General features: G+C 36.2%; 2 protein-coding genes across 2 annotated transcripts; one reads left to right on the top strand and one right to left on the bottom strand.

Moving 5' to 3' along the window:
* Positions 1 to 40,683: 40,683 nt before the first annotated feature.
* On the bottom strand, positions 40,684 to 43,014 carry LOC106443731 (aldehyde oxidase GLOX-like). The gene has a single exon (XM_013885284.3). The coding sequence runs from the start codon at positions 42,783 to 42,785 to the stop codon at positions 41,127 to 41,129; it is 1,659 nt and encodes a 552-aa protein (XP_013740738.2). The 5' UTR covers positions 42,786 to 43,014; the 3' UTR covers positions 40,684 to 41,126.
* A 7,190-nt stretch (positions 43,015 to 50,204) lies between these two features.
* LOC106441595 lies at positions 50,205 to 52,109 on the top strand. Its single transcript, XM_048743829.1, has 5 exons — positions 50,205 to 50,666; positions 50,908 to 50,970; positions 51,052 to 51,387; positions 51,690 to 51,920; positions 51,987 to 52,109. Exons 1-5 carry the CDS (start codon positions 50,205 to 50,207, stop codon positions 52,107 to 52,109), a joined length of 1,215 nt encoding a protein of 404 aa, XP_048599786.1.
* Positions 52,110 to 72,089: the final 19,980 nt, after the last annotated feature.

The following is a 72,089-nucleotide window of genomic DNA, read 5'->3' as shown; positions in this document are numbered from 1 at the left end:
GTATTCATGGGTTATATGGTTTTGGTTAAGTTAACGTGATTTTAGAAACACACTTTTGGTGACTGTTGCTCTCTAGTATTGTAATGTTGAAATTTTGTTAAGTCTTGCAATCTGATCCTGGAACTTGTTTGCAGACATGAAGAACAAGTGGAAGAAGAGCTCTTGTATTTTCGGTTTTTGATTAATAGTGTTTTGCAATTATCTACTCTGTTGAATGGATTTTAGTTTCAGTTTTGAAACCTTTACAACTTTCATCTTTCGTTTAGTGTTAAGAAACCTTTACGACTTGAATGTCTCGACGACAACAATTATCTCCTATGATCTAAAAATTTATTGAAATGATGATTTAGGACTTTAAGCCCTATGTTGTTCTTGTGATTCTTATCAACCGAGTGCCAGAGAAAAGGACTTCACTCAAGTAAATGACATGGCCGGTGAATTGAGCTTTATTTGCCAGTGTTTTTCACCCTTTAGTGATAAGTTGTGACCAACAAGTTAACAAAATGTCTAAGAGCTTTAGAGATTTATCGAAAATACCTTAAATATTTCAAAGGATAAGTGTCAGGTAAACATTATTTTGGCAATGAAATTTATCAGACTATAATATTTAAAAATCTTTCTTTTTCAAGTGTGATTTGACGTCCTAAACACAATACCTTTTTTGAACATAATTTTCACACTGAAACAATATTCTAAATCCGACTTGAATAAACGCGTACGTCTCCAAATTGAGACTTTAAATACAACATCTTCGAATGAAAATAAAATGATTTTTAATTTAACTAAATTATAAACAAAGGAAAAAAACTGCTAGATTAGGCCTTCGAACCCGGATAGAGGCGTTATCTGAACATAAACCAACCACTAGGCTACTGAATCTTTCATGTTATCTTTGGTAAAAATACCCAAATCAGTAGAACCAATCGATTTTTTGCATATATGGAAACTAAATATTTCCAAATATTTTCTTTCCATATTTTTTGAAACTGATTATCATTATCCGTATAATACAATAAACATGTTTGAACTCGGTTTCTACATGTTTTTAGATTTATAGTAATGTGTAGATTCCGATTTCTACAAATTTTAGATTTATGGTAATGTGTAGATTCCGAATTCTACAGATTTTAGAACGATAGGTTAAACGCGGAATTTGTATTCTAAATATTTTTATATTACTATTATTTAATTAGATCACATATTCTGAACATAGTAGATACAATGAAAAGATGGATTTTATTTTCTACTTAGTTGAATGTCAATTCTACTTTATGTAGAACAAAATCTAAACTATTAAAACAGGAGTACAAATTTAAAATAACCCTGATTTTTTCTAAAGAATTACAAGTGAATGCCATTTCTTTTTTTTTACTCTTAACCATAAATAATTTTAATAAATGAAATCACAAAATACATAATAAATATTGTTTCCATAAAAAATCGTATGTGCTACACCAGATTACCTAATATTTAGTTAATATAAAAGATTTGAATCTTGCATTTCCTAAACAAATATAAAACTTAATAGCAAAAATCTGTTACAAAGTTATGTTGTAGGATATGTTTTCCAAGATATTGTTTTTTTTTGGTCAATAGTACTTACTTTAATATTTTGGGGTGATTTTTTACCTGATTTTTATACCATGAGTTGTTTGAAATGTATATTTTACTTTAATAAAAATGTTAAACATTTATCACAAGTTTTAAAAGTGTGCCTTTATTCCTTTCATTCAACCAAAGTAATAAACAGACGTGTCAACAACTTTCAAAATTTTAATTTTTAATCCTTTTATTTTCAAATCATATGGAATTTAGAAATGAAAGAAAATGGAGACATGACAAATACGAACAAATATTTAGAAAAAAAATTATGATACATCTTTCTTCTATTGTTTGATATTTATGATATTTTATTTTCAAAAAAAATTAACTGAGTAATTTAAATATGTAAACATGGCGGGAGAAATTTGGAAGTAAATTTAGAGATTTTAGTCTTAGTAAAAGACAAAGGCATAGATATCCTAAAAGGGAAAAACTCTAACACGTCATTGATAAATAAACATCAAAGTTTTGTTTTTGAAGTTAACAAGAGGAGGACAAATCAGAAAAAATGAGATTGTACAACTAATATTCGACATCTATATGCAAAAATGAAAATAACATCCGCACAAGTGTGCGGGTCAATCTCTAGTATGAAATTATGTTTTAAACATTTTTTGAACTTATAAAAACTACCACTAAGTTGATATAGATATTTCATCAGTAGTTACTATTTTTTAAATTTTATTTTTTTGTTTTTAAAACTATTTATTTTAATTACTTTTGAAAATAATTAAAGGTATTAGAGGTAAAAATTGTACAAAATATAAATTAACCTAATGGGACAATGTTATCATTTTTTGGCCTAAAAAAACATTTTTCCCTGGTTTTTATAGCTTTCGATGTTTTCTATTTTTATTCTGTTTAATATTCTGATAAAAACTAATAAAATCTAGCAGGAAAAAAACAACTTGGTATCACAACTAGAGTTGTGCAATTCTCGTTTGTTCTTTCGTAAAAGAAACTACTACTCTCAGAATCTCTAAAGCTAACCTATTTTTTTACGGATTGCCACTTAAATAATATTATTTTCTTAGACAAATCCTTTAAAAGATCTACTTTTTTTCTTTAAAAGCTGAAATTATATTATAATCAAGGAGGAATACATAGTGGAATGCATTTGAAGGATACAAAGCCAGCAAAAACTAAAGTCGATCAAGACACAAAACTATATAACGGTTTCTTTGTTTTATTTCTTTCTTTGCTTTCTTCTTAATAATGTTATGAGATCATCTTACATTGGATCTCTTTATATAGGACCCTCTTAGCTTATCCTATTACAAGTATATCTAGGAATCTTATCATTATCCTAAACATATAAGTTATTCTACTTATCTTTAATGAATAACTTATTTCCTAAGTAATCTTTCTTTGAAGCTTATCCAACATTCTCCATTCTAAGCTTCACATCATTTTCACTTAGATCTTGTACTTTGATCAGTTCCCTCATCTCCTTGAACTTGATCCTTGCTAGTGCCTTTGTTAGTATGTCTGCACGTTTCTCTGCTCCCGGTACATGTTTCACATCAATGAGTTCTCTTTCAACATATTCTCTGATGAAGTGAAACCGCTTATGAATGTGTTTACTGCATCGATGGAAGACTGGGTTCTTGGCCAGTGCTATAGCCTATTTGTTGTCCACACGAATCAGTGTTCTTTGAGCTCTTCTTCCTGTGATCTCACTTAGTAACTCTTGAAGCCAAATGGCCTGCTTAGCGGCTTCTGTCGCTGCCATGTATTCGGCTTCGCAAGAGGATAGTGCCACCACGTCTTGTTTCTGCGAGCACCAAGATATTGGTGTGTCACCGAGACAGAACAGATGTCCAGTAGTGCTTCTTCCATCATTTGGATCAGTGTTGTGGCTGCTATCGCTGTATCCTACAACTTCTTGGGATCCTCCATTCTTAAACTTCAAACCGAAGATAGTAGGTCAATAGACCCAAATCAGACATCTCAAACTTCTGAGACAATTGCAGTCTTGAATTCACTTATCTTTTGAGTTGTGTTGCCTATAACAAACAGATCATCAACATATATAGCCACTATAAGTAACTTGTCTCCTTCTCCCTTGCGATACACGGAGCTATCTTTAGTACACTTAACGAACTTTAAACCCTTTAGGATTTGATCCAGCTTTGTGTTCCATGCCCTGGGAGCTTGGCGCAGACCATATCGAGCTTTCTTAAGTTTGAACACTTTGTTTTCTTCTCCTTTCTTCTCAAATCCCTCTGGCTGAGTCACGTACACTTCTTCAACTAGCTCTCCGTGTAGGAAGGCTGTCTTAACATCTAGATGATGGATCTCCCATATACACGCAGCAGCCAAGCCAATCTACAATCGAATTCTCTCTATCCGAGCCACTGGTGCAAAGACTTCATCGAAGTCAATTCCTTGTTCTTGAACGTAGCACTTTGCCACAGGTCTTGATTTGAACTTGTTGATGCTTCCGTCTGCGTTACGTTTGATCTTAAAGATCCACTTGAGTCCAATCACCTTTACTCCGTTTGGCTTCTCAACTAAGATCCAAGTCTCATTCTTAACTATAGACTCGATCTCATCCAGTAAACACCACTTTCCACTTCTTGTTCTTAAGTGCCTCTTGTATACTCCCCGGTTCATCGTTTAAGGCAAGCAGTAGAACCTCACACTCAGCCTCAGCCTCAGCCAATAAGATATAATTGTTGAGATAGCCTGGTTTCTTAACTTGTCTCGATGAACATCTTACTTCTTGTACAGGTTCTTGTTCATCTGCTCCCGGTTCGATGACTACATCCTCTGTTTCCTCTGTTTAGTTAGGTTGAGCTATTGGTTCTGTTACTTCTTCTTCATTACTGGCTCCGACAACAAAAGGACCGCTTCCATTGTCTTCTGTGTTTCCCCATGTCATATGGAACATACCAGGCTCAGTTTGGACTTGCTTACTTCCTCCATTCCAATTCCAACGAGCCTTTTCATTAAAGACCACATCTCTACTTACAATAATTCTCTTCGATGTAGGATTGTACAGTCTATAATCCTTGGATCCTGGTTCATATCCTAAGTGAACCGCAGCCTCTGATCTGTCATCGAGCTTTCTCAGCTTTCCTGAGTCTATCTTTGCATATGCCATACACCCGAAGACTCTAATGTGAGATAGGCTTGATTCTTCCCTCTTATACATTCATAGGGAGTTTGATTCTTTAGAGCTCTTGTGGAAACTCTATTAGTCAAATACGTAGCGTGACGAACAGCCTCTCCCCAAAAATAGTTAGGCACACTCATTGCTTTTAGTATGCTTCGAGTCCTCTCCATTAATGTGCGGTTTCTACTCTCAACCACACATTCTGTTGCGGTGTATAAGGCGCTGTCAAGTGTCTTCTTATTCCATTGTTGTTGCAGTAGCTCTGAAACTCTTGTGAAGTAAACTCACCACCTCTGTCTGTACGCAATGTCACTATCTCCTTGTTGAAGTCCTTCTCAACAAGTTTCTTGAACGTTTTAAACTTATCAAAAGCATCACTCTTATCTTTCAATAGTATAGACGACATGTATCTTGTGCAGTCGTCAATGATGACAAACATGTACCTGTTGAGAGATAGAGTTGCTGGAGAGATAGGACTGCAGAGGTCTGCGTGTAAGAGCTCTAATTCCTGCTTTGCTCTAAACACCGTTGCTTTTGGGAAGGATTGTCGAGTTTGCTTGCCAACCAAGCAAGGATCACAGAGTCTAAGTTCTTCATTTATCTCCGGCAAGACATAAACCATTCCTTGAGTTGCCATAGCTCTTATTGTCTTGAAGCTAACGTGGCCAAGTATGGCATGCCATCTCCATGGTTCCTCATCTATCTTAGCGTGTAGGCATGTTGCTCTTCCTACTTGTAGCTTCAACCTGTAGAGACGATTTGCAGATCTAAGTACCTTAACAAGTAATCTTCCTTCAGGATCTCTTAGAATTAAGTAGTTGTCTCTCATACGTACATCACAGCCTTGCTCGGTTGCTTGTCCTTAGCTTAGAATATTGCTCCTTAGCTCAGGAATAAAATAGATATCCGTTAAGAGTTTATGTTCTCCTGTCTTAGCTTCAAAGAGAATTGAAGCTTTCCCACTTATGTCAACGAATGATCCATCTCCAAACTTTACTTTCCCTTTGATGTTCTCGTTTATCTCAGAGAAGTAAGACCGTTCTCCAGTCATGTGGTTTGAGGCGCCATTATCCAGATACCACACACCGTCTTCTTTCTTGTCAGTTTCAAGCTTCTTAGGCATAACCTTTTCTTCGTTGAGAAACACTAACTCATGCATATATAATGATGCCTCCGCAACTTCAGTTTCTGCTTTGTTAAGCTCTTCATCATCTTTCTTTTCGGTACACACTGATGCAAAGTGTCCCTTCTTCTTGCAGTTGTAGCAAACAATCTGAGAGTAGTCCCTTTTCTCTTTGCTTCTCTCGCCATTGTTGCTCCTGCCGTGGCCTCTTCATTCATCAACGTCTGGAGACGAGCTGATTTAACACGCTCTGCACCTAGGTTTCTTGATCGTATGGCTTCCCAAATCTCTTTAGAGGAACCTAAGTCTCCAACTTGCAAGATCAAGGTTTCAGGTATCGACTGAAACAGAAGAGATGTAGCTAGATCATTCTTTTCTTCTTCATCAGTTCCAGGCTCTATTGTTTCCCACACCTTGTGCACACGCAAAAGCACTTTCATCCTCATCGCCCACACAGTGTAATTCGATGTTGTCAACATCGGACACACCACAGCACCAGATACGCCATCCTTTATCTTCACCAAAGCTTTTGATTCCGCCATTGTTCTGTATCTAAGAACCAGCGATCACTTTGATAACCACAAGCTCTGATACCAAATAAAGTCGATGAAGACACAAAACTATAAAACAGTTTCTTTGTTTTATTTCTTTCTTTGCTTTCTTATTAATAATGTTATGAGATCATCTTACATAGGATCTCTTTATACAGGACCGTCTTATCTTATCCTATTACAAGTATATCTAGGAATCTTATCATTATCCTAAACCTATAAGTTATTCTACTTATCTTTAGTGAATAACTTGTTTCCTAAGTAATCTTTCTTTGAAGCTTATCCAACAAGAACAAGTTTTTCTGGAATAAAGTTCTAAGAAAGGGAAGCCAAGAACAAACAACAACAAAGGGAAAATGAAACAAAACCTAACCAACATAAATCAGATCAGATAAACAAATAAACACCTTTAGATCAGTGTTTTTAAAAATGGAAGCCCCCGATGGTTGAACTGGTTACATAGCCGGGTTGGATCTAATAATTGGTTCGACAATGAAATGGTCACGTAGCCAGATTGGATCTTAGAGTTATTAAACTGATAAAAAATATTAAAACTATCAAAAATCTATAATTATACATATAAACATAAAACTAGTTTATATTTATAATGTTTTATGTTTTAAATTCATTTATATTACTAACATTACTTTTAAATATATACACTAAAAATATATCAAACTAGATTATTGAACCAAGTTTGATCTGGTCGGACCATATTGAACCGTGACCTAAAAATTATCCGGTTCAGCTTCTTGTCTGATTTTAAAAACACTGCTTAAGATCAGTGAAGACAATCGACAAGAAGGATTTGATTGAGTGTAGTCCATAAGTCGAGCTTTATTGAGGTAGCACACACAAGCACTCATTATATTGCTCCAAACATCAAAGGAGCCACGAGCAGGACATGCATAAAACTATCCATGGAAGAAGTGGTGAGAACCTGATTTGACCAAACGACTTCCAACGACAATAGGATAGAAGAGTCGAAGCTCCAAATCCATTGAATTGAGCCGGAAAAACCATGCGGCAAGACGAAAGAACAGTCACGACTACAATCGACCCATTGCTACCAAATTCAAGGATACGCACTCCATCTGTAATCGGAAGCTTCACTATCCAAGGCGAGACTAGCCAAACCGCATACAAAACATAGAAGAGGAAACCAAAGCTTGAGCTGCAAAGGAGAACATGAAACCGGCGAGAGAGAGTTCAATCACCAAAGACGGTGGATAATCTGACCACAACCAGGGAGCAAAAGGATCACCGTATGGAAGCATCCAAAGAGCCAAAACCAACTCAAACTCTCAGATTTATCATTTAATCAAGATCTGAAACTGAAAAATTAGGTTTTGATAATAAAAATAGAACACATGAGAATTTTAAACAGAGACAAACCACCAACTGACACCAGACGGAAAACAGAGGCTGTAAGAAGAAACACGTATCCTCTAGATAGAAGTGAGAGACCTTAAAATGAGGTTTTTGTTTACCAAAAATATACAAAAAATGATCAAAAAGTTTCACTGAAAAAAATAAACGGAGAATTGAAAAAATGGGACACTTTGAACTTTTGTTTGTCACAATAAGACTTCTCATACTTTTGGCAATTCTGGACATGTTTTACCATTCTTTAATGGGAAAAATAGTAAATTAAATTTTAAAAATGTAAAAAAATATGAAAAGTGTTGGAAACATAAATATGACAATATATATGTTTAAACTTTAAAAAAAAAAATTGGAATCATATTTTATTTTATCTTCTACCTACAGTTAGAATACTCATTCTGGTAATCTACCTAGTTTATATGCCTGATTCTAAGTTTTAAACATAGATATATCAAGTGTATATACCGTAAACTACACTTTTTTGTATATTCTAGCAAAGATAGAATCGGTTACGTTATAATCAAGAAAGATATCTTCGGTATACCTACAGCTTGATAACGATATATAGCCACAACTCAATGATATAGGTCAGTTATATTATGTGGCATAACTTGTTTTGCCTTTTACATTATATGACGCCTACAGGAAGAATACATTTCTCACCAATTATACGGTGTTCTGCTTAGGTAGTGTACATATTCTAAGCAAATCGTGAAAATATGGAAACTTCTTTAAAACTTCCTTATTTGGTTAAAGAAGTTTCCTAAATCTAAACTAAATCTACCCTAAATCTCTCAAAATATATTTGAGAATATTTTCTCAACGTTCTTCTCCTCCTCCTCCTTCCACGATCTTTTTCTCTTCGTTTGTGTTTCTCTCTTCTTCATCCACAAAGTCATCTCTTCTCTCTATCAATACAACATGGTTCTAATCTATGTTAAATCTGGTGAATGGGTGTCTAGTTGCAGTGAAGAATGGAGTTTCGTGGTAGACACAGCAAGGCGTGGTCCAATGGTGACATTAGAAACTACTACTCCATTGGAGAAGCTCAAAAGGATCGTGTGTGAGGACCATATCTTCTCTCTATCAATACAACATGGTCTTAATCTATGTTAAATATGGTGTATGGATGTCAAGTCGCAGTGAACAATGGAGTTCAGGGCAAAGAAAACCATGGTCCAATGGTAACATTTATTGAAGTTTTAATCGTTGTAACCAGAGAAACATGAAAACATTAACAGGTGAAACTTTGATAGAAAAAAATTTGTATTGCTGAGGTTTTACCTCTATTTGTATTTTACAGTAACAAGATCAAGGACAAAAAATCTAGATAAAATCTTAGAGGGAAGTTCAAAGTGTAACATTTATTGAAGTTTTAATCGTTGTAACTAAAGAAACATGAAAACATTAATAGGTGAAACTTTGATAGAAAAAAATTTGTATTGCTGAGGTTTTACCTCTATTTGTATTTTCCAGTAACAAGATCAAGGACTCTTCATAAACAGCCTCAAGCCATTAAAATCATTCGATAAAGAAACAATTACAGAGCATAATGAAACTGTTACAAGCTCTAAAACTTTTGATTTGAAACCAGAACGTTTATAAAAATGATCCAGAATTTCATCAAGAGCCATGAACCGTGAGAATCTGAATGAAGGAAAATGAAAGAGAAACTAATAGATTCACAACTCCAATTATTGTTGCTTGAACCTCATTTGGTTCCCTTGACCCTCTCAGTCCAGAGTAGTACTCGCTTGCTGCAATTTTGTGTCTTGCACTGAGGGCTATAATATCACCCACCTGATACAGCACACGAAAGTCAATTTATCTTCCAAGACTAGTGAACAAATCTTTTATGTTGAAACTCTTATATTCGAGGTTGTAGACGCTGAAAAATGAAACGGTGTACAGTTCTGTGCATAATCAACGATCAGAAAATGGTTTTCTTACATGCACTAATCCCACTACATAAGCAAATCACTTAAGTCTACAAAGTTATCACCTTTACGCTTACCAAGAGGGGTGATATTTGACTTTGCCATTTAGAAATCTTCTCTCTACATGATCTCAGCTTCTCTTTCTCACAACCATATAAATAAACAAACCAATCAAAACTTATCAAAACACAAACTTAACAAGAAGTCAAAATCGAAAAGAACAATACTTCTTGAAACTGATATACAAGGAGGAAGACGAAAGAGAGAAAAGCGACGAAAAGAGAAACAAATGAAATCATAAAAATTAAGTTTTTAAAAATTAGGTTTTAAAATCAAATTATCACATACCCTATGTGAGGAATCGTAGGATTATGGTGAAACTGTAACGAAGTGTAGAATTGAACCGACGAGAGAAGACAGTGAAGAGCGAAAACAAGGCTGAAAAAACAGAGAATATAGAAGAAGAAACAGAGAAGAAAACACAGAGATTTTAGAACAAAGAACATAGATGAACACTTAACCATGTGAGGAAGAAGAAGAAGAACGCGAAGAGGAGAAGAGGATCCGTAGAGAAGAAATAGAAAGTAACAAAAAGAATTTAGGTTTAGCATACGTATTCACCTTTTTAGGTTTTAGTTTTTTTTTTTAACTTAACGAAATTGTTTGAAAAACAAATAGGAATATGTTATATTTTAAATTAATTTAATTTTGGAAAATCTAAGGGCATAATGGTATTAACAGTAATTAAAATTCTAATAGGACAAACAATCTAGATAAAATCTTAGAGGGACGAACCCAACTTCTAAGTGTCCATTTTTTCCAATTTTCCCAAAAATAAAAGACCTTGATACCTTACTTTATAGATATATGTAAATAAAAAAATATTTAAATAAATAGTAAAAAATCTTATAAAAAGATTAACTCAATTTTTTTGGATTTTTGGATTTTTTCTTTTTTCAAAAAACAAATTTCCCAAATTTTATTTCGAAAGCCCAAAATTCTGATTGAAACCATTGTAAATTTTTATAATTTTAAATAATAATATTTTCTAAATCCTTAATCTCACTCCCAAAACCAAATCTCAAATGTAAACCTTAAATTTAGATTAATCAACGGAAATTGATGCTAGTGATATTTAATGACTGTTGTGACTTGTTCTTAGTGAATATGATATATTTTTATGTTAGATTAGACTTGATCTCTCTCAATCTAGTTCTTAGTATTCTTAGAGAACAATTAGAACTTTGGGTTATTTTCAGTTACATCGGCGATTTGAGTCCAACAAATGAGGAGAAAGATCTTTGCAAAAATAGTGAACTTTAAATAATGTTGAGGACAATGTACTGTTTACTAATTAAAACTTCGAAAATAGAGGTCTTGGACACCGGTTTATTCTGAGAAGTTTTATGGGCACCACTAAAACTTGACGCCATTGTATTGCTATGTTGTTTAAATAAAATGTGTTAGTTTGATTGTACTGATTTTGGGTTGAGTTTATTACATCTAAGGACACTTTTTGTCTTTCTTTTACAATGAGAATCACTTCCCACATGTGAGGCATTTTCTGGTGGGGCCTAGGCGTGTTTTTGACAAATTTACCTTTATGGGCATTGACGAGTCGTGGACGATGAATTGTGGATGACAAGTTATGGACGAAGAATTGTGGATCGACTTGTGAGCGACGAGTAATTTGTGGACATATGAATAAAAAAAATGCAAATAATATGTATGATGGTTTACTTCCACTATTACAAATTTGAAACTGTAAAGAAATTTGACATGATAACCATTATATACATTATACCCTTAACAACCATGTGGATGGTAATTTGTACGAGAGTGATTTGTTTGAACATGTATATATGTGGAAGATAATTTATGGACGGTAATTTGTGGAGAGTACAGTCTCACGAGATTACTGCTGTGGTGTTCGAATCACCACAATATGTTGATGCATCCCAGAACCAACCTGTTGGATGCTAGAATCAGGTGAAAATGCGTAATAACACAAACATCACCTAAGATTAAATTGGTGGAGATTCACAACACATTAAGTGGCACTTCATGCTCAGAAAACCATGACATGGTAGGTCCATGTGTGTAAAAGAAATATAATTTGATATTAAATTAGCACAACCGTTAGACACAATATTCTTCACACATGATTACAGAGAAAACTTCATGATTCTGCAGTTTTCAAGCATAAAGTTTGAAACTTTCTGTGTGAACAAACCTAACAATCGTATATGTGCGATGCCCATTTGTCAAATTGCATATACCACCACTAGAAAACTTCACCTGCGGATTGCAAAACAATAATGCACATGAACATAATATCTCTTCTTGGGTTTCATTAATAGAAAGAAAAAGGTAAACCTTAGAAAGAAGCCTCCCTTTCTCGATAACCACGACTCAGTTTTTACTCGACAGGAGTGGCTTGACAAGCTTCAGATTGAAAGGTGACTGAGACGACAGCTTGATTCTGCCTCATCCAGGTCTCACTCCGCCGTAATCCTCCACCATGAGCTTCAGATCAAAATGTGACGGAGACAACTGCTTGATTCTGACGGAGATGACAGGTTGAGGAGAACCTTTGCGTTAAGAAAAGATCGAGTTGCATCCATCATCTCATCCTCCACACTGTCAAATCCTCACCATCCTCTCTTCCCACTGTTTCCCCGTACTGTCCCCGACCACCACCTCCGTCATCTCAAACAATCACCTCACAACCCACCAGCCACACAAATCCACTTCGGTTGCATCCACCCTTTCCTCCGTTTCCTCTTCTACTCTAAGCTCTCACCCATAGCATGTCAGCTCCACCATCAACCACCTCACAACTCCCAGCAACACGAATTCACTTAGGTTGCATCCACCATCTCCTTCTCCCCACAGATCCACTTCGGTTTGATTTTTTATTTCAAATCTGGATTACACCAGTAGCTTAGTTGGGAGAGAGGTAACAAGAATGGATTATCTATCCCCTATATATTAATTGAAAAACATTTGAAAAGATGTAACCTCAATTTTGTAATAATTAAAAAGACCTCTTGCGTATGTGTCAATCAATTAAGTAGTTAATTAGTCCTACGTGTCAGCCTCACATTAAAATTGAAAAACATGTTGGTCCAATTCGATTTTTATATCTCACTAGAAACATTTAATACCGACTATATGATATCATATCATATTAACTAAAGTAAGGTGGTTATATGTATCTTTAGATTATCGTTAATACAAATATGTGGCCATATGTATCTTTTTTTTTTTAACATACAATCATTTTTAATTATTTACTCCCACCCAAAAGGAATCATCACTACGATTGAAGAACAAAATTTTTCTAATTCGTTAAGAGACCTTTTCTTTCTGCAAACACACATGACTCGGAAGAAATTTTGAAACATAGAAAAGAGCACGTGAACCCTTAACAAATTAGTATCTATATGGCAACATAACCAGTTTTGTGATGGGATTAATATGTTCACCGTTAAAATATGATTGCTTTTCATAAAAGACCATTGTGGCAAAATGTATCTTTAGTTCGTATGTTAATAATTCAGTCTCAACATTTGTTGCTACGTAACCATCTCCGGGCATCGAAGAACATGTGACCCAAGTTTGGTATCGATATATAGAAGCATAGAGAAGAAGGTGGCCGGTTTGTTTATTGTGTTCGTTTGGTTTGATGATAAGTTCGTAGGTTTAAATTGAACCGAACGAATTGACAGTAGAATTTGTTTGGTTTAAGAAATATCTAATGTCGATGAGTAACTATTTCATAAATGAGAGAGTTAACCTAATGTACAATAGATAAAGCAATATCACAGAAGAAGATTTACATACAGGAATTGTTATGTTATGTTTTCCTTTTATTAGTAGAAAAGATATTTTTACTTGATAGAGAGTTCAAAATAATTTTATCACGGCAAGTCCATATGTAAAATGGAAAAACGTAGTCACCAAGGTTAAAATGTATAATATTTTGAAGGGAACTAAGGTAATGTTTAATAAGTGCAAATATTAGATCTCTTATATATTAATTGAGAAACATTACAACATTGTTTTGTAGCCACGTGTCATCATGAGAATGAAATTCAGAATTCTTAAAAAAATAGGTTGGTCCATCTTAACTTATATTATACTTTTTATTAAATTAACTATTAAATTGATAAATAGTGTACAAACGAATATTTTTGCACTTTTGTTAAATAAAAGCTACGTAATTTTCTAATATGATTAACGTATATATGACAATCAATGATTATGCATAATAAATATTTGATAATAATTTTTGTATCTTAGCTCTTTTTTGTTTAGTTTTATATTATTAAAAGATATTAAACAACCACATTAATCATATAATAAAAACTTAATTTTTTTTCTTGTATGTTATATTTTTAATTTTTAAAACGACTATAAATTACTAAAAACGTTAAATGTCTCACACTAAAATTTTGTGATCAATGATTTAACTTTTTTTGGTAATAACAAGATACAAATGATCATTAATCGTATGAATATGAAGTCTCATTTACTAGACATTCATATTATATATTAATATAGTTTAAAATTAAACTATATAACATATAAAAATACTTAAATATGATAATTTCTAATTTTGTATTGAAAAAGTATTGAAACTTATTTTAATTTTGAAATTTGCATTAAAAAAATCGCACATTAGAAATTTTATGTTTATCATATGAGTATGAATTCTCAATAATAAATATTTATATTAAAATATACTATATATATATATATATATATATATATGTGTGTGTGTGTGTCCATGTTATTGAAATTTAGTTATATACCATATAAAATAAATAAAATGATTGTTTTGATTTATTTACCAAAAAAGTATCGTAAATAAACAAGATGTATTGTTTTAATTATGTCTTTACTCTAATTTAATTATATACATAATACGTAAATGAATACAAATAAATAATAATAGATAAAAATTAGTTTTATATATGACATTCATCATGTGCAATTGTGCGGGCCTTAAGCTAGTTTAGAAGGTATTTTAGTCTTTGGACAATGAGAAAGTGCATGTCACGTGAGAAGTGTCTTATTCTATATTACAACCTTAAGAACTAAGAGAGTTCTCTCAAATACCATTTTTAAAGTTTTTGTCACAAAAATAGCCCATAAAAAAAATGACCAAAATAATCCCTTTTTATTTTGCAATTTTTAATATTTATTTTTATTTGTTTTTAGTTTGAAACTCTATCACCAAAACCTCACCCCTTAACTAATAATAGTAAAAATGTATTTTTACCCTTTAATAAAACTTATTTTGGTCATTTTCTTTATTGCGGGCTATTTTTGTGACAAAAACTTAAAAATGGCTATCCTAGGGAATTTCTCTAAAAAGTATCTTTGAGTGTAATTGTTTATGTGGACCGGAATACGAGATAATGAGCGTATTTCACTGAATAATTGTTTGTACATTAATTTTTCATTTGGTGATGCTGATAATGATTGATTATGTGGACCGGAACACAAGATTCGAAAGACCATCATGAATTGAGTTATGAATTAAGGCGTATTATTTAGAAATTTTCAAAATGTATTATTGTAAAATGTTGCAGACTGGAAATCAAGGTTGGCAAGATGGACGATGGAAGCTTGATGGATCGATCAAAAAGATGATAGGGTGGGCGATATGATTAGAATCAAGTTGGAAACCTGAAACAAATGCAAAACAAATGAAATGATGATGATAATAATAATGAAATGAAAGAAAAAGGATATATAAGGTGGAATCAAGCTGCTGGATGTCTATCCACTACAAGAAAACAGCGATATTCTGACGGACATTCCGACGGAAAATGAAATCCTCGGAATATATCGAGGAATTTCCGAGGAAATTCCGAGGAAACACAAAATTGGGTTTCCTCAGAATTTCCTCGGAATATACCGACGGGATTCCGAGGAAACTACAGTCCGTCGGAATATTCCGAGGAAATTCCGAGGAAAACTCTGTTCCTCGGAAAAAACCGATGAATTCCGAGGAAATATTATAGCCGTTGGAGAGCCGTTGGGGGATTTTACAAAATTCCGAGGAAATTCCGACGAACTAGTTTTGTCCGTCGGAATTCCGTCGGAATTTCCTCGGTATGTCGGCAGGATTTAAACTATAAATACAAGCACTCCTCTTCCTCTTCATTCACTTCATATCTTCATCCTCCCTCTTACTCTATTTACACACGAATTTGATTCATAAAAAATATGTCTTCTTCAAATTATTTTCGTTCTTGGATCGATCGACCTCATTTGGATCCGAACACGAGATTGCTTACGGAAGAATACCAACGAGGTATAACTGAATTCATGGGGTTAGTTCACCGACAACCGGAAGCAAAAACAGGTATGTTAAGATGTCCTTGCTCTAATTGTAAAAATAGAAAGGTTATTAAAGAGTGGGATGTTTGGACTCATCTATATTTGAGTGGGTTTACACGAAGTTACAAAATTTGGTATCATCATGGGGAAACTGATTATGAACATGGTAGTACTAGTGAACCTCAGCCAGCGGTTAGATTAGAAGAACCAATTAGAACGGATGTAGATTATGGTGTAGGTACTGAGCAGATGGTAAATGATCATTTTAGAGGGGAAGATTTACCCAATGCAGAAGCTAGGAGATTTTATGATATGTTGGATGCTGGAAAGCAACCATTGTACGAAGGTTGCAGAGATGGTCATTCAGCTTTATCATCTGCTACAAGATTGATGGGCATTAAAACAGATTATAATTTGGCTGAAGACTGTGTGGATGCGATTGCTGATTTTGTAAAAGGTATTCTACCCGAGGATAATGTAGCTCCTGGTTCATACTACGAGGTTCAGAAACTCGTAGCTGGTCTTGGTTTATCGTATCAGGTAATAGATGTATGCAGCGACAACTGCATGATTTATTGGAGGGTGGATGAACAGCGGGTTACATGCAAATTTTGTGGAAAGCCTCGTTATAAAGATACAATTGGAAGAGTTCCAGTGCCATATAAAAGGATGTGGTATTTACCTTTGACGGAAAGGTTGCAGAGGTTGTATCTGTCTGAACGCACAGCGCAACCAATGAGATGGCATGCGGAGCACTCAACAGATGGTGAGATCAGACATCCTTCAGATGCAAAAGCGTGGAAGCATTTCCAATCAAAGTATCCCGACTTTGCGTATGAGAGAAGAAATGTCTACCTTGGATTATGTACTGATGGTTTCAGTCCGTTTGGCAAGAGTGGAAGACAGTATTCTCTATGGCCCGTCATTCTTACACCATACAACCTACCCCCAAACTTGTGCTTGCGACGAGAGTTTTTGTTTCTCTCGATTCTCGTTCCCGGACCAGAGCATCCTAAGAGATCACTTGATGTGTTTCTTCAGCCACTAATATATGAGTTGCAACAACTATGGGCTCAAGGTGCTGAAACATACGATGTTTCGTGTAAAGAAAACTTTCAAATGCGGGCAGTACTAATGTGGACAATAAGTGATTTTCCAGCATATGGTATGTTGTCTGGATGGACAACGCATGGAAGGCTATCATGTCCATATTGTCAAGATAACACTGATGCTTTCCAACTAAAGCACGGAAGGAAAACGTGTTGGTTTGACTGTCACAGGAGATTCCTACCACCTGATCATCCATATCGTAGGAGTAGGAATTTGTTTACGAAGAACAAGAGGGTGTTTGACAGTCCACCTCCGGAAATTTGTGGGAAAGATTTGAAGATACAACTAAGAGATTTTGGTGCAGAAAGGACGCCAGAAGTCGGTGGACATGAGCGTTTTCCGGTAGATGCTGTTGGAGAACTACATAACTGGCACAAAAAAAGTATTTTCTGGGATCTGCCATACTGGGAGGATCATCTGCTAAGGCATAATTTAGATGTCATGCATATTGAGAAGAACTTTTTTGACAATCTCATGAACACGATCCTTAATGTTCAAGGTAAAACAAAGGATAATTTGAAGTCAAGACTGGATTTAGTCGATATATGTGCTCGTTCAGAACTTCATGTTGATGAGAATGGTAGGGCTCCTTTTCCCATATACCGACTTGATGCAGCGGGAAAAGATGCGTTCTTTGATTGGATTTCAAACGATGTGGAATTTCCAGACGGTTACGCATCAAATTTGCGTAACTGTATCGACAGAAAGGAAGGAAAGTTTACTGGCTTGAAAAGCCACGATTGCCATGTAATGATGCAGCGCCTCCTTCCGTTCGCCTTCAAGGAAATATTACCACGAAATGTTCATGAAGCAATTGCAGGGATAAGTGGTTTCTTCCGCGATTTATGCACGAGATCAGTGACTCTTGAAGGTATTGAAAATTTGAAGACTAACATAGCCGTGATTCAGTGCAACCTTGAGAAGATATTTCCTCCCTCATTTTTTGATGTTATGGAGCATCTTGTTATTCACCTGGCAAGAGAATTGGAACTTGGTGGTCCTGTGCAGTATAGATGGATGTATCTGTATGAGCGGTATATGTTCCATTTGAAGAAGATGGTGAAAAATTTAAGTAGGGTGGAAGGTTCTATAGTCGCACAGATGATCAATGAAGAAACTTCAAACTTTGCCGAGTACTACTTTCCAGCAGAAGTTCAGACCAAAAACAGAAGACCTGCTCGGCATGATGATAGAGGCGAACGGGCAACATATCATGTTACGGTTCCAGACATTTTCACAGACGTTGGACGACTTAGCGGAAAACCAAAGGACCGTCGACTTACTGAGCAGGAGCGCAGTCATTTGCAAACATATTTGCTCACCAACTGCGAAGACGTTCTTCAATATGAGAGGTAAATAAATGAGCTTACAAATTTTTATTTTAACAAGTTGAAATTTAAATCTTAATTAATTACATTATTGTCATCATATACAGGATTTTCATGGCAGAAAAGCGGTTCGAGTATAGATACGCCACAGAGGACGAACTAGAAGAAATGAAGCAGAGAGAATTTACTGGATGGATGTTTACTTATGTGAGTGCTTTAAACAAATTAAAATATATTTTATCACATATTTATACTAATTCACATTTATTGATATAATATATATATATGTGCTATTAATAGGTGTCTGCTGGTTTGGCCAGAGGTGAAACATTTGACGATTGGATACGTGAGATGGTCGTTGGACCAAACTTTGTTGTGAAGTCATATCCGAGATTTTGTACTCGAGGATATGCATTCACAACTCAGAAGAGGAGACGTTCGAGTACGACTTATGATGCTGGCGTTTGTTCTGCATCAGGAGATGATGTATACTACGGACACATACATGAGATTTTGGAAATCAAGTATTTGGGCATGGTTGGATTGCGCTGTACTGTTTTCTATTGTGATTGGCACGACAACACCCCAGATCGAGGTGTGAGAACAGATGCATTTGGTGTTACATCAGTAAATTCGAGGCGAAAGCTGCAATATTATGATCCTTTCATTCTTGCTTCCCAGGCCGATCAGGTAATTAAATGTTAATTATTCAGAATGATTCATCATCATGTGTATTAATTTATAATTTTTCTAAATGTTACAGGTTTGTTATATCAAGTACCCCCGGGTAAGGAACAGAGATGATCCATGGGTTACTGTTACAAGACTCAACCCGAGAGGCCGAGTTCAGGGAAGTTCTGAGCTGGAAGACCCACTACAACCAAGCACATCCGGCAACTGTAGTGCAGCAGAAGATTTAGCTGGAGTTGGCCTTGTAGTCGATTTAACCGACTTTGGAGAGGAAGCCGTCGTTCACGTAGAGGATGAACCAGTAATTGGAGAGTTTCACCAAGATCCAGATTCAGATTCATCTGGTGATGATGACTCGGAAACAGACTACCATTGAACTTTTTTTTTTTTTTTTTTAAGAAATACCGAGGAAATTCCGAGGAACACTTGATATAACCTCTTTCCTCGGATAATAGTTATTTGGTTTATCTAGCAAGGCAAAGCTGAATACGAATTAAAAGCTACACAAAACACAACCAAATAAAACAAAGAAACCATGTAAAAGAAATACGAACTCATAATTAAGAAACCTAAAAAAAAACTCAGTTCAAAATTAACAGAAAATAAGACCATAAAACGTTAGAATAGAAAAGAAAATAAAATAGCCGGTGATAGCTCCTACTCCTCGTCTCCTGCTCCAGATGTTCCTGCATCGTTGGGTCTCTTGGACCTCTTTCTTACCCTGTGTGTACCACTCGAACCCGAACCAGAGCTGGATGGAGAGTTGTCCCGATGAACTACATCATCCTTTTGGCAACGACACGGCCTGATACGTGAAATGGCAGCCCAGATCTTGTGTAGCATGTCGTTGTTTGTCTTTATGCTCTGATCTCTCCAATGTTGTTGCTGGCGCGAAGTGGCGTTCGGTGGAAGCTCTTGCAGCTTGTACTGGCTGGAGTCTGATGGGAGTAGCTGATGGGGTTGTGAATCATCTGGAATGGCTTGTGCAGCCTCATCTTGTCCTTCTTCATCAACCACGCCCTTGCCTTTGGTCTGATATTTTGGCGTGAAGAAGGATGGCTTGTCTACTAGTGCGGTAGCAGGGGGTAGAAACTCAACTGCAGCCTCTGAAAGTAGAGCAGTCAGGCCGATCTGAGGCAGGTGGCAGTAGAGTGTTTTCTTCGCTCGGTCCTGGAATACGTAGACGTAAGGACCATCCCGATCGATCCTCGAGTGGGGACCAGCTATGAACTCCTTACTTACTAGAGAAATGACATCCAGGTAGTTCCAAGCAATGTTGTTCGATCTGTCCAGTGCTACCTGGTGGTTCTCACAGTCTACACCCACATGTCTAAGGATCCGAGTAATCACTGCACCAAATCCACATGCATTGCTCTTGGATTTGGTTACTTTCCCCTTGTATCCTGCTAAGTTTGCGGCCAGCACCGCTCCCATGTTGAAGGCAGTAGCAGGTGGGAATGTAGAGTTTCCAAATGCCGGTAGCAAATGCCTCACACCTTGGTACAGGAGGCACAACTCCCATTGCGTGACTGATGCGGCTGTGGTTGTCCCGTATAGCAATGAGCCAATGAGGCGTGTCGCATATCTCAGTACTGGGCTCCGGATAAGTGACTCCTTTGCCTGAGAAGATCTATAAACCCCTGTGCCAATCGTTTCCCAGAAGTTCAACAGCTCTGAAGTCCAATAAAGACCATATGTCCTCTCCCCCGCACTCAATCCAAATAGTCCGCAGAGGTCTGTGAAAGATACCTCATAGTATACTTTCTGCACTACGAATGCCAGAAAACCTTCCTGATGGCTATCATCGGGACGGGTGACGTATGCGGATGCTATGAACTGGCGTACCAACTCCGGATAAGTGGGTTCCTTGAGGTTGCATAGTTGGCCTAGACCCATGTTCTGGAACAGTCCTTCAATGTCTGCTTTGATTCCCAATATTGTCATCGTCTCAGGACATGCTAGTTGTGTAGCCGGAACGGCTACCTTCTTCATGTTGTTGTAGTGGGTGGTATCAGACTTATCCCACTTCTTTGGCCTTTGCTTCTCTCGCTGAGACGAACCCTCTTCTTGTGTGTTTTTCTTTGCTGATGTTTTCGTGCGCTTCATTCTCTACAAAATAGAATCATTGCTCTCAACATGGTTATAATCAATTAAGAACTCAAAGCAACATGAAAATGAAAAGCGAAATCGAGTTGTGATAAAAAAAAACGAAATTGAAAAAAATTCTCAATCCCTAAATCATCTCAATCATGTTCCAAACTCGTTGATCACAGACAATTGTGTTCTATTCCATGTTTAAACATCTGTTTCATGCATATTTGATCAAGGAATCAACACGGAAATAAGAAATTCACAAAACCCAAAAATTGCTCAAGAACACGATTTCAGAATGTGGAGATTCGCGGAGTATACCTGTCTTAGGGTGAAGACGAGTGTAGGAATCAGGTAGAGCTCGAAAAATCAAGTGGAATAGAGCCCAAAATTGTTCAAATCGGATGATTATAGAGAGAGAAAGGGGGGGGGCGAATTATAGGGGAAATCGGAGGGGATGAGAGTTCTAAGGTTTAGATCCAAAAAAGGTCGGGTTTTGCCTTATAATTCTGTTTTCCGAACACGCATCGATCGATGCGTTTTGTTTCTATAACGCATCGATCGATCACATTCTTACGGCCCGGGCCATCTTGGTAATCGATCGATGCGTTTTTGTTCTATAACGCATCGATCGATGCGTTTTAAAAAAACATACAAGATTTTCCGAGGAAATTCCGAGGAACAATTCAGATTGTCGATCGATCGATGGGATACTCTCATCGATCGATCACAATCTTACGGCCCGGTCCATCCTAGTAATCGATCGATGCGTTTGTGTTCTATAACGCATCGATCGATGCATTTTTAAAAAAACATACAAGATTTTCCGACGAAATTCCGAGGAACAATTCAGATTGTCGATAGATCGATGGGTTACTCTCATCGATCGATCACAATCTTACGGCCCCGTAAATCCTAGTAATCGATCGATGCGTTTTTGTTCTATAACGCATCGATCGATGCATTTTTAAAAAAACATACAAGATTTTCCGATGAAATTCCGAGGAACAATTCAGATTGTCGATAGATCGATGGGTTAATCTCATCGATCGATCACAATCTTACGGCCCGGTCCATCCTAGTAATCGATCGATGCGTTTTTGTTCTATAACGCATCGATCGATGCATTTTTAAAAAACATACAAGATTTTCCGAGGAAATTCCGAGGAACAATTCAGATTGTCGATAGATCGATGGGATACTCTCATCGATCGATCACAATCTTACGGCCCGGGCCATCTTAGTAATCGATCGATTTGTTTTTGTTCAAAAACGCATCGATCGATGCGTTTTTTTTAAAAAAATTACGTTTTGAAACCCCAAACACTAGTTCGTCGGAATTTCCTCGGAATATTCCGAGGAAATTTCGAGGAAGAAGAGGGTTTCCTCGGAGTTCCCTCGGAATAATCCGAGGAAATTCCGAGGAAATAGGGTTTTTAAACCGAAAACAACGTTTTGCCGTTTGAATAACACCTATATAACCCTTATTAAGTGTCTTACGTTCATTATGAAGTCAAAAATTTGTTCCTTACCGTATAATTAACACTTTTCCGATTGTATGAACGAAATCTCGCAACATAAGAGAAACACTTATACCTTTTAACGAACGGTAAAGGGAATACTTTCAATTAGTTTTGAAATTTGTTATTTCATGGTTTATGCTCATGTATACAAAGAATCCTCAATGGTATGCATTACAATTGTATAAGAAATGAAATACGGCAAAAAAAATTGATGTTTTGAAACCCCAAACACTAGTTCCTCGGTATTTCCTCGGAATATTCCGAGGAAATTCCGACGGATATTTTACTATCTGTCGGAATTTCCTCGGAATATTTTCATTTTACCGGGCAAATATTTCGCGAAAATTGAAATTAGAATTCCGACGGAATTCCGACGGATAATGTCCGTCGGACCCTAGGTTTTATAACCACGAGCCCCTTCTTCTTCCCCATTTCTCTCTTCTTCCTCTGCGCCTCCTCTCCTTCTCTCCGGCGATTTCCCCCTGAAATCCGACGATATCTCCGGCGATCTCCCTCTTCTCTTACACAAATCATGTAAGGACCCTATCCCACTCTCTTAGGTTCTATTTGTTAGGTTTTTGTGTAGTTTTGATAGATTTTTGTTAGGGTGATTGGTTAGGATTGTGATTTGGTTGTATAATAGGTTTAGAATTGTGATTTGGTTGAATAATTTGTTTTGTTGAATTGATTTAGAATTTTTTTATAATTTTTTTATTTTTTGTATTTATAAAATCGATTTTTGTATATAAAATCGATTTTTGTATTTTACAAAACGATTTTTCTATATAAATTCGATTTTTTGGATTTTACAAAAAAAAAATTCTATATAAATTCGATTTTTTGGATTTTACAAAACATTTTAAATATCTATAAAACTTTTTTGTGATTAAATACTATTATTTGGGATTTAAAAATATTTTTCATATATATATATTATTAAAACTATTTTTTGTAATTATTAAACAATTTTTATTTATTAAAACTATTTTTGTTTATTAGAACTATTTTTATATATTTATTAAAAAAATTTAATATATATAAATCTTTTTCTGTGATTAAATTATTTGGGATTTTTTTTTAATAAAAAAATTAATTTATATATTTCTGTATTTATTAAATATATTTTTTTTAATTTACAGGTCTCATGATGATCAGACCCGGCCTCGACAGCGTCGTGGTCGTGGTGGTACGGGGAGCCAGTCTCGGGATTCCAGCCATTTTCAGGATTCCCCTTCGCCCCACAGCTCCAACCATACATCTCCCTCTGCTGCACCCGCTCATGCTCCTCTCGCTCCCGCTGCTGCATCCGCTCCTGTTCCTCCGGGTCCTCCGGGAGTGATGAGGGTTGCGGAGTTGGTTCAACAGCCCGGTCGTGACCATCTTCCGTATCTCACTCCGTATCCACATGGACGGGGTCAAACATGGTAATTAAACATTTTTTTTCTTTAAATTTGGATTCATTATTAACCGTTTGTTCTTTTAATAAGGTTCAACCGATCCGGGAACGGGATCAGCGCATGGATCAACCGTATGATGTACTCGGCCCTCGACAGTGGACATCCGACTTTCACTCACTTCCCAACCGACAAGCAGGTTCTGTGGTTTCGTCAGTTTGCGGTAAGTATTCTAATTTTTTACTTATATTTTTAATCTTTAATATAAATTTTCTACTAATTGTGTTTTTTTTCAGCAAGAGTTCAACTGGAATTCCGATGAGACGCTCTTTATCTATCACCACTTCGTCCATAAAGTAATGGACAACTATGGGAAGCAGATCCACGAGTGGAAGAAGAAGTGGGAAATCAATAAGGTTCGATTTAATTTATTAAACAATTTTTTAATTTATTAAACTATTTTTTAATTTATTAAACTTTTTCTTTTTTTTTAATTAAAAGGTCCCAAAGTCGATGAACGATACGGTCTGGAAGGAGTTGTGTGCGCATTGGGATAAGGAGGAGACGAAAGAAACTTCTTCCACCAACTCCACCAACCGCAGGAGCGACCGTAAAGGGAAGGGCATCTACAAGCATAACTTGGGTGCTCAATCTATTGCCACTCTCGGAGATCGCATGGTAAGTTCAACCGCTTTTTCTTCAATTATTTGAGTTTCAGAATTTAAATTTATTGTGCATTTCTTCTAATTTCTAATGTTTCTTTAATTTTATGTTTTTTTTCAAGGCGGAAGAAAATGATGGCGAGCCGGTCGATGATCTCGCCCTAATGAGGAGGGCGTATACCAACAAGAAGACCGGCCAGATTGATGACGGTCTTGTGAGGGACGTGGTCGACCTGGTCCAAACTCAGGTGGTAGACGAAGTGTCTCAGCTTCAAACCGAGGATGACGCTTCGACGGCTTCGACCAACTTGTCCCGGTTTCGAATCAACGAAATCGTTGAATCCGTAAGTTCTTTTTTTTTTAAGTTCAATTCATTTATTTCTTGGTTTAAATTTCTAAATTTGGCTTTTTTCTATTCAGTCGGTTCCAAAGAAGAAGGGACGTTTGTTCGGTTTGGGTCGTCGCACCCGGTCGGTTCCTCCTTCTTCTGCACCACCGCCCTTTGTTGATCCAGAAGTACTTACGGCTCAGTTGAAGGACAAAGATGATCGAATATCTTTGTTGGAGACCCAGATGGCGGCTCAACAGGCGGGCTATGAGGCACAGAGGAGGCTGAACCAGCAAATGATGGAGATGATGCAGAGGATGTACCCGAACGAGGTGTTCCCGGACGTGCCAGACCCGTAGTTTTTTTTTCCCCAATCTCGGAATGTTTTATTTTTATTTGTGAAACTTTGAATATTAATTAGTATGATTTCAATTTTACTTTTAATTTCATATTTTCGAATTTAAATTTCAGAAATTTTATTTTTTCAAAAAAATTAATATTTTTTACATTTCGAGGAAATTAATTATATTTTTCACTACATCGATCGATGCGTTTTTGAACAAAAACGCATCGATCGATCCGTTTTTTTAAAAAATATAGCGAGGGACATTTCCCTCGGAATTTTCCGAGGGACAACTCCCTCGGAAAATTCCGAGGAACGGATCCCTCGGAATATACCGAGGGAACAGTTCCTCGGAATAAACCGAGGAAAAAGTCCGTCGGTATACTCCTATCGATCGATGTATATATGTCCAAACACGCATCGATCGATGAACTTCCGAGGAATTATCCCGACGAAGTTCTACCTCGGTATATTCCGAGGACTTTTCCGACAAACAAGGGATCCTCGGAAATTTATTTCCTCGGAATTCCGTCGGAAAATTCCGAGGGATTTCAGAGGAAAAAAGAAATTCCGAGGAATTATTTCCGACGACGTATTTCGTCGGAATTGCGTCGGAATAACGATATTCCGACGAAATTCCGACGATTTTTTCCCTCAGAATCCTTGATGTTTTCTTGTAGTGATCACTCTCAGCTTGATCAAGGAATGGACTTGAAGTGGATTTGCGGATGAAAGTTTGATTGAATCTCTCAATCTGATGGAATGATGAAACAAAGTGATTGGCCGAATCTGGTCTTGATGGATCAAGCTTATATGGCCTTGTTGTGGCACCACTCTCTTTGCCTCTTTGGACACATGACTTGAAAACCTCCTTGAGTACCTTTCTCTTATCTCTGGTGATGGAAGTGAGGATACATCCTTCCTGATCATGGCCTCTTTAAGGTCTTCCCACGTTTTGATAGCCTCTTTTTGACTCTTCCATTGTGCACCATCTACACCTTTCTACCATTTGTATGCACTTCCGGTGAGTTGTTTGATGGCATGGCTCAGCTTTTCTTTCTTTGGCACGCCATGATATGAAAACCAATCATCCATGGTTCTTTCCCATGAGTGATAGTCATCTGGCCAACTGCTTCCTGAAAAAGAATAAATCTTAACATCATTACGGATTTAAAATCAAGATAAGGATGAATTAAGTATTCCTGAGTGCAAGAAGTTTGGTGTGGGGTGATCCATGAAGGATCCGGTGGCTTGGGCTCAACATAGAAAGCCTCTGGTGCATCTCCAAATCTTCTTTCTCCATGTGGTGATGGTCGGCCTTGTGGCTTATTTTTTTCCCAACTGCGCAATCTTAGCATTGAGCTTTTATATAGCTACTAAGTGGTGGCTCAGTTTGGCCTCTAGAGTTAGGCCGTGTGCTTCTCCTACCATTGCTTCCTGAAAACACTTTCAAAGATCAAGTGAAATATGGGGAAGTTCTGGTCTAGCAAAATAACAATGAAGCAATGCAAACTATTTTAAACTAAACCGAGAATTATGCTATGATGAACCGAAATGAAATAAACTATGCAAAAATAATTTTTTTTCTTTTGGTTTTCTTAATGCAACTCTAAATGAGACAATATATAATGCTAATAAACATAATGAATTAGCATATGGAATAAAACTAACAATTATATTTATTTTTTTGAATTTTCTTAGGATGCAACAATTAAACCAACAAAATGCAAAATGATATAAACTATGGTTTTAAATATTTTATTTTTCTTTTCTGATGCAAGCAAAAAATGAAGAAACAAATATGGTCTAACAAAATAACAAGGATTTTTTTTTTTTTTGACTTGATATGTAATGCACAAAGAAAATGAAAACAACTTAAACGCAGATTTGTTTTTGACAGTTTTTGATTATGGAAACAAAACAAAAAGGAAACAAACACTTTCTCACGGGATTTTTGAATTTTATTGAATCAAGCAAATAAATTTCTTTTCTTTTTCGTGGTTTATAAGAATGATGAACAGCAAGAACACAAAAATGCAGAAACAAAACTTGAAACAAAAGAAACAGTTTATATGGATTTTTTCGGTTTATGAATGGAAAAACAAATGCAAGCAAACATGAATGATGCAAGGAAAGAATGACCTGATTCAGAAGCTTGAGCTCCGATACCAAATGTTGCAGGCTGGAAATCATGGTTGGCAAGATGGATGATGGAAGCTTGATGGATCGACCAAAAAGATGATCTGGTGGGCGATATGATTAGAATCAAGCTGTAAACCTGAAACAAATGCAAAACGAATGAGATGCTAATGATAATAAGAATAATGAAATGAAAGAAAAAGGATAAATAATGTGGAATCAAGCTGCTGGATGTGTATCACTCTCAGCTTGATCAAAGAATGGACTTGAAGTGGATTTGCGGATGAAGGTTTGATTGATTCTCTCAATCTGATGGAATGATAGAACGAACTGATTGACTCTCTCAATATGTGTACTAAACTTAATTGATTTTCAAAAACAAAATAGACTTACGAAATCAATAGAACAACAAATAATATCTCTTTGAATCCTAAAGACCAATGTTTTATACAAATAACAATCTTTGATAAAAACTGAATAAATTTTTCATTAACTTAGTGATTGAGGGTAATCCTTACAATGTACGTCTATAAGCTTATATAATGCTCAGATACAAAAGTCCTAACGTTCTAAAACGATAAGAAAGGAAACAAATCAAAGACAAAGCAAGAAATCGAAAAACGTGCCGTTGGAGAGCTTGTCCTTTCTTGAACCTGGACAGTTTTAGGGGATAAGAGAGCTTCTTTGGGAACTTTTTGGATGCTTGATAGGGGCTGATCTCGTCCATAGATTGATAGAAAAAGAGATGTTGGACATTAATGTCGGTTTTCTCCAAATAAGGCAGGTTTGTGTAAATGAGGATCCTCCTGATCCAATGTTGGCTGGTGCATGGTATGAACTTGTAGAACTCCTCTTGGACGCCTATGATGTCTTATCAAATCCTCGGTTTAGTCTATGTCTTCTGGTCGGAGTTGATTAGGTTGGAAAGGATTAAACCGAAAGATTGTCCAATCTTTCCATAGATAGTTCCGGATGAGTTTAATGACTTCTTCAAGGATCCGCCTGATCCAATGGGTTATGGTGAATCTGAGGACCTATGGAATACCTCCTGATTGGTTGAAATGATCTCCTGGTCGCCAATGTCTGGTTTGACGCTGATTGAACCGGTTAGGTTCCAATTGAGACAAGTGTAGAACTAGTTTGGCCGGTTTTAAAGATTGGATCATAACTTCATAATTCCTGGACCATTTCTCGTGATCTAGGGCTTTATGGAAAGCTGATAAACTTCTCTTGACTTCTATGATCGGCTTTGGTTCAGGCCGCCTCTTCATTGGGCTTGAATCCTCTTTTAAAGTCGCGTACTCGCAGATGGACGGGTCTGGTAACCTCCGGTTTGTAAAATTCATATCTATGTGTTCCGGATAGCTTTGATGAAAGTTTCAACTGTCCTGGATTCCTTCTTGAGTTTAGAATCCATGAAAATTGGTTTCATTCTGAAAATATTCCTGGTTTATCAGATATGGCATTTTTAGTGCACATATGTCATGGTTGGCGTCTTGGCTGGCTGAGTAGGGAATTGGGTCGACCTCCATTTCAGCTACTGGTTTGATGGCCGCATCACACTTTTCCCTTGACAAAGTTTCGACCTCGAAACTGTAGAACCTCCACCAAGATAGAGCAAGTCAGGTTTCATTTTCTTTTGAGAGTTTAGAACCTTACCTTGGTATAATTTCGGTTTGGTGATGCATGGTGCATCTGGTGGCTCTTCTTTGAGAAGATGTGAAAGGATCACGCCTCTGATCTTGAAATGGTCACTGCATCTATTCTGAGGTGGATGGTCCTTAAAAATTTTGGTGGCCACGTTTCTTGTCTCCCTTGGAGTTGATTCTCCTAACAACAAAAGATTATCCGGTGGGATTTCTTTGAAGCTTTCTTCTGTGTAACTTGAAATAATTTCAACATTCTGGACAAGAAGCAAGTGAATTATATCTGTCATGGAGCTTACCATAGGTCTTGGAATTTGAACAATCCATTGTTCAGATTTTGGTTTCCACTTGTGAGGTGATTTATGACTGAGCTTATGATATGGTTCCTTCCTTGGTACTTCAGTAAGCATATAGCTTTCATTTTTACTCCATACATCAAGAACACACACGTCAGTACTAGTATCTCTAGGTGGTGTTAGACACTTATCTTGGTGAGATACTTTTATGACCGGTTTTGCTTCTTTGAGCAACATGGACAGCTTTGTGTCTTGAACCATCTTCTTGTCTATCACAAAGGTGACGCCTAGTGGTTCCTCTCTTTTGAATTCTTGCTTCTTAAGTCCTGCTACAATACCTTTTGACAAAGACAAGTGCATTACACAATAATTTAAAACCAATAAATCAGATTGAATAAAACTATCACTTTTCATAGACAAATATGTTTTTTTTTCTAGTAATGTTTCTTTCAATGCTTGCTTAGTAGGACAAACTACATCATAATTTCCTTTCTTATGACATCTATAACATGTTTGATATTTCAAATCCTCAAAGTTATAATACTTACCTTATAGGGATTGTTAATGTCCATGTCCAACTCTATATTATCCGATCAGTACGATATTGTCCACTTTGGGCCTAATTGGCAAGTCCGCATGGATTTACTCTTGGTTTCCTTCCCAAAAGGCCTCGTACTAATTAGAGTTGGACATCTCTTTATATATTAGACATTCCTTGTCTAATTCTCCAATGTGGGACTTAGTTTGTCATCTCACATTCTCCCCCTCAAACTAAGGATCACATTCATCTCGTGTCCCACAACTGACTTCCAGGATCTTTTTGACTTGATTTCTTCCACACACACACCTCCCAATCCTAATTCGATGGGTCCCGTTCCTACTCGAAGGGTATTTTGGTCTTCTTGCAGATTTCTTGTCAACCGCTCTGATACCAATTGTTCGGATTGTTAAAGCCCATGTCCAACTCTCTATTATCCGATCAGTACGATATTGTCCACTTTGGGTCTAATTGGCAAGCCCGCATGGATTTACTTTTGGTTTCCTTCCCAAAAGGCCTCGTACTAATTAAAGTTGGACATCTCTTTATATATTAGACACTCCTTATCTAATTCTCCAATATGGGACTTAGTTTGTCATCTCACATACCTTGGCTTGATGGCTCTTCTTTATTTGGGTTTATAATCTCCTTGTCTCTTGGACTTAAATCATGGATAACTTTTGATCTCAACAAGGATGTAGAGATCGTGTCTTTCTGGACCTCAGGACCTGTATTAACATTCTTGGACAAAGACAAGTGACTCATGTCAGTGGGAGATGATTTATAAACAAATTTATCAAGTATAGGACTTACCTTGGCCTTTTCTTGAAAAATCAATTTGTCTGGTTTTTCTTTGTGTCTGGACAACGTGTCTTGGCTCACAAAGTTCTCCTTCTCCATGGTCTTTGGGACCTCATAAGGTTGATATTGATCATATAAAGCTGTGGACCTCTGGTTTGGCCCAATCTGGTCTTGATGAATCAAGCTTTTATGGCCTTGTTGTGGCACCACTCTCTTTGCCTCTTTGGACACATGGCTTGAAAACCTCCATGGGTACTTTTCTCTGATGGAAGTGAGGATACATACTTCCTGATCATGGCCTCTTTAATGTCTTCCCATGTTTTGATAGCCTCTTTTTGACTCTTCCATCGTGCACCATCTACACCTTTCCACCATTTGTATGCACTTCCGGTGAGTTGTTAGATGGCATAGCTCAGATTTTCTTTCTTTGGCACACCATGATATGAAAACAAATCATCAACTAGACTTTGACCCGCGCGCCTGCGCGGGTGTATATTTTGAAAACTATGTTGATGTTTGTTTTTCATGTAATTATTAGGGTTTGGTAAAATGAATCCGAGGAACATAACTGATACTGATCCGAAAATATAGTACCAAACCCGAACATAAATTTATTAAATATTCGAATTATTCAAAATTTTGTTATTTAGAGAATCGAATCTGATCTGAACTGAAGTATTCGGGTACCCGAATTTATCTAAAAATAGATTTATATACTTATACATATTAATTATTTTAAAATTTAACGTATATAAAACATCAAGAATGATACTTTTAAATTGGTTTAAATACTTGAAAATATATATAGATAGTCAAAAGTAAATATCTGAAATAGTTAAAGTATACTCAAATCACCAAAAATACTTAAAATAATTATTGATTCCGTATCCAAAATTGTAAATCAAGCCAATTGTTATGTTAAGCTTAGGTATTCTAACATATGTTATTCAAATTTATAGGTAATATATTATTTTATTTGTAGATTTTGAGAAATTTAAAATATATAATGATTTAAAACTTTAAAAATCATTTAAATGGGTTATCCAAACCCGAACCAAACCCGCAAAGATCCGAATCGAACTCAAACTAAAATTTAGAAACATCCTAATAGGGTTGAAATCTTTGACCCCGAAAACCCAAAACGCGAACCGATCAGAACCAAACCCGTATGGGTACCCGAAAGCCCATCCCTAGTCATTATTATATATCGTATATTGTCATCATATAATTAATCATATTTTATATGTACCATCATATAAGTAATCATATAATTAATAGTATTTTATACGTTCCATCATATAAATAATTACATATATTATATTTTTCAAACTTAATATGAAATATAAAAACCATAATTTGAGTTGGTATTTCAAATTGGGCTTTGTATTGTAATTTTCTTATATATATTGACAACATTTTTTATAATGGTTATTGAAAAGTAGTTTAGTAAAAATCCGTTTTTGAATATATGTATATTTTTGAATCAATTTTTGTGATATAAATCAACTTTGAATTATTATTTTGATCTGAAATATGTATAAGGTTTAAATTTTGTTTTATGGTTAGTTTAGAAGAAAAAAAAGTTTTAGGCAATTAGATTGACACATTTTCGTATATTTTAAAACTGGCCGAGATAGATAATTTTTTATAATATGATGGACTTTCAATTTTTCTTAATAACATAAGCCCATTACTTTATTTCTTAATACTAGTATCCTTGTTTTCAAACAAAATTAATTTTTTTTTAAAAGACTACAATCCATGTTTCCAAACACTCCAAATTTTTTTAATAGTCCTATTCAAGTCTCCAAACACTCCAATTTTGTACTTGAGTTTTAATAATATAGATAGATGGTTATTTCCCATGAGAGATAGTCATCTGGCCAACTGCTTCGTGAAAAAGAATAAATCTTAACATCATCGGCGGATTTTAAATCAAGATAAGGATGGGTTAAGTATTCATGAGTGCAATAAGTTTGGTGTGGGGTGATCCATGAAGGATCCGGTGGTTTGGGCTCAACATAGACAGTCTCTGGTGCATCTCCAGATCTTCTTTTTCCATGTGGTGGTGGTCGGCCTTGTGGCTTATTTCTTTTTCCCAACTGAGCAATCTTATCATTGAGCTTTTGTATAGCTAATAAGTGTTGGCTCAGTCTGGCCTCTAGAGTTAGGCCGTGTGCTTCTCCTACCATTGTTTCCTGAAAACACTTTCAAAGATCAAGTGAAATATGGGGAAGTTCAGATCTAGCAAAATAACATTGAAGCAATGCAAACTATTTTAAACTAAACCGAGAATTATCCTATGATGATTCGAAATGAATAAAAACTATGCAAAAAATGATTTTTTTTTCTTTTGATTTTCTCAATGCAACTCTAAATGAGAAAATATAGAATGCTAATAAACACAATAAACGAGCACATGAAAATAAAACTAACAATGATATTTGTTTTTGAATTTTCTTAGGATGTAACAATTAAACCAACAATATGCAAAATGATATTAACTATCTGATTCAAGCACAAAATGAAGAAATAAAAAAAATTTCAAACAAAATAACTAGGATGATTTTTTTTTTACTTGATATGCAATGCACAAATAAAATGGAAACATCTTAAATGTAGATTTTGTTGTGACAAATTTTGACATTAACAAACACTTTCTTTTGGGATTTTCGAATTTTATTGAGTCAAGCAAAACTTTTTCTTTTCTTTTTCGTGGTTTATAAGAATTATGAACACAAAAATGCAGAAATAAAACTTGAAACAAAAGAAACAGTTTATATGGATTTTTTCGGTTTATAAATGGAAAAACAAATGCAAGCAAACATGAATGATGCAAGGATAGAATGACCTGATTCAGGACCTTGAGGTCTGATACCAAATGTTGCAGGATGGAAATCAGGGTTGGCAAGATGGACGATGGAAGCTTGATGGATCGACCAAAAAGATGATCGGGTGGGCCATATGATTAGAATCAAGTTGTAAACCTGAAATAAATGCAAAACAAATGAGATGCTGATGATAATAATAATAATGAAATGAAAGAAAAAGGGTAGATAAGGAGGAATCAAGCTGCTGGATGTGTATCACTCTCAGCTTGATCAAGGAATGGACTTGAAGTGGATTTGCGGATGAAGGTTTAATTGAATCTCTCAATCTGATGGAATGATGGAACAAAGTGATTGACCCTCTCAATCAGTGTACTAATCTTATTTTATTTGTACAAACAAACTAGACTCACAAAATCAATAGAACAACAAAGAATCTCTCTTTGAATCCTGAAGACCGATAATTAATACAATGAACAATCTTGGATAAAAATTGAATAAACTTTATATTAACTTGGTGATTGAGGGTACTCTTTACAATGGACGTCTATGAGCTTATATAATGCTCAGATACAAATGTTCTAACGTTCTAAAAATATAAGAAAGGAAACAAATCAGAGACAAAGCAAGAAATCGAAAAACTAGTCGTTAGAGCCTTTTGTGGGATTTTTGCTCCAAGTAAGAAACTTGTCATTTCTTGAACCTGGACGGTTTTAGGGAATAATAGAGCTTCCTTGGGACCTTCTTGTATGCTTGATAGGTTATGATCTCGTCCATAGCTTGATAAAAATAGTTGTTGGACATTAATGTCGGTTTGCTCCAAATAAGGCAGGTTTGTGTAAATGAGGATCCTCCTGATCCAATGTTGGCTGGTGCATGGTATGAACTTGTATAAATCCTCTTGGATGTCTATGATGTATTCTGAAAGCTTAGTTTAGTCTGGATCTGGTCGGAGTTGATTAGGTTGGAAAGGATTAAACCAAAAGATTGTCCAATCTTTCCATAAATAGCTCATGGTGAGTTTAATGACTTCTTCAAGGATCCGCCTGATCCTATGGGTTATGGTCCACCTAAGGACTTTTGGAATACCTCCTGATTGGTTGAAATTATCTCCTGGTCGCCAATGTTTTGTTTAAAGTTGATTGAACCGGTTCGGTTCCAATTGAGGCAAGTGTAGAACTGGTTTAGCCGGTTTTGGAGACTGGATCATAACTTCATAATTCCTGGACCATTTCTCGTGATCTTGGGCTTTCTGGAAATATGATAGAATCCTCTTGACTCCTATGATTGGCTTTTGTTTAGGAAGCTTTTTCATTGGGCTTGAATCCTCTTCTAAAGTCGTGTACTCGCAGATGGACGGGCCTAGGAACCTCCGGTTTGGAAAATTCATATCTCTCTGGTCCGGATAGCTTTGATAAAAATTCCAACTGTCCTGGAATACCTCTTGAGTATAAACTCCATGGCAATTTGTTTCATTCTGAAAACCCTCCTGGTTTGTAATATATGGCATTTGTAGTGCACATATGTCACATATGTCCTGGTTGGCACCTTAGCTGGCTGAGTAGGGAATTGGGTCGACCTCCGGTTCTGCTACTGGTTTGATGGCCGCATCAGTAACCTACATGCATCACACTATTTGATTTTGAATTTCATTAATAAAGTCTTTGTATTTCTTAATAGATTTTGTTTCGATCATTATTAAAAATATTTCAACATGTCTTTTAAAAAGATTTTAGGGTCAAAAAATTTTCTTTACAAAATATAAATTCCATTAATGTCAATTTATGAAAGGGCATTGGAACACAGACGATCCCAGTGAACTGGAGAAACATTAGATCCTACTTTACAGTGAAAAATAGCAACAAAACATGTGAGAACTATTACAGAGAAAAGAGAGATCAAGTGAAGGAAAGAACTCAAAGGCGCAGTTGATGCCCTTTAAGAGGCTTACGAATCCGATTGTCTGGGACATCGCTGTCGCCAAGGTGTCCAAACCCATCGGTGTATCCTCAGAGTATAGCCTCCATCAGCGTTGACCCGCGACCAACAACGCCAGAATCCTACATGAAGGACTGACTCCCGGAAAACCCAACCACCGCAGCCTCTACTGAGGCTGGGTACTAACTCGAGCTTTGCAGTTAGTACCCAGTCTCAGAAATCAATTGATTACCATCATGGTGAAATGATCAGCAGACAAGGTGACTATTATATTGGCAGTTGGGCAGACGAGAGCCATCATGAGAGCATTGCAGTAGACACCGCATTACCTGAGATGCAATCTGATGAGTATGACTAGGATTACCACAGAGAGAAGAACATTGAGTACAATGGTCTTTCCATGGATGATAGAGGACTTCTGCACAAATCGTTTGCAGATGCGACGTCAACATCGATCGACAGCGATATCCGACCATCGATCGACGCTCATCACACACCAGATTCCAAGTTACATGTTAAAGATAATACATAATATGGTTATCTAACTCCAGATGAATTTGATATTTTCAGGGATCTAGAAGGCCAAACACGAGCCATGGATGGACGCATTCTCCACATATCCAAGGAGGACATAGCTGAAATCATTGCAATGAATTGATCCAGAAATTTCCTGGACACGCAGACCGGAGCTGAGGATCCACCATCGATCGTTGACGCAGCTGCACCATCGATCAACGGTCACTTTGGATCCAGACAAAGCACACTTCATCAGAACAAGAAGAGGACACCATGTTGGGAGAACACAGAGGTACCCATACCGACTGTGCCAGAGCAGGACAACTACAACAAAGCAGAAATTGATGATTTAGTGGCATAGATCTACAGAGCTATCAGAACTTCAGATCATTATCATTCGAAGAGGCTCGATGACATCTACTACCCGTTCGACAATAGTATCAGCTGGTTGAAAACACGCACAAATGAGATAAAGCAAGACATGGCCATACTTCAGAAACAACATGCAGTCGGCGCAGGAAGATCAAAATCGATCGCCACTCACGCTCAACCATCGATCGACGATCACATCCAAGCTTCGATCGACGCTCGACTTACATCATTCGAAGATAGGCTACAATCGTTCACCTATCGGCTTGATGGTGTTTACTAACCACTACGTGATAGTGTAGATTCCTTGACCACACGCTTGGACGCTGTGCAACAGGAGATGGATATGATTCAGAGACAATTGAATTCTCAAACAGGACCGTCACCATCGATCGACAGAAGGACTCGACCATCGATCGACGGCGACTATGCAGCACCACGAAACAAGATGGTTACCGAGAAGTCATTACATGATAAGCTTGATGAGATCACTTTCTCTCAAGATTTGCTGAAAGAAAATGTCTACCAGAAGCTGAAGGACATCTCAGAATCAACATATGCCAGACTTGGAATGAATTTGCGCAGCATTGGGAATTTTCAGCATAGGATGCATGCTAGTGAGGTTGCTAGAGAACCATTAAAAAATCAGTGGACTAGAGAGATGAGGCCATAAGAAACTTCGTTGGCACATGGTTCCAGATGAGCAAAGATGAAGTGGACACTTGCACACAACCAAGTGGTCACTTTGATCACTACTAGTCAAAAACAACCTCCAAAGGCAAGCTAATTGACTATAAGCGTTGAGTGGGAAGCAACCCACTATTAGGTATTTGCTTTAAAATTCAGTTTTATAGTTATTTATTATTGTTTTTAATACTCTTGAAGGTCATAAAAAAAAGAGAACCATGGAGCCATTACTTACCATCGATCGACGAGATCCAATCGACATCGTTCGACAACACAACACCAGAAACGATCGATAGACACTTCCATGTGTCGATTGACATCGACATCAGCGATCAGGTATATCGTACCCCTTGTTACATATTTCCCTTATGATTTATGTTTTCACAAAACTCCGACTAAATATTCACTGGGGACAGTGTGATTAAAGTCTAGGGGGGAGGTTTTACTGATATTAAATTTACTTATAAGTTTTATAAAAAGATTTCAAAATGTTTTTATTGAGTCAAGAAGGGGGTAATGAACTTTTACAATTTTCCTTACTTATCTAACCACTCTTTAGCACCACTCTTAGTTTTATTGACTGCAGACTGAACTATAGATGCTAAAGTGGATCATCCTGCCAGTTATTCACACTTGCTGAGAATGTTTGAAAGAAACGAGCTGACCTCCAACCTAATTGAGCTTAACTTGCTTGTCTTGGGGCTTGGTATACATTGGATCAGAATCCTACTGTAAGTCTGGAAGTTAAAAATTCTGTTTGTCTCTAGTTCCCCTCTCTCTCCCCTTTAGTTGTAAAAAAAGATTAGAACATGATTTGGTGGCTACAACCATTAAAGCTTGTTTCATAAAATTCTAGAAAGAGATAAGAGTCAAAAGAAGCGAGTAGGATCTGGTGCCCAAAACCATTAGAGTTTGATTCATAGAAGCATGTCCAAATATCTCAATCAATTTAAATTAAAAAATGATACCCATTAAAAAAATAGACATTGACTGAGAAGAAGTGAGAAGAGAGGGAGGAAATGAACTGGGTAAGACTACATGTGTGTATTAAGATACTTCCTTGATTTGATTATGTGTGTTCAGTGATCGATACTCCGAAGGTAAAGTCTACATCTTTTATTTACATATATTAAATGAGGTCAGTAGAGAGTCAGACATGATTTGCTAAGTTGTTGGATGAATGGAATTGGTTGCTAAACTAGGATATTGCATATAAAGTATTTCTAAAAGTTGAGATTGATTTGATGTTGTTTACAATATTGTTGAGGTGATGATAGTAAGTTCTTAAATCATGTGAGTCCCTGCTGTTTTCAAACCGTTTCCAGAAAGATTGCTAGTTGTTTTGCTTTAGGATAAGAAAAAGAGTAAGTCTGGAGGTGTTGATATACCATGGGTTTTACTCATTTTTAGCCATGGTATATAGATGTTTTTAAATACATATTAGTTGTTTTGGAGTCTTTTTTGTATGTTTTCAGGTTTTGGAGTGATTTGGAGGAAAGTAGTGATTTTGGTGCATTTTGGAGATAAAATGATAAAGAATCGTAGCTGACCATCGACCAGCCTAGCGATCGATGATCAAGGATGATAATCGATCGACACACACTCTGTGTTGTCGATCGACGGCGAACCGCGCAGAGGCCAGAATGGTTCAAGCCGATTTTAAGCCCAAGTCCCACAAGAATTATCAGATTATCCCTGACGAGTTTTAACCTAATGTTTATGTGTTCTGCCATTGTTTTAGGCAACACACGCTTTCATAATTTTTTTTCCTTTCATACAGAAAAATACTTAGAGTCTTAGATTTTAAGAGAAGATCCAAGAACTACTTCATAGATTTGTGATTGAAACTCCAGTTTTCTACTCTATTCTATTTATGCAGTTTTTATATCTTGTTGCTATGAATTTCTTAGCTATGTCTGAGTAGTTCTCTTTGTTAGATTTAGGGTTCTGATATTCATGAGGGATTAGCCCAAAATATAGAATTGCTAAGTGTTAGGATATGAATCAATTAAACTATTCTTAATGCATGTATTCTAGAGTAGCTAACTAGGACATTGCCTATAGATATTAGGGTGCAAGCGGAAGCTTGGTTCTCTGTCTGAGTTAGTTTAGATTATGCTAGGATTGTTAAAAACAAGCGGAAGCTGATTTAGTTAAACCTATTGAACTAGTCAAACCCGTGCGATAACGCTCCCTAGAAGGTTCATCGATTGACAACTCAGTAGTTGTATCGATCGATTTGATCGACGGGCTGAAAGGTGTATCGATCGACACTCCGTTATTGGAATCGATCGACACTTTCTCAGCTGTCGCTTGTTGGTCCTAGATCCGGCAATAGATACTCTAAAAATACGAAATTTGATCGACTATTCTTATTGTTTGAGTTCTAGAATATCCATTATATGCTTGGTATCCATATCATTATAATTCTGATTGTCTGAATAAAAATCCTAAGTGTAACGCTTTCCATATTTGTTTTAAAACCCCAAATCAATCAATCGAACAATTACTTGTTCACCCCTGCTATTTACTGCTTTAAACCTATTTGCCTAGCTTAGGGTAATTTGAGTGATAGAGAGAGAGAAAGATAGAGAGAGAGAGAGAGAGAGAAGTGCCACCGTTAGCAACCGAGTCACGCATGTTCCATCGTGAAGAGCAAAAGCCAAAAGGAAGAACGGGGGTGGGAGACCTCCACACGAACTGGCATATCACACCGGAGCTGGAAGGTCTCCACCCGAGCACGAAGATGTGAGGCGATTGGGAGAGAAGAAGGATCTCTCTCTCTCTCTCTCTCTCTCTCTCTCTCTCTCTCTCTCTCTCTCTCTCTCTCTCTCTCTCTCTCTCCCTCCCTCCCTCTCATCTTCGTGCTCGGGTGGAGACCTTCCAGCTCCGGTGTGATATGCCAGTTCGTGTGGAGGTCTCCCACCCCCGTTCTTCCTTTTGGCTTTTGCTCTCCACGATGGAACATGCGTGACTCGGTTGCTAACGGTGGCGCTTCTCTCTCTCTCTCTCTCTCTCTCTCTCTCTCTCTCTCTCTCTCTCTCTCTCTCTCTCCTCCCTCTCTCTCTCTCTCTCCTCTCTCTCTCTCTCTCTCTCTCTCTCTCTCTCTCTCTCTCTCTCTCTCTCTCTCTCTCTCTCTCTCTCTCTCTCTCTCTGTATTTTCTTTTTAGGATGATGAAAATATTCTGATGAGAATTCCTCATGTCACTCCTAATACGAACTATTGCCAATAATTCAATTTAAAATAAAAAAGTAAAATTTAACTATATTATAGTTATAATAAAATATTAATAATTTTATCTCGTAAATAGGAATTCTTTAATACTTACATTTTATTACTCCCTCTGTATCATTTTAAATGGTTTTTAAGGTTTTTGCACATGGATTAAGAAAACACAAAATTCTATATAATTTATCTTGGTTACATCAAAATATCATTAAATGAAACTATTTTAACCAATAAAAAAAATTCATTATTTTGTAATTGGTCATAAAATTCAAATAGATATTAAATTCTATCTAGAATAATGAAAACATCAATTATTTTGAAACAATTTTTTTTCTCTCTAAACACCACTTAAAATGATACGGAGGGAGTAATTGTTAGTGTAATTGTCATCTATTTTCTAGAAAGAGATAAGAAATCCATAATAGTGATTTATTTCAACATGAGATGGACTCAGGCTGAGTCGCTCATGTGTCATGCATTATATAAGATACCTAATCTCTTATTCCTCCTGTTATTTCTCACTAGTATTAATGTATACTTAGCCGTAATAAACTCAACATGCAACATACACTTCAGACAATTCATCCTCAATTTAAGGTTCACTCAATTTGCACCCAAAAACCTGAACTTGGTATCCCTGCGTGTACCAGAAAGATCATATAATATCCTGGAGGAGCAATCTCAGCCGTTGATGGACCCAACGCATCGATTTTATACGAATTCGTTAGATCCTCATGAGTCACAGATAATAGCTTCAAAATCACCATCCTCTGATTCATCGCAAAAGAGTGCGTAGTGAACGAAGGTGCAACTATCCTCACAGAGAGAAGATCAATGGTCAAAAACTGTGGTATGGAGAAATTGACGTTGAACAATCTCTTGTAACTGATTACTTTGTCGTTGGTCAATATATGTGGTCTTATTGAGTCAGACGTGAAAGAGAGGTAGGGAGGAGAGTAAGCCTCGAGGCTTAATTCCGTTGGATACTCGACGTTGGTGAAGTTGTAATAAATGTGAGGATTACTACCACCGACTAAAACCCGACCGTCCGGTAACAACACCGCAGACGAATGGTACATCCTAGAACGCGATGATGTGGACATAATTGAGAAGCGGCGATCAAATGGGTGATATATCACGGGTCGGGTTACCGGGTCACGGGCATTTTCCCACCCGGCTGTACCAGCTCCTGCACCGTTTACAATAATGATATCACCCGTTGGTAAGAGCAGCATGTCCCCCATTACACGTGGCAATGGCATGGTCTCCATTTCCCAGATTGGATTCGGACTAGTTAGCCTTAGCCTTCCGCACGTGGAAGTGGCACGTGTGAATCCTTGTTGGCTTTTTGCTCGTGGAAAGGCGTCTTTTGGAGCTCCTCCACAAACCATAATCTCAGCCTCCATAATATTCTTGCTTTCATCTAATGGAAAAAGTATGGAAGAGCCACTGCTTGGATAGTTTCTTGGATCACCACCTGGAATCTCTGGAAACTCTCTCACGATCCGGTTCCTTTTGTAATCAAACACAATGGATCTTGTGTTAGCGAAGACGAATAAGTTTCCATCGGGTAAGAGATAAAGGAACGGATACAAGTTGTTCTCGCTACTTCCATCGGTAGTTTCCCTAAGAAAATCAAATCTTGATCCTCTATAACGATGAGAATCAGGTCGAGGGAAAATTTCAAAGTTGAATTGTCTTCTTCCCCCGACCACAATTATCCGTCCATCAGGTAAAATTTGATTGGTGGCATACCATCTACGTTGGGCTAGATACTGAGGAAACTCGATCCAGTCACATGTTTCACTATAACCACATGGTGTAAACATTCGAGCAGCGCGCTCACCGTCGTTGTATCCACCAGTTTGAACCAATGTTCCGTTGGGAAGAACCGAACCAGAAGAACACCATGTATCGGTTTGGACTTTCAAGGCACGGTATGTGTTGGAGACAACGTCGTAGAGAACCGAATGCGTGGAGCAATCGAACTTGACCGCAGTGTCACTAGGATCAAATCGACACATGCCTCCTGGTAGAGAAAGATTCGAGATTCCAAAATCGGTACGGTCGAACATTATGACCATGCCGTTGTGGAGGAGTTGCATGTGCATGGCGGATATGCCGACGCTCGGTAGCAATACTTCCCATCGATCGAGTTGCATCAGAAACGGGATAGGTTCACGTTCGGATAATATGGAAATGGAGAAGCATAAGATTAATGCTGTGAGGATGATAACGGCATTCTCGGAGTTGATCATAGTGTCGCGTCTGTTCTTGGATTGATGGTGAATTTTAAGTTAGAGGTTGGTAGTATATTTTCTTGTTGGAGAATTTGGATGGGGTGCGTCCACTTATATATTGTCATAGATTATTTTACACTTAAATGTTTATTTTATTAGTTGGGGGTTATTATATATCTTTTATTATTTGAGGAGCACTTTTATTTATTAACCTTACCCTCATGTGTAATTAACACAATTGTCATTACTTAAGTGTCATCATGAGAATCCGCCTCACACTCTTTTAAAAAAGATCTCCCTTTACTAGATTCATTATATGTAATACAATTGCACATTAAAACTAGATAACTGATTATACTATTTGTTTTTCACATTAAACGTTTGATATAGGAATTTTTACTTTTTATATATATGTTTTTGCAGTTTTTTTCCTTTGTATGCATATTCATATAGGAAGAACATTATAACATTTTTAGTATCCTAGAGGTAATTACATTTCTCGGATATGCACGAAGATAATGTTATCAAAGCCTCTACTTATTCTCATCTTCTCATTTGTCTATATCATATGTAGGGATGGCAATTGGGCTCTCCTGTCCCGTCCCGTCCCGACCCGCTGCGGGTTTGTCTTCTGGCGGTACACGGCGGGACGCGGTCCTGAAACTAGCTGCCCAATCCCGTACTGCAAAATGTGTAAGCCTTCGCGGGCCGTCCCGAGGGATGTCACAGAAAACACCATACTAGCTACTTCAAGCTGCTTCTGCTTGTACGAGACGTCACAGAAAACATCATACTAGCTGCTTCAAGCTGCTTCTGCTTGTACGAGACGTCACAGAAAACACCAAACACCATAAGAGTCAACCATAAGACTTGTCAAGCTAAGACAAACAGAACACAAGTCGTCCATAGCGTCAACCCAATACCTCTCTTCTCTTATCTATATAAATGCTTCAATGCAACCAAAGTGATCATCACTCACTGGTATTAAGATGGCGGCTTTTATATCAACAAAAAGTGAAGGTATGGTCCATAAGATTATGGTCAGTGTATAAATGCTAAAGGAGACAGAGTACCAATTAGCACTTTGGCAGTCAGATGTAAACCACTCTAATGCCTCTGCGTAATATTGATGTGCTTAAGCGACTTGGATACAAAATTTTATACTCTTACACATTTCTTTTATACACGACCAAACACCATTACGGTTATATGTAGTTTAGAAAAGCAACATTCACTTTGTTGATAACAAAAAGAAAAGCAATTGGACTTTCATATTGTCTTAACCAAAACACCAATGTAATAAAGCAAAAAAAAAACAATCATAGTACTCAAACAAATCCAAGAAATTGAAAGAAAACGAAACATCAAATCAAGCAAGATATCAAACTTCCTCATCATCATTTTCCTCATTGGCAATGGAGTCAAAAGATGGCAATGTCTCCTCTTCAGGATCAATTTCATCTTATGTAAATTTAAAAAAATTGCAGTTAATTAGTGTTTAAGATAATGATACTATTCAACTTATTATATTGTGAGATATTTACCATGTTCATAAGCCTCATATCCTTTGATCCAATTCCTTGTGCATATCAGAGCTTGCACATTTTTTGGGAGTAAACGGCTCCGGTATTTGTTAAGAACTCGCGACCCAATACTAAAGGAGGACTCTGAAGCCACTGTTGTGATAGGAATGTTGAGCAGATCACAAGCCATTGCATCCAAATCACCATAACGATGAGTGTTAGTTTTCCAGAATTGGAGAATGTCCAAGCTCTCTAAACTATCAATGTCCAAAGGAGGTTCATCAAGATAAGCTTCTAGAGCTGTCTTTCCAGTAGCAGCACCGTTGACTTTGCGAAATTTAAAGAATTCCTATGAAATTATAGAAAAAAAATAAGAAACGATTTTAAAAAAAAAACAGAAAGTTGATAATTTAAAAAATACTCACTTGGTAGTTCCCAAACAGTCACATGGATGCTGCAGAACTGGCATTTTGTGGAACCGTCTCACGTGGCTCTGTAGACGGTGAGTTAGCCTTGGATTTTTTGTCGTAAGAGTCGAACAAAATACTCAGCTTCTGGCGCAAGTTCTTCAACTTCACATCACGTGTACTCATGTCAAGCTTCCCTAAGCAACACTCGACAATTGAAAGCTTGAAACGTGGATCAAAGACTGCTGCCATTGCAAAAACAAAACTAACTTCATCCCAATACTTATCAAACTTCTCTTTCATTGGTGGCACCATTTTTCGGACGACCTCATCCTCGCTGAACTCATTAATTTGAAGCCACTCATGGATGGACCAAACTTGATAAAAATACAAGTTCGAGGTGGGGTAATTAGAACCTGACATCAGTTTTGTGATCTCTGCGAAAGGGCACACAAATTGGCATATCTTATCAGCTCGCGTCCATTCCTCAGCTGTAGGCGCCACTTTATAACCTCTCTTATCAAATGTCTCCAACTTAACAAATGCTTTACGGTACTTGATGGCTCTTTCAGGCATAAAGTAAGTCGAGTTCCATCTTGTCTGCACATCCAATATCAGACCCGCGTTTTCATTTATGCCTGCAGCATTCACGCATTTTTCAAACAACTCTTCCCGCGTTTCCGATGCTAGCACATACTTAATACTCTCTCTAACTTTGTGCAAAGCGCCTCCAATAACCTTCAAACCATCTTGCACTATCATGTTAAGGATGTGAGCAGCACATCTGACATGGAAACATTCTCCTCCACATAACAAATCATCATTTAGCAACAGCTGCGATTTGACTATGTCTTGCATCGAGTCATTACTTGAAGCATTATCTAATGTGATAGAGAACACCTTCTTGTCGAGACCCCACTCTTTCAGCGACTCAAGAAGGTGAACCGCAACACTCATACCGTTATGTGGTGGTGGTAGAGCACTAAATGACAGGATCTTGCTGTTCAACTTCCAATTCTGATCAATGTAATGTGCTGTCACACACATGTACCCTTCACGTTTCAGTGACATCCACAAGTCGGAAGTGAAGGAGACTCGTCCAGGAAGACTCGCTAATTCCTATTTCAGTGTATCTCTCTCGCTTTCATACAATCGATACACATCTGATTTCGCCGTGTTTCGACAGATGAATTGAACATCAACATTCAAATACTTCCATGTCTCTCTCACTCTTTCATACTCCACGTAAGAGTATGGTAGATCATGCTGGACAATTGTCTTTGCGACCAACTGCCTAAACACAATATGATCATACTTGCGAGATACTACTTTCCCCTCGGTATTGAGTTGTTGTTGCCTTCCTCCATTCCTTGGATACATTTTACATCTCGTTCGATGCCTCCTCAGCCCACTTGTTCCATGCGAGTGAGAATACCACGCATACTCATTCTTGCAATGATTGCATACAGCTTTCAAATCTCCACTGGTTTTTTCAACCACAGTGAAATCCTTCCAAACGTCTGACCTTTGCCTATTCTCCATGTCTTCCATATCGATTTCAGCCTCGTCCAACTCAACTTCTTCCAAATCATCATCAAAATCCGGTATCTCCTCTTCAATCTTCTTCTTATTCTTCTGCGACCGACTAGAGGACCCCTTCTTTTTTCGCGCCTCACTAGACAAGGCCTGAGTTGATGCCTTTCTTCTTCCTCCCCTAATCACGGCTTTCAACGAAACATTCTTCTGACTACAAGCCCGTGCGGACGAGCCACTACCACCATCTAGTGTGGATTGTAACATGGGCTTCCGCGTGGCTGTTCCATAAGTTGTTTGTCTGCGAGGCTTGCTCGATCGGGTTGGGGGTGTGATTAGATTCTTCTTCTGAATTGACCACACTAATGAGCTTTCTTTTCCGTGCTTGCTTCTTTCCATCATTAACACCATCAGCTCTCAGATCACCAATCTCTTCTTCTGCAACAAGTCTGGCCATGAGTTGTTGAGTCCCCAAGTCATAGGTAGCTGGTGGCGAGTAGTTAGTATCCAAAGTGAACTGCTCTTCTGAGTCGTCTCTGGATCCCATCGTCTCTCACGTAGTCACGTTTCTATGTTGCTAGTTTTTTTGATAATTCTAACTAACTTACGGCTAGAGTCGTGACTCGTGACCTAAGTTGAGGTAGGGTTTTTTTAATTTGATCCCTATTTTTTATTAAATTTTGTAAAATTAGGAAACTTAAAATTAAAAATTTAGACGTGATCGCTTTCTAAGCAGCAATAACAATTTAACATTTTCAAACAATAGTTCAAACAACATTCTCAAACATTCGCATTAACATGATCGAGTTCAAACAACATTCTCAAACAACAGTTCAAACAATATTCACAAACATTCCCGAGTTCTAAGTCAGTTCAAACAACATTCTCAAATAACAGTTCAAACAATATTCTCAAACATTCCCGAGTTCTAAGTCAGTTCAAACAACATTCTCAAACAACAGTTCAAACAACATTCTCTACCTAAACTGTGACTCCTATCTAAACATTGAGTTCCCCTATCTAAACCGTGATCCTAGCAATGCTTACTACTTATGCGTAAGAAGCACTAACCCGAGGTCCTTGAGACATCACTGTACCTGACTTTGATCTATCTCATCAATGTACCTGACTTTGAACTGTAGTAACCATTGCTGGACCTATGCGGTCTCGTACTAGTCTAACAATGACATCAATCTACAACCAGTTATTAACAAAGAAACAATCAGTTTTGAAAGCTTGAATATTAGCAAACAGAGTAGATTCAAGATGCTTACCAAGTAGAGGAGGCAACCGAAACGTGAAGAAGAGAAGCTCCAGTGGTAGCTCCGGTGGTGTCTCGGTGAAGAAGAGAAGCTACGGTGGTGGCTGGCTGAAGAAGAGATGCTCCGGTGGTGGCTGGGTGAAGAAGAGAAGCTCGGGTGTTGTCTCGGTGAAGAAGAGAAGCTACGGTGGTGGCTCGATGCAGAGGAGTAGATCTGGTGGTGGCTCGGTTAAGAATAGAAGCTCCAGTGGTTTCTCGGTGGAGAAGAGAAGCTCCAGTATGCGGTGGTTTCTCGGTGAAGAAGAGAAGCTCCAGTATGCGGTGGTAGCTCGGTGAAGAAGAGAAGTCACGGCATGCAGTGGTGGATCGATGAAGAAGACAAGCTTCAGCATTCAATGGTAGATCGATGAAGAAGAGAAGCTCCGGTGGTTTCTCGGTGAAGAAGAGAAGCTCTGGTGGTGTCTCGGTGAAGAAGAGAAGGCCGAACACGATGTGGTCACCACAAGCACTCTCGCCTCTAGGACATCGAACGGCCGTCGACAGAGCTCCATTTCTTCCCACGGTCATCGTCGGAGCTCCATCGGACCATCACCTTTCACTCCCTCTTTCTTTTTGTTTCAGGTGATGCGGGGAAGAAAGCAAACGAAGTGTCTAGACTCTAGACTTGCGGGTCATGTGGGCTTTCCCGCGGGTCATGTGGGCCGTCCCGCAAAGAACACGGTCCAGAGCAAGCTCAAGCCTGCCAGGCCCGCTTTTTTGCGGGTCATGATATCCTTACCCCAAACCCGCCCCGCACAAACCCCTAACAGGCCGGGCCCGCGGTCCAGTACCCACTTTGTCATTCCTAATCATATGTCTATATGCAAACATAAAATTAATCAAACATCTTTGTATTAATCTTGGAGAATTTACCAAATATGACTCAAAACTTGATTTTAAACACAAACCTATACCCAAACTTGAATCATTAGAAAAACTAACCTAAAAGCCTTGTGAAATTACAACCAGCCCCTTGTGACCAAACAAAAAACAGAATTCATTTTTACGAATATAGCCCCAGAAAGTCGCCTGAGTTTTCTGAGATACTATAAGTCTTCTAGACGGTTTCCAGGGAAGTCTTATGATATAGTTAATCGTAAAAATAATTTATTAATTATGTAAAAAATATTTGATATGCGAAAAATTAAAATCATATAATTATAAACAGCTTTAAGTGATATAAATTAAAATATAACAAAATTGAATTTCTTTCAACATAGATGAGTGTAAGTAGTGAATCATGATATTCTTTGGTCTAGGGTTTGGCAACATATGTTGTAGCATTGTATGTATTCTTAGGGTTAGATTTTGGATGGCTTAAATGTTTTTTTGAAAAATTAAATTTTTACCTACATGTGATTATTTGTGTGTATAGTAAACATATTTTAAGTTTATTTTGAGTTTATGAAGTGTTTAGTTTGTTAATTTAGTTTAGGGTCCAGTCGTGTGGTGAATAATTTTAGATGGACAACTTACAGGGAAGTCGTCCATACCGGACCAAATCCTTTAATTTACCAATATACTTTTAAACCTAACTGGATAATTTACCAGACATATAAATACAATTTTTTCACTTTTTCACAACTTTCCAAAACCCTAGCGCCGTTTCTCTCCAGAGGCGATTACGAAGGCGATTACGCTCTGATTTCTCACCGCCGGTAATCTCTCGTATTTCCTCGTTCTCACCGCCGGTAATCTCTCCTCTTACGATGAATCTTGTTTCTCCTTCATGGAGTAGAGTATTTAGTAGTTTAAACTGACCATCTGGTTCCTTTGTTTCAGATCTGAAACCGCGTCTAGTTGAACTCCGCCGCCGGTAAGTTATTTCTCTTGTCTTAAAGCGTTTAGCCGCGGTAAAACCCTAAAAATTGTAGTCTTTATTCTTCTTTTCCCATCGATTTTTGCAGATCTGTAACCGTTGGTTTCGTTGGAGACCATATCTTCTCCGACTGTAAGTCATCCATCTTTTAAAGAAACAATTTTTGTATTTATTCAGAAAGACTACTCAGACAACTTCCTAGAAGTCTTCCATAGTCTAAGACTTCGTAGAAGACTTCTTGGAAGTCTTCCAGAGTGTAAGACTTCGTAGAAGACTTCTTGGAAGTCTTCCAGACGACCTAAGTCTTCGTTGGAAGTCTTCCAGAGTGTAAGACTTTGTAGAAGACTTCCTGGAAGTCGTCTCAGTAGTCTTCTCACTAAAATTTACATGCAAGTCTTCCAGTATTTGTATTTAGAATAGTGTGTTTCTTATGTGTTTGAGATGCTTGTTTTTGATTGTTTTGCAGGCCAGAAAATGGATTTACCAGCACTCCCACAGAGGATATATACATTAGGGGAAGAGACCCCTACACATAAGAGCATTTCGTATCACACTGGTGACTCGAATTTATTTAATGCTCTAAGGGGAGCTCTAAACGCTGACGAATAAGAGGAGCTGAAGGAGTGGAAGTTGGGAGAGTTCATCAAGTTCAAGGAGCTGAATTTTGGTTGGGCTTCAAGGCTGGTTCATTATATGCTCGGTTTCCAGCTTAACATCAAGAAGAAGTATGAGCTCTGGAGTCTCGTTGGTCCACAACCGGTGAGGTTTTCACTGTTAGAGTTTGAACACCTTATTGGTCTGAACTGCGATTACATCGAGGACCTGGAAAATCCAAGGGTTGAGGTTACGAAGGAGATGGCTGCTTTCTGGGAGATGATGGATGTTGATGTCGATGCTGGGCCAACTACTGAACAGATAAAAGCAGCATTTAGGAGATGCGAGGAGTGGTCTCGGGATGATCGCATGCGGCTCGGATACCTTGCCATCTTCACTGGATTCATTGAAGGGAGAAATTACTCAACCGCTACACGGGCTAGTCTTGCAAGGCTAGTGATGGATTTAGAAAAAAATGAGAATTATCCTTGGGGGAGAGTGGTGTTTAAGGTGCTGATGGAGTCTTTGAAGGGAAAAGATTTTGAATCAAATTCATACACTGTTGATGGGTTTATTCAAGTTCTCCAGGTATGGGTGTACTTTGCTTTGCCAGAATTTGGTGCTAATTATGGGCATCCCCTACCAAACAGAACGTCTCCGCTGTTGATGGCTTACAATGGTGGCAAAGGACGCAGATTTTGTAAAGAGGCCATTAGCAGACATGTATCTAAACTTCACTCCCTAAGACTTCACATAAGACTTTATAGTAAGTCGTCTGGTAAGTCTTCCAAAGAAGACCTCGCAGAAGACTTAAAGTTATGTTGTCTGGGGGACTTAACTTTAAGTCTTCTGCGAGATCTTCTCTGGAAGACTTACCAGACAACTTACTTTAAAGTCTTCTGTGAAGTCTTTTCAGGATGATTTCATTCTTTGTTATCTGAGTTTATATCTTTTATTTTTCCAGACTAGCGTGATCAACTTCGTCCAAAAGGACTTTGCTGAGATGTTTCCACGATGGGACTTTGATGTAGAGGACCCGACCGCAGAGAACATAATCAAAGTCATGTTTAATGCGAAAGCTAATTGGTAGTGGACTATGGATTGCTAGGAAGTCACCGGTACTAAACCGAGTGTGAAGAAGGAAGTGAGTGCAGCAGAGACAGATAGTGGTGTGAAGGAGGAAAATGCAAGACCTCAGAAGAAAGCTCGTAAAGAGGTTCGTAAAGAGGCTTCTATTGAAGCTAGTAAAGAGGTTCTTAAAGAGGCTTATGTTGAGGCTAGTAAAGTGCCTTCTGCTGAGGCTTCTACGTCTGTTGGTGGGATGACCAAGGAGCATATTGAAAAAAGCTTGAGGGACATAGCTGATGTCATGAGGGATGGGTTTGGGATGTGCCTTAAGGAGATCAAGTTGCTGGGGGATTGGATTGAAGCTGTGGAGAAGAAGGTGAGAATCACCAAAAAGGGACTGCATCTAATGAACTTCAACTCACAACTTCAAATCCGGAAAAGGGTGGGCACGAACCCGGGGTTAGTACCAAAACCTCTCCCAAAAGCACAGAGAAGAGATTGACTAGGCAAAATTTTAGGAATAAGGAATGATGTGCTTGGTTGAATCATTGTATGTTGGAACATGTGTGTTTGTTTCTAGTGTGCTTGGATCATTGCTTATGTATGGATTTTGTTTGATGTGTGAATTGGATATTTGGTTAATATTTTATAAACACATTTTGTACATCAAAATTGCAGAGCGAAAGCGTGAATGAGGCGAAAGCACGACATAATGACCCCCAAGAACCGAGTTCCTCGAAAGATCGGAGTCTTGTGATAACAAATGAGTACAAAGGAGTACCCACTGAGGGGAAACCTACAGAACAAAGTGGTGAACCTAGCGTTCTTGTATTTGACAAAGGAGTACCCACTGATTCAGATTTACAGAAGGAGGAAACTAGAAGGCAGAGAAAGAGGAATGCTGCTATGGTACATGTCCGTGGAAAGAGTGAGCGAGCAAGGAAACTTGCTGCCTCATAGCAAACTCCTTTTAAGGGAAATAACACTGCCAAAGTGATCATTCCAAACAAAAGGGTTGGTCAAGGCTATGATCCTTTTGCACCCATTGACAAGAAGATGTCGAAGATGCTCACTGATTGGGTGAAACTTGATCCGTAAGTGAGAATGTCCCATAATAGCTTCCTTTAGTATACAAAAAATGCTGCTTATCTACATTTAGTGTTTGCAGTTATTTTAAAACACCTAGGGACAAAAAACCACGTAGATGTCCAAGTCGGTTTTATCACATCCTCCGAACCCTCTTAGAATGCCTGAGTGACGGAGTAAGTCTCCTGCTATGTCTTCTAGTTTTCCCCTTACCAGTAGTTATGTCTTCTCTAGAAGACTTAACAGACGATTTACCAATTAGTCTTCTGTTATGTCTTCTAGCGAAGACATATCAGACGACTTTTCCGGAAGTCGTCTGATAAGTCTTCTCTAGAAGACATAACAGAAGACTTACTAGACGACTTAAGCGTAAGTCGTCTGATAAGTATCTCTGATTTGTAATGTTTTATATGCAGCATATGGATGCTTTTATTAATGTACTGAGGCAACGGTACCAAGATAATCCACATCATTTCAGGAGCGAGAGACTGTGTTTCTTGATCATGTATTTTCTCGGCAGTTGTCCCACAAGTACCGGGAATTTAAGAGCGACGAGGACGACATCAACGGCTTAGGAAGAAGACTCCCTGGTGGGGCGTGGAATTATCATGCAGGCATTGTACCATTATTTTGCCAATCTATGAAGGTTTGGGGGTTGGATGTGGATGATATTTATGTGCCAGTGAACTTCAGGAACGAGCATTGGATTGCTATTTGGATATCGATCCCTAAGAAGCACATAGTCGTCTGGGACATCATTATATCACATATTAGAGTTATAGAACTCGATGAGCTCATGGAGCCTTTCGTCACAATGGTCCCTTATCTGCTTGTTGAGTGCGCTGGCTCTGACGAAGAACGTGTCCAACACACACTGGAGCAATACACATATGAGAGAGTTACCGTTGGAGTACCTCAGTGCCGAGCTGGTGACTGTGGCGTGTTCGCTCTGAAGTACATCGAATATCATGCTCTTGGGATATCATTTCCTCCAGAGTTTTGTACCAAGAACGCGAAGGCTATAAGGGAGAAGATGGCGTTGGATATATTTAAGGAGACTCCTGAAGGCCATTCAAAAGTGAACGAAGACAATGATGAGACCCTGAGAACTTATGACGAGCAAGGTTAATGATGTTTTATTTGTACTTGAACTTGTGGGATGAAATGTTCTTTTGTATGACAGATGAGGAAGGTGTTGTTTTTGTATGACAGATTAGGGAGGTGTTGTTTTTGTAAAAGGGTGAGGATAGGATGTAGTTTTTTGTAAACTTATCCTCCTACCAAACTATCATTTCGTAGGAAATTAGTTTGGTAGTGTTGTAACCTTTCGGATGATCTAATCTAATGGTGGAGTTGTTGTTTTTTTAAGTTGCAATTTCACAATTAAGTTCATAAGACATATAAATTTAAGAACGTAAACCCATAACAGATAAGCAGATAAATTCTTAATACAGAGAAGTTCATAACACAAAGTCATAACAGATACGCAGATAGATAGTCTTCTGGACGACTAATGAGAAGGTCTTCGAGGAGTTAAGTTTTCTGGACGACTAATCAGAAGGTCTTCCAGGAGTTAAGTCTTCCGGACGACTAACGAGAAGGTCTTCCAGGAGTTAAGTCTTCCGGACGACTAACGAGAAGGTCGTCCACGTCAGTTCTTACAATGTGGACGCGTATGGCCAGTTTCTTTGCAGACCGAGCACCTATAAACCCTGTGTTGCTTCCGGGGTGTGCGTCCTCTCATCTTTGATAGCTCCAACCAAGATTGCCATTTTGATTTCTTATATCTCCCCGGACCACGCTTTACTTCCGGAGGAAAGCGTGTGTGTGCCTCAGTTTGTTGTCCAACACAATGATATATATTCTCTGAGTATCCTGCAAACAAAATATCTTTTGAGTAGACCGGGCATACAAGTGTGGAGTTATGCAAACCAGCATATGATCCAGCTGCTATAGCATGAGAGCAAGGTATTTTCTCGACACCATAGACACCGCAATCACACTTTCGATGTTCCAAATCAACAACACAGTCTTTTTTGCCACCGTGCACAAAGAATCGCCATCCATCAATTTTTTCGATAGACATTGTATCCGCTATCTCCGATCGAACAGCAAGCAAGTATTCAACCCCCCGACTATGTTGAGTTGTGAGACTCAAAGCATCTTCTTTCCTTTTCCAAAACCACCTTGATAGCTTATCCCTTATGAACTCCAATAGCAAATGAATCAGAAATCCTCTAGCTCGCTTCAGTGCGGAACTAATAGATTCAGCGATGTTGCTAGTTTTTATGTTTTACCGGTCTCCCTGACAATGAACCCTTGACCATAGGGTCACGTCGGCATTCTCCAAGTACGTTGCAAGTTCCGGGTTTGCACTCCTTATCTCACCCATGTACCGGCCAAAATCGTAAAGTGTATGAGCATAAGCAGCACCTTTCACCAAGTACAAGAGATGCTTCCCTTTATACTTTTGGACAATGTTCAGTTGAAGGTGATAATAACATATTCCTCGGGTAGCCCAAGGAAACACCTTATCACACGCATTCTTATGGCCGTGTGTCGGTCGGAGACTATCACCAGAGGATACTCATCAGATACACAACTCGCCAATTTTGTGAAAAATCACTCCCAAGATTCATCATTTTCACCATCAACGATCGCAAAAGACAATGGAAATATCTGAAAATTACCATCTTGTGCGGCTGCAACTAACATAACACCTTCATACTTCCCACTTAGGTGAGTCCCATCCACCACAATGACCCTTCTCTGATACTGAAAACCTCGGATAGAAGCTCCAAAGGAGAGAAATAGATACTTAAATCTATTCAGAGAATCAAGTTCTAGACCAGTGATAGAACCCGGATTTGCTAAGGAGATTTGCTCTAAATATGAAGCCAGTCGCTCATACCCATCTTCCGCTGTTCCTCTCACCAATTCTTGGGCATATAACAATGCTTTGTATGAAGTGGTGTAATCAAGTGTCTTGCCAAACATGTTCTTCATTGCATCTTTGATATGATGCGGATTCAACCCATCAATGATTCCAACACGATCTATGAAAAGCCTACCAATATACTTCGAAGTACAATGTTTCCGCTGGGCGATTCTGTCTCCCACAGAACATGTATGAGTTTCCACATACTTGGTTACCCAAAAAGTGTTTGTATCATGTTTTACACTCGCTCTGATCTTCCATCTACAACCATTAACCCGACATGTTGCCACAAGGAGAGTTTTTGTTGACTTGTATATTCTGAAAGAGAACTTACGCCTCACCGCTGTCAACCGCAACTCTGAAACCAATGCATCCTTACTAGCAAAACTCTGGTTGACATAGATCCAGCTACCATACGATCTTCCTCCTTCACTACCATATGTCCCTTTGAAATCTTCAAAACACATTTCATCATCTTCTTCCTCATCCTCATCTTTAACCTTCCCATACTCATTGTAATCCTCAGCATCATCAACCGCTTCAGCAATAACAAGGATATCATCATCCTCGTCCTCATCATCCTCTTACCCATCGTCCTCGTCCCCATCATCCTCCTTCCCATCATGATTTTCATCTTCAGCCATATCATCATCATCTTCATCCCCTTCATCAGCTATATTCCCTTCATCAGCTTCATCCCATTCATCAGCCTCTTCCCCTTCCTCTGAAACAGCTCTCATCTTGCTAAGGCTTGATACACAAAGACGTACTTCATGCGTTTTAGCTATCTCGAGCAAGTTTCGAACTTGTCTATCACTTGTAACATGAATAGGAGGGGTGTCTGGAGCCATCCGTTGCATCATTGCCTCTGGTAATGAGTAGGCTAACTACACAGACTATGTGTTCATGTCCAGGTTATAATCTTCTTGAGCCATTGCAACAAGTTCAGCATGTGTCGAACCTTCACTCAAAAAGAACAGTCTCGCTCCTTTGAACTTATCAACAACAAAATTCCAACAGCCATCTTTCAACAACCATTCTCCATACACTGCATGTAACTGACGATCCATCGGGAAAAAAAGAAAACACATTAGCAAACATAGAACATGTATGAGTTAAAAGCAAATTAGCTATAAACTTTAATTAACATGAATGTTGGTAACCTAATAAATATCACCAATTAAGTTATAAATTTCATTCAGTAGCCCAAATATTCATTAATAAACATGAGTTAACAAGAAAATGTTAAAAAGTCTTTATAGTTTTAGAGAAAATGCAAGTTTATTAAACATTGACGCAAACAACATCCACGAAGGTCGTCTAGTAGACTTCTGGAGAAGTCGTCTATTCAGGTCATTTTTTCAATTAAAATTTTACAAAGGACGACTTCCAGAGAAGTCGTCTGGGATAAACATGTTAGTTTTGTATTTGACCTGATTGTGTCAGAAATTTGACTTTCCCTGGACGACTTCCATGTAAGTCATCCAGTAGAAAACCAAAAATTCAATATTTTATTATAACGAGATGACTTCCATGTAAGTCGTCTCAAGTTAGTTTTGCAATTGAAAAATAAAACAACAAAAATTTATTTTTTCTAGACGACTTACACAGAAGTCATCCACCAGACGACTTACATGGAAGTCGTTCAAGATAAGCAAGGTTTGACCAGAATCTCGGAATAAAATCTTGGACGACTTCCATGTAAGTCGTCTGGCGGACGACTTTCGTGTAAGTCGTCTAGAGTAAATTAAATATTTAAGTTTTATTTTCCAATTGCAAAACTAACCTGAGACGACTTTCATGGAAGTCGTCTCGTTATAATAAAATATTGAATTTTTGGTTTTCTACTGGACGACTTCCATGAAAGTCGTCCAGGAAAGTCAAATTTCTAACACAAGCCGGTCAATTGCAAAACTAACATGTTTATCCCAGACGACTTATATGGAAGTTGTCTCTTGTTTTCTCGAGATTTTTTTTTACCAAACAAAAATGGACGACTTCAATATAAGTCGTCTCTAGAAAAAGATTTAAAAGTCAATTGCAGAATTAACCTCTCTTTTGACCAGACGACTTTCAGGTAAGTCGTCTATGCGAAGAAGACTTACTCGATTTCATACCCTAAATTAGTGAGATAACTTCCTTAGTACACAGAAGTCTTCTCCAAGCATACAGAAGCGCAAACGAAAGTGACCCACCAAGAATCGTAACCTTCAATGCCTCTATGAACCATAAAAATTTTAGAATCAAAATCTTGGGTTTTTTGGATGAATATGGAGAAAAAGTAAAGAGATGTTGTTTTTAGTTCATAAGAATTCAGAAAAGAGGAAGTGTAAATCGATTTTAGGTGCATTAAGAGCTTCAAATTGGTTGTTCATGGTGGTTGGTGTATTGATGGCAATGTCAATTTTGTAAATACTTGAAGATAATGAGGTTGAGAGAGTAAAAAGCTCATTTTCGAAAAAAAAAAAAAATTAATGGCATTTTCGTGAATAATTTGAACTTGTGGAGTGAATAGGGAAAATGAAATTTCCAAAAAAATCATAGGTTAGTTTTGTGGTTGACTTTAAGTTTTGGGTCAATTTTGCAAAAAGCCCATTAATCTTTGTAGAAAGAGACATTGTTTTTTTTGTTAGTTGAATTTTTGCTCAAGACAATATTGTATAAGTATATATCATTTGTCTAAACATATAATCTTATTATATATGACAAAACTTATATGATTCAATTAAATAAATGGGGAATCAATCCTAGAATTTAACTAAATTGAGAATTTGATTGTGTCTTTTAATATCAAATCCAATAATATTGGTTTCTTATATTTACTTGATTCTTTTTGCTAATTTTACGTTTGACCGTAATTTATGCAATAGCCAAAATAAAGAAAACTGATATACGCAATCAACATAATGCAATATGGTTTCGGTTGATATAGGAAAATTACTACAAATTTATACACAACTTTCATGACCAATTAAAAGTTATACACAAAATTGTAGGAATTTCTTTTTCATTAATCTTGCGATGGAATATATTTGATTGACTCTATTTTTGTGGCCCATAATTTTTTTCCTTATAATTGTTCATTTCATATTATATTATTCTATATCCTATATTCATAATTTATATGATGAAAGTTATAATTCTATTACCTATGTTTTGTTTTATCTTAAATTCATAACTAATTTTATATATTCCCTATGTTTCTAAATAATGCATGTTCTAGATTTTTCACAAATATTAAAAATAATTTAATATTTGACTATCAATGCATTAATTTTTAAAATTATAACAATTTCCCATAAGTTTAAACCAATAGCAATTCAATAGATCCAAAATTGTCAATTAATATTTCCTGAAGTTTACAATTCATTATTAAAAATACATAGAAAATCTAAAACATTGATCTTTTAGAAACAAGTAAAAAGTGTTTGTACATGCATTATTTAGAAACGGAGGGAGTAATTCTTTGCTTACTATTATAGATTTTCTTTCACAAACTATACTTCAATTACACCTAACTAATGACACAAGTTTTTTTTTTAAATCGAAGCTTACCTTATATAAACATGCACATTTTCGTTCAATCTTTCATTATGTAACATGTGAAATTTGTGACTATAACTTTTACTTTTTAATATCAATAGATTATGACTTTTTACTTTTTATTATCTATTGGTTAAAAGTTATAATTTCTTTTAATCCATTCTTCCTTCGCAGGATAACCACCTAGCATGTATTTATTATATAAGATCTACTACATTCATAACAAAGCTTTACATAATGTAGTAAAAAATTTATATATAATTATGAGTTCACGCTCTCATTATATATGCACATCATCAGTTGGTTAAACGAAAGGAGACTCTTTAGCAGTTTGTTGTCAGAAAAAATATGAGTTTTCAACATTAGTATTAAATATATATGAAACCTTTCACATTTTAACGATGTTCATATTTTGACGAAATATTTAAACAATGCATCAAATAGTCCTAAATATTTTTAAATTAATTGTATATTTTGAAGCTGAAACCAACTATAATTTTGAGAAATTGAAATACCATATTTCTAATATCACTTATTGTGTTTACATTAACCATATTTATCCTAAAGAGGTAAATAGACATGTATAGCTCTAGGGCTAACTAATCTAGATTTAGGGTTTTAGATTTGAGTGGTGGAGTTTTGGAAAGTAGAATTTAAGATTTTAACAAATATATAAATAAATACTTAAAATTTTAAATAAAAAAATTTTAAAATAGTTTCAAAAAGAATTTTTCGAATTTCAAAAAGAAAAATGGAATTTAGATAAAAACATATAATTCGAAAACCATAACTTTTAATTATTATGATTTATTTAGATAATTATTTATATATCTATAAAGAAATGGTAGAATGGTCTCTTACTTCTTTAATGAAGAGTGAAGAGGGTATTTCTTAAAATGCCTAATTAATGAATGTAAACATGAATTGTGGTACAAGAAAATGGGTTAAACTTAAAATTATCCCAATAATTTTTTTAAATCACAAATAAATTTTCAAACATAACTTGTCTAACAAATATTATAATTAATAAATTTGGTTATACACACACACACACAAACATATATATATATATATATATTTTCACAGTATATGTTTTTCAAAAAGAGAATAATATAAACGATAATAAATATCATCATCTATATGCATATCACATCATTGTGTTTGAAATATTATTTATGATTTAAAATTTTACTTTTGGTTTTGAATTTCAAATTTAACAATTAATTTTAAATATTTACGATTATATCACTTTTTACCTATTTGGTCAAAATATTAATATAATAAAAAAGTGAAAGATTTTATAAAATTTTAATATTTATTCTGAGCTGTCACATTTTCCTTTAACCAATTGATGATTTGGATGCATACAGAAATATATAGAGAGAGGAAAGAACTCATGTTTATTAGATAACTAGAGGTGTTCGCCCTTCGCGTGGGATATTGTTTTAGTGTTGTTAAGCATTATTTTTTGATGATGTAATTATGTGGTCTTCTTTATTTGATAAGAACATAATTTGGCGTTTTTTTGGTGTCATGTAGTAGTAGGTGATATGCCAATATATTATGTGTTTTTCTTTCAATAATGTGTTGTTGTGGGTGTGTGTGAAAATACTTATTAGTGGTGAAGTGAACTTTTTGAAGTAAGGCCCTGTTCTTTTGGAGATCGCTAAACGCAGCGACCAGACGCTAGCGTTTAGCGATTAAAATTTTTGACCGCTGAAAATTTTAGCTTCGTGACCAAAATCATGCGATCCAAAAAAAAATTAAGAAGAAAAAAGTACCCTTAATATATTTCCAAAATCACAACACATAGCCACTGAACCTAATACAAATTCACGCCTCCATCATCTCTATCTTCAGTTTCTTTGTTTGACTGAAAAAGTATCATCCTCTCTCTTCGATCTCTTTCCAGCAACTGAGAAACACTCTCGGTTATCTCTCTCATTCGTTCTCTCTCGATGTCTCTTGTTTGGTCTCTCTCTCTCTCTCTCGCTGTCTCTCGTTCGTTCTCTCTCTCTGTCTCTCTCTCTAAGCGTTTTGTATTAGGATAATGGTACCATTAGATTAATTAAGTTGGATGTTGGGTTTTTTTTATTCTTGATATGGGTTGCTTTTAGATTTAAGATTTTGATTATCAAATCTCTGTTTTTTAATCCGATTAATCCGATTGTTTGTTATGACTTACGATGATGGTTTGAGAAAGTGATTTTATGTTGATAAAATATTCATGTGATTCTCATGTTTTGAAAGCTTTCTTGGCTGCGTCAATATATGACGTCTAGTGTTATGTTCTTTGTACAAGCAATTAGATGTGGTTGCTTCTTCCCGTTTGGTTTGTTTAAATTTGTTTAGTTGTTTAGTTGTTTGTGCAACTTCTCGTGTGTTGTGTAGTTGTCATTTATTGTACTTAAGTTATGATGTATCTTTCTCTTTGTTTACTGAATATGATTTTTCAGAATACTTTTAAGGAATATATTGACTTATGTTTGTATTTATCTTTTCAGGGCCTATCTTTTCAGAATTGGACATAAATCACAACTAGACAGGAAGAATGGCTAATGATGTAAGATTCTAATACAGCTCTTGTTTCTTAGATGTTTTGTGATTGTTTCTTTCAGCTAGTTTAGATTGTCTATCTATTGATGATACTTGTTTTTAGAGCTAGTTTACTCTTTATGCTGAAGAGAAAAGAAAAGGGGATAAATTAAGCTGGAAGAGAGTTCATCCCTATGAAGTTTGAAGAGAGATTTAGTAAGAAATGAATATGGGACAGGTTTAAGAACAAGATTGATGTTTGTAGAAAAGCATATGTCAAGTTTAAGAAGCTGACTCACTACAGAACCGGGCTTGTGCATGATGTTATGAGAAGGTTGGAGATGCCAGATGCTTGGTGGGATCAACGCATAGAGGTAACTACTTCCTTTTTTCTTATACATGATAGATTACCAACCGCCGTTAATTGAATTAAATCTAGTGAGCTTCACATGCATTTTTTTTTTATAGAAAACCTCATGTGCATTTAATATCTTAATTCATGAGATGCTTTATTGTTTTGGGGTCAACAACTAAATGAAATGTTTATGTGTATGCTCTATTTGTGAGGTGCTTTATTTTATAAATATTAGTTTTGGGTTTTAGTTAAGGCATACAGAATGAACCAAATAATTGTTGTTCTCTTAGTCTTATTGCTTTAAAAAATATGAGTTTATTAGCTTGAAAATGTATTGACATTTCAAGTGTACTGAATTTTTATGTTTTTAAATAGGACTGGCCAGGTGCAAGGAAGTATAAGAACAAAGTACCTCCAAATATGTTTCAAGCAAAGTTTGGTGTTGTTACTGTGACTGGAGCAAAAGGATTGAGTGCTCAGCAAGGAGAAACTAGCTTAGATTCTAGAATGGATGCAGAAAAAGAAGACACTCAGATTCAGCTGACACCGATATGCAAGCTCCAAGAGCAGGAACAAGTAGGGCTGGAAAAAGGAAGCATAAAGAAGTTGATCAAGAGCCTTATGTTGTATGCAAAACAATTCTCGCAGAAAAAAACAAGCTAGCTGAAAAGATGTTACAGGTGCTGGAACGTGATCATCTGCTGTTGGAGCGTAATCAGAGATGACGTACAAATTATGTAGTGGACATACTTAATGAGCTGCCTGGAGTGATAAAGTGGTCATCATTTCACATTGTTGCAATGAAACATCTGAAATCTAATGAAGAAAATAGGCTGACATTTATAACTTTTTCTAGTGATGATGATAAGATTAGCAATTTTGAGCATATGCTCGGAGTTATGATTTATGGTGGATTGTAGTGTTTTCAGATGTTCTAAATATTCTAGTATACTTTTGTTATGACTCTTTTTATGAATTGATTGAGACAAGTGGATTATTGGCATTACTAACTGATTTTAAAAAACGTGGTTGGCATGTGGGTTTGTTCTTGCACTTGCTTAAGAGTTAAGTGTATGTTTCAATTTTGCTTTTTTAATGACACATTTTTTATACATGTCTATGATTGGCTTAGAATGTGTTTGTGCGTGTATATTGTTAACTCTTCACCCTTGATTTACTTAGGTTTGTTATGACTACTTTTGTGTTATGACTATTTATGATTATGGAGTCAATTGTGTTTATGATATTCGTCTTTTGTTTAGTGTATTGCAGCAATTTATATGGTTATTTTCAGAACTTATAGATATGATTTTAATATATTGCAGATGGTTTGGTGGATGATGGATGATAATGACGACGAGGATGATCAGTATGAGGATGATGAATCTAACTCATTAGATGTTTTGAAGCCTGAGAGACTGCTTCAAAGAACATATCGAGATGCAGGATGGTATCATGTTCAACAGCTTATGCACAGATCAGTTCAACAGTGTTATGATATTCTTCGTATGAATCAAAGAACATTTCAAGATTTGTGTAAGATGTTAGTGATGAGGTATGAGTTACAAGAGACGAATAATGTCTATATTGAAGAAGGGGATGCAATGTTTCTTGAAGTGGTGCGTCAAGATAAGACTATGCGGGTTATTGCAAAAAGATATTAACGTTCGTTGGATACGGTCAAAAGGAAATTTGATGAAGTTTTGAGTGTTCTCCAGAAATTTGCTGCAGATGCACTAAAACCAAAAGATGGTGAGTTCATAACAGTATGTCCTGCTTTGAGAAATGATGATCGATACTGGCAATTTTTTCAAGATTGTATTCGAGCATTAGATGGAACTCATATCTCAGTTCGTCCTCCTAAGTGAAATGCAGAAGCATACATGGGTAGAAAACAGGAGGAGGAGGACGACGACTCAGATTCAGCTGCAGGAACGTGATCATCTTCTGTTGGAGCGTAATCAGAGAAGACGTTGAAATTATGTAGTGGACATACTTAATGAGCTGGCTGGAGTGATAAAGTGGTCACCATTTCCCATTTTTGCAATGAAACATCTGAAATCTGATGAAGTAAATAGACAGGCATTTATAGCTTTTTCTAGTGATGATGATAAGATTAGCAATCTTGAGCATATGCTCGGAGTTAGGATTTATGGTGGATTGTAGTGTTTTCAGATGTTCTAAATTTTCTAGTATACTTTTGTTATGACTCTTTTTATGAATTGATTGAGACAAGTGGATTATTGGCATTACTAACTGATTTTAAAAAACGTGGTTTGCATGTGGGTTTGTTCTTGCACTTGCTTAAGAGTTAAGTGTATGTTTCAATTTTGCTTTTTTAATGACATGTCTATGATTGGCTTAGAATGTGTTTATGCGTGTATATTGTTAGCTCTTCACCTTTGATTTACTTAGGTTTGTTATAACTACTTTTGTGTTATGACTATTTATGATTATGGAGTCAATTGTGTTTATGAGGTATGAGTTACAAGAAACAAATAATGTCTATATTGAAGAAGGGGTTGCAATGTTTCTTGAAGTGGTGCGTCAAGATAAGACTATGCGGGTTATTGCAAAAAGATATTAACGTTCTTTGGATACGGTCAAAAGGAAACTTGATGAAGTTTTGAGTGTTCTCCTGAAATTTGCTGCAGATGCACTAAAACCAAAAGATGGTGAGTTCACAACAGTATGTCCTGCTTTGAGAAATGATGATCGATACTGGCAATTTTTTCAAGATTGTATTCGAGCATTAGATGGAACTCATAGCTCAGTTCGTCCTCCTAAGTGAAATGCAAAAGCATACATGGGTAGAAAACATTGGGTAAATTAAAAATGAATTTTGTACTATTTTTATTTGATTTGGGTTTGTACTGATTTTTATTTATGAGTTTTATAACATTTGACATTTAGTTTTTAAAAAAATTTATTAATACAATTTTATTTACAAGATACGTAAAAATCAAACATAAAAATTGGGTAAACTAAAAATAAATTTTTTTAAAAATATAAATAACATGAATCATATTTTTGTCAAATGTAAATATTGGTCGCAAACGACTAGAGTCAGCGAAACGAACAACGCAGCGACAACCGCTGCGATCAACCGCTGCGATCAACCGTGTGACATAGAAACAAACAACTCAGCGACAACCGCTGCGATCGAACGCGTGACCTTCAAACGAACAACTATCAGCGACATCAAGTCGCAGCCGCTGGTCGCTGACTCTGGTCGCTGCTGCCGGCAATCACCAAACAAACATGGTCTAAAGCATATTGAATTTCAGTAACTTTGCATTTAGGCATTTGTTGTTTCTAAGATTATCGGTTTTAGCATCAAAATTGTATTTTATTTTTTCAAAATTTTGATCAATATTATTTTAAGATTTTTTTTCCTCTCCCTATATTTTGACCGTGAGTCGTCACCATATATATATTTTGTTTACCTTTATGGTGTACGGTGCTTCTTACACCATTACTGGAAAAGGACTCACCTCCGTACTCTTGTTATTCCTCGCCTTTTTCTCTTGTGTGATTATCTGGTATTTGTTGTAGATATGGTTTATGAGTTCCAAGTTGTGCGATTGTTTCTCACGGCGTTGTATTGGATGCTTCTCTTCTTCTTTAGATTCCAACTGGGAGTGCATCTCCTTGTGTTTGGTCATATTTTAGTCATATTTGATATTTTTTTTTTCGTTGTTGTCTTGCCGTCGATAGTCCATGCTCGTCTCTATTTTCAAGATCTGGTTTTTGGTGATCTGAAATCTATGCTCTCTTATATAGCTCGAGGATGGCTCCACGGTTTGATGATTCGTTTAGTCCTCCTCCCTCTCTGTTTTTTCCTCTCGTTGCAGCTTTCAACGTTATTTGTCTTTCTCGTGGCTCTCTCTTTCGTCATGTTTTTCATTCCAGATTTGGATAGTGTTCTACTTCGTGTATGCTATGTGGATTTAGATGGGAAGCATACACGGAGTACATTAATTAGTTATTTTATGTTTAACATTATATTATATTTTGTCATGTTTATTAATTAATTGTTTATTAGTTAATGACAAACATCCATCGGCATTAATTATTTATTTTACGTTTAATATGACAAAAACAAACATTCATCCACGTTAAGTATTTTTCATATTGATTAATTAGTTATTTTACATTAATGTTTTAACATTAGTTAGGAACTTCACTGTGAAAACCATTATCTAAGGATTATAAAATTTCGAATTATTGATTTTAGAAAAAAATAAGTTGTCATAATTAAAAAAAAATAAAGAAAATATACCAAAATCAAATGTAGTCAATCCTGTTGCACTGCATTGTTCATTTCATATATATACATGCATATACAAAATGGAATTTGTTATGAATATTATGGTGATGTCCATATGGAAAGTCCTAGATATATACTTGTTCCCCACTGCAAGTTAGACTTTTTCTTCAAACTATTGTAATCCTATATAAAAGACCCATTATACAATGAATAGGACACACCAATTCCTCTTTCTCTTCTATACGTATAACATGTTATCAACACGAAACCCTAGCCACTGAGTAGAATCTAAAAACCCTAGCTACTATAGAAATCCATAATTGTTGGCGTATGTGTTCTTGGTGACGTCATCCTCATTGTCCATCGATTAAGCCCTAGCCGCCGGTGATAAACTCTAGCAACCTAAGCGAGCCAAGACGTCTCCGGTTTTGTGATGTTCTCAAACCGAGCCAAGATGTCTCGTCCCTTCCACCGACAATTTAAATCGAGCTAAGTATTATTTTACATTTAATGGAACCAAATTACTGATTCTCTTTTTATGGCTAAATGGATACATGAGACAAATATATTAACTTAACACAATCATATAATATGATTTACGAAATTTGATTTATGCTTTATGTTTTATATTTTCATAAGTATAGTAATTTTCATCCCGACAGAGAATTGACTATGCATATTATGTTGGTTACGTAATTTACTGCTATGATGTAGTCATATAACCACTTATTTATAGATTGATATATAATATATTGTCCCTAGCCACTTATTTGATTGTTTTATATTTGCTTCGTATAAAATCTCAGTTATTACATATTAGTTATTTTTACCGAACAATTGCATTTATAAGATGCTATTGATTTAGGCTGACTTAATTCTACGGATGTTAGCAACTTAATGACTTAAATTGCTTTATATGGTTCATGCTTTGAATAGTTGAGAATCATTAATTAATATTTGAAATATAATCTTTAGTTGGTTTGATTGTTTGGTTTTAAAATCTTGAGCACTAAAAGAACTTGATAATATATTCATCATCAACGCTTGTCTATATGTAAGAATAATAGTTATTTGATGAATTAACTTTTACTTAATATACTTTAATATGCTTCATATATAGTTTAATGGCATTAATGAAACATACTCTTATGATTCATGGTCTAATATCATAAAAGAAATGATTTGTAATCGGTAAGTCTTTTAGTCGGTTAGTCTTTGGTCTAATATCATAAAATAATTTGGATTATATGTTGATATTTATAAATGTAATGGCCATGTTTATATGAGAAAATTTTAAGTTTTCAGGATTGTGTACTCTCTCGGAAAGAGAAAATATAATGTGAGATCACAACCAATTCAAAAACATGAACATCTGAAACTTTCATCGCATATACATTTCTCTTTATAAGATAAGTATTTTTATGCTTTATATACAAGGTTAACAAACTTGATTAGATAAGGCAATTTGCATGAAAGTTTGCAGTGATATGAAATTTGTTTGTTAAATTGATTGATTGGTCAACCTTTGTTAAATAGCATGAAAGTAACGATAATTATTATAAGAGTATTATTTCTTGATATAATGAGATGCTTCTGTTATTACATATTCTTATATAATCTGAAATAATTTGATTATTATATTTCATTACCACTGTAAGCTTAATGCTTGACCTTAAAAGATTCATAAGTTTTGGAAAACAAGCCAAAGAAAAAAATATGATCACCAGAATGTGATTATCCAAAGCTCATTATGTATTTTGCTACTAAAGATTACAAGAGCTGAAGTCTGTAAATAAATCTCAACTATGTTGGATGTTTAGTTTAAAAGTAAAATTTCTTGAAGAAATTTTTAATGATGCATATATATTGGAAAATACAATTTTTTATATAAATAATGTTGTCCAGCAGACACATGATTAAGAAAAAAGACTAAAGAAGGTTATAACTACATTTTATCTCCTTGAGACTGAGAAAAATAATGAGCTATTGATGTTAGATGATAAATCACGTCTAGTTGATTATGATCACTCTTCTGAAGAGAATATAACATTTTATACTGAGAAAGAAAATCAACATAAATATTATTGGTCAAGAAATTGGACATAAAAATGGTTGTAGACGTGAATATGGATAAGGTAAAGATCTAAATAGTTTCTTTATAGAGCTTATATTCTCACTTGAAGTTGAGAAAATAAACATGGTAATAAAGAAGAGAAATTATTCATTCATCGAAAGATGAAAGAAAAGTATTGTGAGTACAATACAAGCTAATATAAAGCTTATAGAGTGTTCAAGAAGATGATATATGAATGCTCCAGAAGAGTACATAGTATTACTGCACATAAGAATACAGTTTAAAGTTTCTAAGAATGCAATTTAAAGTTCTTGAGGTATTGTATTCTTAGAAGTCTCAAACGTTAGAAGCTTCTAAGAAAGAATACATAACCCATGTATGGTATGTTGTTGATTCAAAAATGAGATTCATTCGAGATTGATAAACCTGTAGTATTATCATCTCGAGGGGAAGAGTTAATGAATCCCACATTTTATGATAAGTGAAACATCCAGAAGATTATGTTTGCACTAAAATTAAGATTGATGAATCATTCTCAAAGTAAATGTGTGGGATTTTGAGACACTTATGTTAACACACTAAGCGAAAGAAGTGTCAAATTCATTTCAAATCAAAAAATATTTCTAAAAGCCGTAAAAGTATAGTTGAGAAAGTGCCTACATCCTCTTATAGATTGTACTACACAAAGATTACTGTAATGGAGATAAATATATAGTAAACAAGAAGTTTACAAAATATTTGGCATGAATATTTAGATCATTTTGGTTCAGTAATGATGCGAAAAATATTTGAATATATATATAAATAGTCATTGAAGATCCAGAAGATGCTTCCGAATGATTTGACATATGTTGCTTGCTCACAAGATAAAATGGTTATACGGTTTTCACCAGCCAAAGGAAGTTATTGGCATGAATAAAAGAGATGTTGGTTGACTGATCACCCACTATTCATCTTTATAATCTTGGTGAATTCACGTCTTAAGTCTTTGATGATTACAGAAAATTCATTGGGATAAGTGTTAAAGATTTTGAGCAACACTAATTCGCATCAAGCCAACAACTAATCACTAGTTCTCCTCATCATTAGTATTGGGTCAGAAACCAACCAGTTGCTCCACCGCAGAGCTTAGTTAAGATGTTTTAATAAGGTTGGAAATATATGTTGGATATGAATCTCCGTTGATACTTAGGTATCTAAAGCCATCCCAGAAAGATATAAGTAAGGCTCGATATGATTGCTAAAATTTAATTAGTATTTCCAACATAAGGAGGGGGGGATAAAGAGCTGGTAAAGAAAATAAGCTGATATTAGTTATCATTGATCCTCGGACTAAAAAAAATGTCAAATAGAATTCCAAAAGATAATTCAATTAATGCGTTTAGTAAAGCAGTTGCCAGACACATTTGTTGACCCAAATAAATATAGTGATCAAGTCACATATACCAGCTTTAAATGCTCCATTAAAAATATATGTTTCTAGAAGAACAATATCAAGATGCTAGTCACGTCTGCAGCGTGGTAGGCTTGTCGGTTCCTAAGATAAGAATCCTCGTATATGAAAAAGAGCATATATTGATAATGGTCAAAACGAGGCAATAGAGTTTTTGAATGATCTCCAAAAGAGACATTAAACATGACTGAAAGAAATTCAGGTACCTGAGACAATGAAGAGATCTCAATAATCTATGTCATGTACGCAATAAAATAGAACCAATAAGCAAATCGACGTCGATGATTTTTTTGTCTACAAAGTAGCATTTGATATGATGAATGAGAAAGAGGATCATGAAATAAAGTCTATTGAAAAGTGTACACAAAGAGATGATTGGCCAAATCAGAAAGAAGCAATAGACAAAGATAAAACACTCTTGTAAAAGAGAGTGGTATTTGGACCAGTAGTCCATACACTAGAAGGTGTAAAACAAGTGAGATAGAAATGAGCCGTTGCACCAAAGAAAAATCAATATGAAATGGATTGTGAAGAGACATAGTCGCATGTGGTAGATGCAACTACTTTCATGTTCCTTATTAGTCTGGAAATAAAGAAAGAACTTGAATTATACAACCCACTGGAAACTAATAATCCCTAAGAGATTGAATCCCTAAAAGATAAAATCCCTGAAGGATTGGTGATATCAAAATCATGTTCCCGGGAACTTTAACTATTCGATCGAAATATGTTTTATGGGATATATGAAATATTTGAAGTTAATCAATACATCTTAGTTGGTCAAAAAAAAAAATCAATACATCTTTATATTTAGGGAAATACCCTAGGATAGCATTAAAAAAGTTTTTGTTACAAATATAGGCTCTAAAGATAAAAATGACCAAAATGTTTCATTAAAGAGGTAAATGTACACTTATACCTCTAGGGTTAAAAGCTTAGGGTTTAGAGTTAAGGGGTGGAGATTTGGGATTGAGATTTAAAATTTTATAATATAAAAAATTTTAAAATAAAAATTTTAAAAATAGATTCAAAAAGTATTTTCGAATTACAAAAGGAAAATTTGAAAAAAAAAATTTAAAAAAAAACTCAAAATTTGTTTTTATATAAAAAAGTTCAAATTTGAAAACATATAATCTAAAACTATAAAAAATTATTTCTTTTTAATTTTTTAAATTTTTTTATTTAATTTTTTTATTTTTGTATATATCTAGGGTATTAGGGTCATTTTACCTATTAAATGAAACATTTTGGTCATTTTCCTCTTTGTAGTCTATTTTTGTGACCAAAACTTAAAAATAGTCTATTTAGGAGAATTGCCCTTACATTTATCAAGAAATTATATAGATCAATAGAATCATTGATTTGAATATAATCAAAAACTCATGAAGAGTTATAGAAAAATTGTATTTTGGAAGAAATCTCTTGACAATACCATATTGTCTTTATGTATTCCAAACTGGAGATCTAAAATGAGATCTTATCGTAAAGATCCTTGAAGGATTTTATTTAAGATGCTCATATATGTTTGGTCTTGAAGTACCATATTTAAAGTGTTATTGAGCAAATTACTAATCTTTTTCACAACTAAAACATGTAATTTCATATGACAAGAAAGAAAGTTATTAGTAACTTTCATAGTTACGTATGAGTTACTCGTATGTACAAGACAAATGTCTAGACGATTGTATGTAAGAAATTTGGTTTGAAATCCAAATAGACCAAGAAAATATTGTCTATATCAAATAAGAATTGTGGACCATAAGTGTATAGACCTTGAATACTCTAATGGAAAGAGTATTATGATATTCTCAATTTCAAAAAGAGATTTATCTGATTGGAATGCATATCCTGAAGATATTGCTTTCCGGGGAAGAAATGTGAAATATGTGTGGTTGTACTCTTTCCCTTATCATGGTTTTTATCCCACTGGGTTTTTCCATGACAATGTTTTAACGAGGCAACAAAGAACACACAAATGATAGACACCCGAAAGAATTATTATAATTTCAAAGTTGAAAGTCTATCACAGATCTAAAGTCTTTGAAGTCAAGAGAATCGAAGAAAAGGATCAAATCATATCAAGACTCATACACTGCAGAAGAATGGCGATGTTCGTCCTACAAGTTCATTCAGGTGAAAATTTCTCTGACTTATTCACCAAGGCGCTAACCACTGTTCTTTTCAAGAAGTTAGTTCATATTATCAGACTAAGTCATCTTAAAAATCTTGACGTATGTACACATGAGGGGAAGTCATTACGCGTTGCACTATTTCTCTCTTAACCATGGTTTTTTCCACTGGGTTTTCCTGGAAAGGTTTTTAACGAGGCAGCATCTACGGCGTTTTGAAAAGTAATTCACAAAAAATAATTAAAAATTACGTATTAGTTCATCCAGTGGTTTAACCGATCGCCGGATTCTGGGTTTTAACGGTTTTTGTGGGTTTTACCGGGTTTTTAAATAATGAGATTTTCCTAAAATCCAAACTGGATTACATACCGAATCACCGAATTTACCGGATCGACTGGGGTCCGGGTCAGGTTTCAAAACATTGGTTTTTGGCATTGAAGTAATGGTAGTTTACAGATTGAATGCAACAAATTAAATTAGTTTTAACATTAATTAGTTTGAAATTGATTTAGGTATGTTTTATGGTTATTTTAACTTTTAGAAAAATAATAAATGCTAAAAGTTAAGATTAAGTAGTTTTCAATGGCATTGAAAATTAATTTAAGAATAAGTTTATATTTGTACTTCAGTTTTCATAATATAGATGTCTTTGAATATTGGTTCCATGTAATATTATTTGCTACAAATAGTTCTCA

The sequence above is a fragment of the Brassica napus genome, chromosome C1 (assembly GCF_020379485.1).
Source record: "Brassica napus cultivar Da-Ae chromosome C1, Da-Ae, whole genome shotgun sequence".
In the NCBI taxonomy this organism is placed as follows: domain Eukaryota; kingdom Viridiplantae; phylum Streptophyta; class Magnoliopsida; order Brassicales; family Brassicaceae; genus Brassica; species Brassica napus.
Note: the sequence above shows the minus strand (reverse complement) of the source record. Positions and strands in the feature narration are given on the sequence as shown.

Excerpts from the sequence above, each read along its gene's own strand:
- LOC106441595 (XM_048743829.1), top strand. The coding sequence starts at position 50,205 with ATGGCTGCTTTCTGGGAGATGATGGATGTTGATGTCGATGCTGGGCCA. Across the intron at positions 50,971-51,051 it reads TTCCACGATGGGACTTTGAT|GAAGTCACCGGTACTAAACC; the intron begins GTAGAGGACCCG and ends ATGGATTGCTAG. Across the intron at positions 51,388-51,689 it reads TTGAAGCTGTGGAGAAGAAG|AGCGAAAGCGTGAATGAGGC; the intron begins GTGAGAATCACC and ends TCAAAATTGCAG.
- LOC106443731 (XM_013885284.3), bottom strand. The coding sequence starts at position 42,785 with ATGATCAACTCCGAGAATGCCGTTATCATCCTCACAGCATTAATCTTA.